This window comes from Cornus florida, unplaced genomic scaffold (assembly GCF_030987335.1).
Source record: "Cornus florida cultivar Cherokee Brave unplaced genomic scaffold, ASM3098733v1 CherokeeBrave_3.0.0_Hap2_Chr06, whole genome shotgun sequence".
In the NCBI taxonomy this organism is placed as follows: domain Eukaryota; kingdom Viridiplantae; phylum Streptophyta; class Magnoliopsida; order Cornales; family Cornaceae; genus Cornus; species Cornus florida.
This window is the reverse complement of record NW_026775576.1, coordinates 93,495,173-93,567,261: the sequence shown is the minus strand read 5'-3', so window position 1 is coordinate 93,567,261 and position 72,089 is coordinate 93,495,173. Positions and strand designations below refer to the sequence as shown.

The 72,089-nt window shown below is 34.4% G+C and overlaps 5 protein-coding genes across 5 annotated transcripts; 3 read left to right on the top strand and 2 right to left on the bottom strand.

Annotated features, from left to right (window-relative positions):
• Positions 1-15,485: 15,485 nt before the first annotated feature.
• LOC132312959 (uncharacterized) lies at positions 15,486-19,258 on the bottom strand. Its single transcript, XM_059811532.1, has 2 exons — positions 16,198-19,258; positions 15,486-15,943 (listed from the first exon to the last, which is right to left on the bottom strand). Exons 1-2 carry the CDS (start codon positions 16,427-16,429, stop codon positions 15,615-15,617), a joined length of 561 nt encoding a protein of 186 aa, XP_059667515.1. The 5' UTR covers positions 16,430-19,258; the 3' UTR covers positions 15,486-15,614.
• Positions 19,259-19,676: 418 nt separating this feature from the next.
• Positions 19,677-23,443, top strand: LOC132312958 (UPF0481 protein At3g47200-like). Its single transcript, XM_059811530.1, has 2 exons — positions 19,677-19,990; positions 21,866-23,443. Exon 2 carries the CDS (start codon positions 21,867-21,869, stop codon positions 23,331-23,333), a length of 1,467 nt encoding a protein of 488 aa, XP_059667513.1. The 5' UTR covers positions 19,677-19,990; position 21,866; the 3' UTR covers positions 23,334-23,443.
• A 22,520-nt stretch (positions 23,444-45,963) lies between these two features.
• LOC132314623 (UPF0481 protein At3g47200-like) lies at positions 45,964-47,478 on the top strand. The gene has a single exon (XM_059813463.1). The coding sequence runs from the start codon at positions 45,964-45,966 to the stop codon at positions 47,476-47,478; it is 1,515 nt and encodes a 504-aa protein (XP_059669446.1).
• A 3,327-nt stretch (positions 47,479-50,805) lies between these two features.
• LOC132315032 (uncharacterized) lies at positions 50,806-51,779 on the bottom strand. Its single transcript, XM_059813795.1, has 2 exons — positions 51,362-51,779; positions 50,806-51,200 (listed from the first exon to the last, which is right to left on the bottom strand). The coding sequence occupies exons 1-2, from the start codon at positions 51,699-51,701 to the stop codon at positions 50,821-50,823; spliced, it is 720 nt and encodes a 239-aa protein (XP_059669778.1). The 5' UTR covers positions 51,702-51,779; the 3' UTR covers positions 50,806-50,820.
• A 9,968-nt stretch (positions 51,780-61,747) lies between these two features.
• LOC132314622 (uncharacterized) lies at positions 61,748-62,134 on the top strand. Its single transcript, XM_059813461.1, has one exon. The coding sequence runs from the start codon at positions 61,748-61,750 to the stop codon at positions 62,132-62,134; it is 387 nt and encodes a 128-aa protein (XP_059669444.1).
• Positions 62,135-72,089: the final 9,955 nt, after the last annotated feature.

The window sequence follows — 72,089 nt, the reverse complement described above, 5'->3', positions numbered from 1 at the left end:
TAGATAGTTCTAGAGTTGTGTAGATATTTCTGGAGGATTCTAGATACTAAATCTAGGCCACACATTTGTACACATTTAAAATGTTCTTGTAAGGCCAAAGGCCTATAAATAGGAGGTGGGAGTTCATTTGCTCCTCACCAAGCAACCAAGTTGTAATCTCTCCTCTCAAGTAATACAAGTTGTATACATTCCCAAACTCTCTTGCTCACTTGCCTAACCTCTTCCTACACACCCAAGTAAGCAAAACACTTATCTAGCCTTAGTCTTCACTAAGCTAGCACACTTGGGTAGGCTGACTTAGCGCTTCAAGGGGGCTTGAAAGTGTCTAAGGCCGCACGGGAGCTTGAAAAGGTTCAAGTTCGTGACAGTTGGTATCAGAACTAAGGTCGTGAGGCGTCACACCTTGTGTGGAGGAAGTTATGGTGGAGCTATCAGACGTGACTGGCACCCAGGAGGAGACTCTACGTGGAAGGGAAACAAATCCCCCTCCAGGCGGAGTGAGGACGAGGGCTAGGTCGAAGGACATCATGGCGGGCTTAGAGGCACGTGTGGCAATGATGGAGGGGTCCATAGCCAACGTGTTGGAACAGCTTGAGGATGCTCACCAGCACATGGATGGGCTGGAGTCGGAGGACGTTGAGGTCCAGAATGCTGTCAAAGGGTCACTCAATGCCTTAAGTGGTGACTTTCGGCAGGAGCTCCAAGCACTTCGAGAACTTATGTTGGGGGAGTTTGCCACCCTACGTGGCTATGTTGATCAGGAGCTTGGCACTTGCCGCGAGCAAATGGAGGAAATGCGAGCGGACTGGACATTGTGCAAACGGGCGGTGGCGTCCGGCACAGCTACTACGGGGGTAGTAGCACCCCGGGTTGATATTCCCAAGCCTAAGTGTTATGGTGGGAACCGGGTAGCGAGGGAGTTGGAGAACTTCCTCTTCAGCATGGAGCAATACTTTGAGGCTACAGGCATGACTGATGAGACCATCAAGATACGCACGGCGACCCACTACCTCACCGACCATGCCATGCTATGGTGGAGGAAAAAGTATGGTGACATAGGCAAAGGTACGGTCTCTATTGATACTTGGGCTGATTTCACTAGGGAAATCAAGAAGCATTTCTATCCTGAGAATGTCGAGGATGAAGCTAGGGGCAGACTCCGAAGGCTAAAACAGGTTGGGTCGATTCGGGACCATGTGAAGGAATTCACTAACTTGACTCTTGAGATCCCGGATCTATCCGACAAGGACTCTCTTTTCTTCTTCATGGATGGATTGCAGTTGTGGGCTAAGACGGAGTTGAGGCGGCGCAACGTGCAAGACCTTGCCACAGCTATTGCAGAGGCGGAGTCCTTTATTGATTTCAGCTCTAAGAAGGAACCCTCGTCCAAGCCAAAAGACAAAGACAAGGACAAGGGGAGGTATGCCGGCAAAGGTGGGGGAGACAAGGGCGCTGCACCCCACAAGGATTGGTCCCGTAAGCCAGGTGGTGGCCATGGAGGCAAAGAGGGAAGGGAGAACAAGGAAGGAGCACCCAAGCCTAAGGGTTCTTGCTTCATATGTGATGGACCATATTGGGTACGAGATTGCCCAAAGCGGAAGACCCTCAATGCCATGACGAGCCGTTATGAAGAGCAACAACAGGAGGAGGCGCAGATGGGTTCATTGCAAATCCTTAATGCCATTAAGGCTAAAACTGAAGTCCCTAAGGTGGCGGCTAAAGGGCTAATGTTCGTGGAGGCGAGCATCAATGGGACACCTATACGTGCTTTGGTGGACACGGGTGCATCCCATAACTTTGTGAGCCTTGACGAGGCCAAGAGATTGGGCCTCAAGTATAGCAAAGAAGGGGGCTCCATGAAGGCAGTTAACTCGGCGGCAAAGGCCATACATGGCATGGCACACGGCGTCCAAGCATGCATTGGCTAGTGGGGTGGCCACATAGATCTATCGGTGGTACCCATGGACGACTTCAAACTAGTCCTTGGGTTGGAGTTCTTAGACAAGGTGAGAGCCTTCCCCATCCCTTTTGCTAACACTATGTGTATTATGGAAGGCAACACAGCATGCATGGTGCCAGTGGAGCGAGGCGCCAAGTTGGAAGCCCAAGCTTTGTCAGCTATGCAGTTCAAGAAGGGCTTCAAGAAGGGAGAGACTAGCTATCTTGCTACGTTACTGGAGACACCCGAAGATGAGCTAGTCCCTTCCCCACAAGAAGAGGTGCCTAAGGAGATACGAGCCGTGCTAGACGAGTACACGGACGTGATGCCTAAAGAGCTGCCCAAGAAGCTTCCACCTAGGAGGGAGGTGGATCATAAGATTGAGCTGGAACCGGGTTCTAAACCCCCTGCTTTGGTGCCCTACCGGATGGCACCCCCAGAGTTGGAGGAGTTGCGGAGGCAACTTAAGGAACTGTTAGATGCGGGCTATATTCGACCATCGAAGGCCCCATATGGCGCACCGGTGTTGTTCCAGAGGAAGAAGGACGGGTCCTTGCGCATGTGCATCGACTACCAGGCGCTCAACAAGGTGACTATCAAAAACAAGTACCCCATTCCTCTCATTGCCGATCTCTTTGATCAGCTTGGTGGAGCACACTACTTCACTAAGCTTGACTTGCGCTCGGGGTACTACCAGGTGCGGATAGCGGACGGGGATGAGCCTAAGACTACGTGTGTAACGAGGTATGGCTCCTATGAGTTTCTTGTTATGCCGTTTGGCCTCACCAATGCACCTACTACTTTTTGTACTTTGATGAACAAGCTCTTCCATCCCTACTTGGATCGCTTTGTGGTGGTGTACTTGGATGATATTGTTGTGTATAGCACCACTCTAGAGGAGCACGTGCAGCACTTGAGGGCGGTCTTCCAAGTCCTACGGGAGAAGGACCTATATGTGAAGATGGAGAAATGCTCATTTGCCCAAGAGGAGGTGTTGTTCCTAGGGCATAAGATACGGGATGGCAAGCTGATGATGGATGAGGCAATGGTGAGGGCCATTCAAGAGTGGGAGCCGCCCACTAAGGTGACAGAGCTACGCTCATTCCTTGGGCTTGTCAACTACTACCGCCGCTTTATCAAGGGTTACTCGGCGAGAGCAGCCCTATTGACAAACCTTCTCAAGAAGGCGCGTGCTTGGAGTTGGACAGAGTCGTGCCAGGGGGCATTTGATGACTTGAAGAGGGCAGTTACGGAGGAGCCGATACTTAGCTTGCCCGACCACTCCAAGCCATATGAGGTGCACACGGATGCATCAGACTTCGCTATTGGGGGCGTGTTGATGCAGGAAGAACACCCCATAGCTTATGAGAGCCGCAAGCTTAATGACACTGAGCGGCGCTATACTGTGCAAGAGAAAGAAATGACGGCGGTCATCCATTGCCTACGTACTTGGAGGCACTACTTGCTCGGGGCACAATTTGTGATCAAGACGGATAATGTTGCCACCAGCTACTTCCAGACACAGAAGAAGCTTAGCCCCAAGCAAGCTCGTTGGCAGGACTTCCTAGCGGAGTTCACTTACCATTTCGAATATAAGCCCGGCAAGGCCAATGTTGTGGCGAATGCACTTAGTCGCAAGGCCGAGCTCGCAGCTATTAGTCGGCCCCAACACTCTCTTGTGGAACGAATCAAAGAAGGGTTGCAGCATGACCCTCTAGCCAAAAGCCTTATTCAGCTAGCTAAGGAAGGGAAGACTCGGCGCTTTTGGCTAAGGGATGATTTACTTCTCACTACAGGGGACCGACTCTTTGTGCCCAGGTGGGGCAACTTGCGGAAGGAGCTAATACAGGAGTGCCACGACACCAAATGGGCTGGTCACCCAGGTATGCGGCGCACACTAGCACTCCTTGAAGATTCTTACTATTGGCCTCGGATGCGAGATGACGTGGAGACATATGTAAGGACTTGTCTTGTGTGCCAACAAGATAAGATTGAGCAACAGCATCCTGCAGGCCTACTAGAACCACTGCCTATTCCGGAGAGACCATGGGAGAGCGTCTCTATGGATTTCATCACTTGTTTACCCAAGTCAGAGGGTTGCGGGAGCATTATAGTGGTGGTAGATCGGTTCAGCAAGTATGCCACCTTCATACCCGCACCAGCAGACTGCACAGCAGAGAGGACAGCAGAGTTATTTGTTGACCATGTGGTCAAGCTTTGGGGAGTTCCGCAGAATATTGTCAGTGATAGAGACCCGCGTTTCACGAGTAGATTTTGGACGGGACTCTTCAAGAAGATGGGGACGGATCTTAACTTCTCTACGAGTTTCCACCCCCAATCAGATGGGCAGACAGAGCGCATCAACGCTCTCCTGGAGCTTTACTTGAGGCACTATGTGAGTGCTAATCAGCGAGATTGGGCCAAACTCCTTGGGGTGGCACAGTTTTCTTACAACTTGCAGCGGAGTGAGGCTACCAATCACAGTCCATTTGAGGTTGTCACCGGACGGCAGCCTATGACACCCAACGCCATTGCTTCAACTTGCGATGGTAAGAATCCGGCGGCCTACAAATTTGCCAAGAGGTGGCATGAGCAGTCCGACTTGGCTAGGGCATACCTTGACAAGGCGGCAAAGAAGATGAAGAAGTGGGCCGACACCAAGCGAAGGCGGGTGGAGTACATAATGGGAGACCAGGTGATGGTTAAACTACTACCCCAACAATTCAAGTCCTTCCGGAGCGTGCATAAGGGGCTAGTAAGGAGGTACGATGGCCCGTTCCCCATCGTCAAGCGGGTGGGCAAGGTCTCCTACATGGTGGAGCTTCCACCCAAGTTGAAGATACATCCAGTCTTCCATGTCAGCATGCTCAAGCCTTATCATGAAGACACGGAAGACCTTACTCGGGGCATATCGCATAAGGCACCCACGGCCGTTGTCACATCCTTTGACAAGGAAGTTGATTGCATCCTTGCAGATCGTGTGATGAGCAGGAGAGGCGTGCCCAAATATACAGAGTATTTAGTGAAGTGGAAGAACCTGCCAGATAGCGAGGCGAGCTGGGAGCATGAGGATACACTATGGCAGTTCGTGGAGCATATCCAGCAGTTCAAGCAAGAAGACGCGACGAGGGCGTCGCGAGCTTAGGTGGGGGAGAATGTCACACCCCGCTACCAAGAGGCTCTGCCACGCAGGCGCCCAGCAGACGATGACATGGAGCCTGCATGGACTAGAGCTTTCTAGACTTCTCTACACAAGTATGGAACTTTCTGGAATTCTCTAGATTAGTGTGGAGTTGTCTAGCCTTTTCTAGACTTGTCTAGAGTTGTATAGAATTCTCTAGAATTCTCTAGACTTGTCTTGTACATAGTAGATAGTTCTAGAGTTGTGTAGATATTTCTGGAGGATTCTAGATACTAAATCTAGGCCACACATTTGTACACATTTAGAATGTTCTTGTAAGGCCAAAGGCCTATAAATAGGAGGTGGGAGTTCATTTGCTCCTCACCAAGCAACCAAGTTGTAATCTCTCCTCTCAAGTAATACAAGTTATATACATTCCCAAACTCTCTTGCTCACTTGCCTAACCTCTTCCTACACACCCAAGTAAGCAAAACACTTATCTAGCCTTAGTCTTCACTAAGCTAGCACACTCGGGTAGGCTGACTTAGCGCTTCAAGGGGGCTTGAAAGTGTCTAAGGCCGCACGGGAGCTTGAAAAGGTTCAAGTCCGTGACAACATGCTCCCTCTGAAATTCTTAATTTTTATACTATTATAAGTATATATTTTTGAAAGTTTAAATATGTTCCCTTTCAAATTTTTTTTTTTTACACAAATTAGTGATAGGATGGGGTGATTTTGTCATTCACCTACTAGTCCAAGGAAACATTATTTTCTGGAAGTACCTTAGAATATAAAATTTTAATTGTATTATGTTTTTGCAAAGTCCGAAAGGTGGATTGACAAAATTATAAGTTGTATAATCAAAGTGGTGTCCATTGGACATTACAAAAAGTAAAAGCAAAGGAATCATATAGCATGGAACAAGGGAATGATTTGAATAAACCTATTATCTCAAAATTAGTAATCCTATAACAAATTTGCCTCGCTCAAAAAACCATGTGCATCTCCTCCGGTGGTACAAGTCTTCATTCAGGCGAGCCAGAGCTTGGGAGAAGCTTAGACCTCTGCATCTAAAATTGTCTGAAACTACTCACTCATCGTCCTCTTTGGTACACTCTGCAATCAAAGAATTATTTGTGTTTGATATTTTTGTTTAGCGAGAAAATTGATCTGTGTTTGCTGTGATTTTTTTTTTTTTTTTTTTTGTCTTGTTTTTATTTTTATTTTTTTTGTGAACAATGTATTTTTGTTGTATTAGTCGATTTTTTTTCCTTCTTTTGTCAATTACACTACCCCCTGAAAGACAATCCTGGAATACAGTACAATTTAAATATAATAAGACAATAACAAAGTGGCTTTCATCATTTAGTTAGACCCTAACTCAGCTGCAGGAATCAAAATGAATGCATTGCAGCATTATATTTGTAATTTCATATGACTTTTAAACTTGTTTGGTCAAATATGAGAATATGAATGCATTCCCATTCAAATGTATCAAAATTAGCCTAATTAACCTGAGATCGATGAAGGCTTTTCTTCATAGAGGAGGCAAAACTTTGCTGATACTTTAAAGAATGCATTCCCATCTCGAAGATCACATGTTAGGTCTTTATTTCTATGGAAACTTCGGTTACACGTCTCCTTTATTAGTACATAGTCAACGTAGAAACTACAATTTATTTTATTTTTTCTATCGTTGATCAAGTCTGTAAATAGTAGGGGGAGGTAGTGACTAGTGCATGCATCCGAACCCAAGATGAGTTAGAACTCAATCGGAGACGGCTACTAAAATAATTATATGTTTCTAAAAATTCCATTTTTACTTTTTTATTTCTTTCCTAAAGGTCAAGCAAACCCACTCATTCTATTTTGTCTACTATCGAGTCCCAACCGATCAACCTCACTTTTAAATTGGAGAAGTTCTACCGATCGAGTTAATTAGTAATAATAAATGAGAATGTGCTTTTTGAATTAATTTATAAGTAAACGTATTCCATATAATAAGTAAATGTATATAAAGTGTTAAAGGATGAATTAATATGGTAGGTCAGGTATTTACTGGAAAATATATATATAGTAGGTTGGGTGTTTAATAAGGTCGATGAAGTTACTGCAAATCCCATTAGCTTTCGTAACCATGTGACAGCGTCCTCAAATTCTACGCCAGCTAGTGTGATTGTGAATTCTTTTACTTAAGAAATTAATATAATCAGAATATAATTCTAGACGTCAGCATTTATTTTTCCATCCATTGCAACCATACGACAAACACAATATATAAATAATAAGACAATAACAAGGTCGATCCATGCAATAGTTAGACTCTAAATCACATGGATGGAACGAGAACCGAAAGGGGATCATGAAAGCATTAAATATGAAAATATAAGGTACATATTCACATAATAATAATCACATTAATTAATAAATGATCAACAAAGAGTGTTTACAGAAAGTTATAAAAGTGTTTACAACTTTTCATATGATTATCATTACATGTATTTATAAATGATTAACAAAAAGTTCTGATTAACATTATTTAGTAATATCAAGGTTTGATTTTGATTCCTTCCCAAAAAAATAAAAATAAAAATAAAAGAAGGGGTTTGATTTTGGATAAAATTAATAAAGATTTTTTAAAAATTTTTTTTGATGTAAATAATTAACCAGCAATTTTGTATCTGTTAACTAGTTGTAAACACTTCAGGGATCCATCTCCAAGCCACGTATTCATATAAAATGCATCAACATCAAAAGTTTTCTTACATTATTTTGTCTTTCGTCTTTAAGTACTCCCTCTCCTCAAAATAAATGAATAAATAATTTCTTTTAATAAACTGTGATTCACATTTTTACAATTGTCCAAAACAAAATAGAGAGAGTAATAATAAAAAAAAAGTTTATAAATACCATTTCGAATTTGATATCATATTCTCCTCTATCTTTAATTGTGAAATGAATTTCACATTTACTTATACCATTTGGTATTGCCATTATGGTGGCATTCATATTGGACCCTTAAAATTGTTTCAAGATCATATTTAATATGAAGTTGGTAAGGTCAAGTTTTTAGATCAATACTAATATTTGATGTCACCACTTACGTATGTTAGTGAGGATTGCATTGACATCATTCTCGTTTGCAATTAATCACGGATGGTGTGGATATTAAATGGGGCCTTTTGTTTGCTTTCTTTTTTGTTTTTATTATTTTTTACCAGACCTAGACCTAATCAACCTCAAAAACATTTCTGGAAGCTGCAACTATCATAGGCCATTTTTGAATTGTACAATATCCAAATCCTTAATTTTATGTTTGGGAGCACAGTTTAGTTAAATTTCTTTCAATTTTAAGTATAAAATATGAACTAGGTGTTCCAAATGCAACATAAGATCATTTCTATGGTAACTTAATCAACTTTAAATGAAAATAATTTTTATTTTTAAAATTTTGTAAAACTTTTTCAAAGGATTGAACTTAACATAATGAAATATATTTTTGTTATCTAAACCACACAGGCTACTATATTTTAATTATTTTTCTTATTTTAGTGTCATTTTTGAACAAATTTACAAATTTGTTTAGAATTAATTACTAAAATCTAATTTTTTTCTTATTTTAATTTTCAAAATTAGATACAAGCACGCAATTATTAACAAAAAAAAAAAGAGTACTAGTTAATCCTATTTTTTTTTATTTTTTTTTTTTATTTTACTGCAAGGACAAGTGGGCTATTAAATTTTGGTTAGATAATAAAGTTTTTTTTTTTTTTTTTTTTAATTGAATAGGTAAGCTTGTATAAAAATATAATAAAGTTCCATTTTAATAAAAGTCCTGTTTTGTATTTGTTGTATGGTTGTATGCAATATCCTATGCTTTCGTATTCAATTATTGGGGTTGCTTTTTAATTATATCAATTTGTATATAAGTAAAAGAATTCACACTGGTAGGATTTGATGTCACTGGTTACGAAGTTTGGTGGGAATTGCAGCGACTTCGTCGACGTTAGTAAATTCTTATTGTGAATTCTTTGGGTGTATGCGTGTGTGATGCGTTTGCTATCAATGGGCTTCCAAGTCCGTACCCGCTAGCTCTAATGATTTAGAAGTTGGACGCAGGAATTGGAATTCAAGGTTTTGTGTTCGACTTTATCTGAGGTTATAAATTCAAATTTAATCGGTAGTGTAATTTGCGGACAATTGCACATCTTTGTAATCGATAAGTGTAATTTGTAGACCTTTGCACTTGCACATAGGGGTGAACAAATAATTCGTAAATTCGGTCTGAACTAATCCGATTCGTATAGTTCTGTTCGGTTTTCGGATCTCATGTGATGGTTTAGAAAAATTGCAATCTATTATTCACGGTTCGGTTAACGGATTGAACTCTGGAAAAACCGATCCGATCCTTTACCTTAATTATATATTAGTAGTGTTCAATTATTCCCCGATAAGCAAGAAAAAGTGTACTCACTTTCAATTATAACCGTAGAATCTAATCCCACGACTAATATAACCCTTGCACGGTTAATATAATTTTTGCACCCTTTTAGGGAAGTGATATTATTATTATTATTATTATTTTTTTTTTTTCACAAGACAACAGGGAAAGGAAAACTAAGACGCAGAAAAGGGAGAGGCTTCAACATCAAGGGCTGAAACAAGCCAACAAGGCCACACAGACCCGTAATCATCACCTCGGCAGGAACTGAAAGCCCATTTGCCAATTGAGTGGACAATGGAGTTGCAAATCCTTGGAGTCCAGGAAAGGGAGAAGCCTTTGTGATCGCTAAGAAGAATAACAATGTCTTCCATAAGAACTCTGGACAATTGGTTAGAGGGAGAAAGCTGAAATAAATTAAGGCAGTCCCCTTCAATGATGACTTCAGAATAGCCCCAGTGGATAAGGAGAGAAAGACCTTCTCTGAGAACATGAAACTTACTGACTTCTGGGTTAGAAATAAAGAGCGAGAAAACTGAAACAACTTTGATATTATTTGAATTAGTAATTAATTACCATTGAAGTAAAATGACTATAATAAATAGTTTCATAAAAAAAAATAATCATAATCAGTTTGTTTGACATAACCTTTTAAGATTTGGTTAATTAACCATGAATATATATCTTCCATTAAAATCACATAAGGAAGAGTATAACAAGAATTTTTTTTTTTTTTTGCTAATCTTATTTTTCTGTATCAATTAAACACGTCTTCAACAATTTACCGCCTAATTAACACCACATGAATACATTTTTTTGAAAATAAAAAAGTTAAGGAAGAGAATTTAAAAAGTTTTTTTTTTTTTTTTTATGCGTTTTGTAATCTTAATTTTCTCCATCAATTAAACACGTCTACACATCCTAAAGAACCACATGGATTTTTTTTTTTTTTTTTTTATTATTATTTTTTTTTAGATAACAATTTTTTTTTTTTTTTGGGAGAGGGGGGGGGGGGGGTATGAAGACATATTTTTTCCTATCAATTAAAGAACCACATGGATTTTTTTTTTTTTTTTTTGGGAGAGGGGGTATGAAGACATTTTTCCTCTAAAATATGTCTTCATACCCCCCCTCCCAAAAAAAAAAAATCCATTTGGTTCTTTAATTGATAGGAAAAAATGTCCCCTAGTTGGACTACTGTACATTTACACATATGCTTCACATTCCGAGAGAAACAAAAACAAAAAAAAACAAAACAGAAAAAGGCCAAAAAAAATCAAACAAAATACGAAAAAAAAAAAAAAAAAAAGAATTCTGCTTTTGTATTTTTAACTTGACCTCTATCATAAACAAAAAAGTATATATATATATATATACTCCAATGATGATCCACTCCACAGTTGGGCCTTACCTGCCAGTGGGATGGTCTCCGATGCATAGAGAGTCAAATCCAATTAGAATTTTATGTTTCAACCCAACCAATTAGGGTTTACAGGCCTTTTGATACATTTGCATGCGACCCAGGCAATTTTTATAACTGCAATTACATTACGAAGTCGACAGAGTTCGCAAAATTAAGGCACAAAATTATGGTCAATAATTCGGTCACAAAAAGGGGCGACATTTGTAACGCAACATGAGGCGTCCTAAAACGTTATTTATTTCTAGAGTTGATGATCAAGAATAGTAAGAGAAAGAAAAAGTCTTGGCAATTTTAAGAGTACCAACTTTTATTTCAGAAAAAAAAGAAAAAAAAAAAAGAAATTTGATTTGATAATAAGAAAGTAAATTTCAGGTTCAATTATTGAATTAAAGCATGTTGTTCTTCGTGGAAGTAGACAATTTGCCATAAATTTCGTTTTTGTTTATGCTTTTATCTGTTAAAGTTGTCAATTGAGTGTGAGCGATCATAGCATAGTTCTCATTGCGAATAGAATGTCAAAGCATGAAAATTAAGAATAAAGTAAACATAATAATTAAACAACTTTGGCTATAATGAATCTTAAATCTATTATATTGTTTTTCTTCTCTCCTTTTTTCCCGGACATCTTCATGCAAACATGCATAGACTTCAAGAATATAAAAACTTGTTAAGGTAGCATCTGTCTGTCTCCACAAGGCCAAAATGGTCATCGCCAATGCTAGAATGAATGACTTTACAGTCTATATATACTGTTTTACAAAAATCATTTTGCTTTAGATTTAGTTATAATTTCTAAATTTCTATCCAAATTCACTCAAATTTGAATAGAAGTTCAAGGGTCTCATATCTCTTATAAATTTATAATATGCCAACAATGGATTATCCTCAATCATTAACGCACAAAATCCCAACTTTATCCAACCCTCCTCACATTCCATTAGCTACTTATCTTTATTGATGACAAATATAGGTTCCACCAAGTTCGTCCTTTCTCACACCCTCGAGACTCTTTAATCCTCCAACCCCAATTATCCCATGAATTTTTATTGTGTGGTTTAAAGCTTTTGTTCCTAAACACAACTTTATTTTATGGCTTTAAATCAAGAACAGATTACAAAGCTATGATAAATAATCCTTTCTTTTTTTTTTTTTTCTCCTTCTACATCTTCAACAAGTGCATTCTCTGTTTAAACAACCCAAAATCTCACACCTCTTCTTCCAATGTCCCTCTTCTTCAGAAGCTTGGAATGTGAGTCGATCAATATTTGGATTTTCAGTTTCTGATAAGTTGGGCATCTGATTTCTGAAAGTTGGATATAGTGAACTCCCTTGGTAAGTAGATGAACACACTTACGAGATTGAAACGTATTGATATTCAAATGAATATTTGAATTTTTTGTTTTTAACAAGACTGTAAAATTATTCCATAAACAATGATACAACCTCCCATTTGTGAGAATGTATTATTATCGTTGTTCTATTATGAGCTGGTACGATGGGTTGACCATTTGATTTGATATTTTGTCCTTATTTGCTTTTATCTTTCTTAAATATATTTAAAATGATACTTTAATATAGAAATTTTAAATTCTGACACAATTTCTTAGATGCCCGAGAAAGACGGCATGAGGTGCTGAATTTTATTTTATTTTTGTCCCATTTGTTCTTTTCTTCTGCATTGACCCATTAAAGTCGATGCAAAGTCTTTGTTTAACAAAGAGATGCGCTGGAGTCCATGCAGGCTTCATGAAGAGATATGGATAAATGGAGAAGAAAAATAAAATAAAATAAAGTAATAAATTAAGATCCATTAGCAAATTAATTAAATTACTATATTTATTTTATCATGTTTTCACATTCTAATCCAACCGTGAACTAGATTAAGATTCAGGTGCAACCTCGAAGTACAGAGATTGATTTTTATTATTGTAGAGCTCCTCTTAATGCGCGTAGAAGTAGAACCCGTATATTGTTGACTTTTATTCTATTAATTTTAGCATCATATGAATAAAATAATAATACTTGTTGTTGACTTGGGAAACAAATTTTGGATAGATATGTCATGGTTATGGCTACTTCATTGGACGTTCAGTTAAGTACTGACTTGAGTAGTTCTGTTTCCTGTTATCCTGTTGAACTTGAGTTCTTTGATGATAGTGTAATACCATTGAATAATTCTCCATTCTCAAAGTTGACGGATGGGCTCTAACACAATAACAGAGTAATATCATTGAATAATCGAGGCATTTTCAAAGATGAGTGGCGAGATTCGAACCCAAATATACAATAAAATATGTGTGTGAATGAACGTTTGAATGTATTGCTTAACAATAATAATTATAACATGGTTTATAGTACTTGCAAATACGCGTCGGTTCAAAATTATTTTTTAAGGGTTCAATACCATTACACATTTTCATAAATCGGTGAATTCAATCGATTTATATCAATATTTGCTTGAATTCGTTACACCACGACTATAAATCATAAATAATAATAATAATAATAATTTAAGGCGCATTTTATATTTATTTTCAATCATGGTCCAACGTTGAATCTCCTCTTAAAAGAAAAAAGAGACCTTATACCATCTAAGTTATAGCGCATTATTTGAGATTCTAATACATTGTAATTAATTTGTTTTGAGTAGTTTAGATCAATTATAAAAATTAGGAACAAATTACCTTCTGAGTAGTAAATCAGACCAAAGGCAAATCTTGCCTTCCAAAATAGAAAGTCAATAATTCAAGTATAAGAAAAAATGAGTGTATGAATGTATTTCTTCTTAAAAAAAAAAATTACAATAAACCAGTCAACTTACAAAAACTAAACTATTCTTCTTTGACAAGCATTCATATCCTCAAATAAATGATTTCCATCTTTAATTGGTCATTTACCATTAGAGAGATTACGATTTAATGCATTGAACTACTCCCTCATAAAATAATAATATATAATTTAGGATGTATTTATAAAATAATAATAAATTAAAGAGAAAAAAGTGGATCCCATTGAGTTATGTTTTTATTATATTAATTTCATAAGTAAAAGAATTAACAGTGGCAGGCGTAGGATTTGAGGTCACCGTTACACTAGTTACGCAAGCTGATGGAATTTGCAGTGACTTCATCCACCTCGGTAAACATCCGACCTAATAAATTAATTAATCCTTTATTACATTCATTATAATAGACGGCATTCGTTTACCAACTTTACTTAGAATGGGCCTATATGTTGTCTTCTTGTATAATATTTGGTTTTTTGGATTATTAGATAAACAAATCACTTGCATCTCTCCCTGAATAGATTTTTACTGCCCGGTGCAGCTTGGTCCTGATTAGTTCGGTTTACAATGCACCATGCAGACTGAATGGATACCCTTACTATCCTGGTGTAACAAGGGAAAGTTTATCCCACGTTAAATTAGAATGAAAAAGTGAATCGGTATATTTAGGTTGGTTTGGGTGTTACTTAATAGTTTTTTTTTTTTTTGGTAAATGGGTAAATGTGTACGTATTACAGTTGATATTAGAGTCAGACCCAATATTTGATTTAGTGTCAAGTCAAGCGCCTAATCCGGAGGTCGTCCGGGTCTGCACACCAGGTAGGCAAAGTGGTTCGAGTAGCAACAAGAGTGTTGCAAGTTCGGGTGAAGGAATATGTAACAAGGGACAGCTTGTCTCATCAAATCCGAATAAAAAAGTAAATGAAAAGTCCACTTAATAACTTAAACTTTTTAATAAATGAACAAACTTCCACGGGTTACACTTGCCATTTGTTTTTCATCAACTTTAATCAAAATTTAAAGTCATGTGCTGAGGCAGTGCTTAGCGTGTGCCGTTCCGAAATCCTACGCGATTGGACTTAGTCAACCATAGTGGGATATTAGTGAAAATCAAAGTGCTTCATAGCCGGTCGTCATATCACAGGTCGTTTTAGTAATACACGAAGTTTTGCATTATCAACAGAACAAACGCAGGGGTAAAACAGCGCATATGGCTCTCAAGGTGGGCAAGTAAGGCATATGATCGGGATTGAATGGTCTTTCTTGGTGGTTATCCTTCCGAAGATGGATTTGAACCCTCACTTGATTCATTTTATTTTTGAATGAATCCATAAGGACGACCTTTTTAGCCCGAAAGAAGCATGAAAATGAATTCGCTGTGACTCCTAATCTAATTATCATGAAGAGTTTGCTTTTGCTTTGAAGCTGCTAACAAAGTTTTGCCTTTTTTTACCAAAAAAAAAAAAAAAAGTTTTGCTGCCTCGTTATGAAACAAAGTTCGTGTGAAGTTACTTGGACTAAGTTTGATTGATACATTGAGATGGAATGTAATTGGAAATAAAACGTGAATGGTGCACAAATGAAATAGTGATTCTGATTTCATTGATTGGTTGTAATCATGTAACAATATAGAAATGACATACAGAGTAATAATTTATATTTTTCTATTTGGTCAAATAATTTTAAAAGTCATAATGAAATTAATTTTTTCATTTCCCTTGTTGAATTAAATTTAATAAATAGTTAGAAATTACCAAATAAAAGAAAAGAATCATCTGAACTCAAATTGGATACACACTTCAAATTAAAGATCAAGCACAGCACGTACAACAACATTAATTGAAAATAGACCAAAATGAAAAAGAAACATAACATAGGCCTTGATCTAGAATTGATCACTCAGACTCAGAGGGAGCTCTTTAACATGCCCTTTACGGCAGATCTTAAGAGCTCGTGACCTTCTTTCACCTGCATCAATCCTTCACGCAACTTCTTTTCTCCATTGCCAGCCTTGTTAAAAAAATCTTCAAACTGAGGATTTGAAAACCTGAAGAGGGACAGGACATTTGCTGAATCAGCTATCTCAAGGCAATGTTCCATATCAAGATCATTTTTCGAGAGTTCTTCTAGAAGTGTCCGAAGACTGGGTTCCATAGTCTTCTTAAAATCATTCAAAATTCTCCTCATTGTAGGCCACTTGGAGAATCTTTGCCCTTCCTGATTATTTCTCTGATCTGTATAAAGAAGGGCAAAAAGATCAATATTCTTCGGAAGTTGCACTAAGAACTCATTTGCTAGAAAAGATCCTTTTGATAATACATATATATATATATATATATATCATGTGTGCATGTCATATATGTATATATTTAAGTGATCCACATACAAAGATGAATTTTGTTTAAGATCGATCATGATCTATGAACTACAAATTGGTATTGCTGGCTGAATTAATGCTTGGTGATATGTAGATTAAACTACAAATTACCTGGAGCTTTGCCATTGTTTGGAAAAGGTTTGAGAGCCTTCTCGTTTGGAGTAGTAGCGAGTCGAGATCTAGGGTTTTGAAGACCTGCCTCCACTCCTTGGGGTGGAGTGTTAGTAAGGATGACGCCGGCGTCACTAGTTTTTCGTTTCTTACTTACGGGACTGCCGGGTTCATGAATAAGGTCATAGGCATAGTCGTCGCTAGATTTCAGAAGGTATTTTTTCCCATCCATCAGGACTTCCTAATTCACCACTCACATTTTCTAAACTCGCTATATGTATATATAGCTCGATACTCATCCAACATGCTAGATGTTAATAAATGAATAAATATCTGCAATTTTTTAAAGTGAGCAACTAAGGACATTTAAAGAGTAAAATGCTTAAAATGCATTTAAGACGAAGACGAAAAAAAAAAAAAAAAAAAAAAACTCTCCCTCTCGAAAATCAAAAATGATATTTTGAAATTTTATGATAATAATAACAAAAATATGTCAAAATTTGATTGTCAAGAAATATTTCGAAAACAATTTGCACAACAAAATTTTCAAATATTGAAGGGTTGTTTATATAAATATACTCATACTTAACATGTAACATGAGGAGTATTTTGTGCATAATTTTTATACAAAGAGAGTTTCTTGCATTTTACCATTGTATATAAATCGGTGGCATGATAGAAAGAAAGAATAGAAGTGATAAATTTGTGATTTATATATAAATTGGTGGCATACTAGTCTTCTCATCATTATTTATCTTGGAAGTCACACTCGCACACATCAGATAGCTATAGATGTCAGAAGACTCAGAACAATACTTCCAAAATTGCGGGGGGAGGATGAACTTCATCCTCCCTGCATACGTGGCAACATATTATTGTGCCACGTATCCAATACTAAAACAAATATGAAGATGGGTCATGCCCATTTTTGCGGTTTAAACCCGCTCTTCTCTTTCTCTCTAAATGTAAAAGACTCCATTCTCATTCTCAGCCTCTGCCCTCCCACCACCATCAACGCCATCATCCTCAACGACGTCGCATCGGCACACTCTGCCAGAGAGATCGGCCACAGGTCCTACGGCGAGACCATCCGCTAGAAAAGTTAAGGTACGATATAAAATTTGAAACCCTTTTTGAACCCTAAAATCAATTGGTTTTTACTTGAAACACAAAATTTGAACAACTCATCTGATGCGTACCTCCCAAACTACAATCACTGTCAAGAGAGAGACCAATAAAACAAAAACCAACTAAGAAATCGCAAATACCCACCCCACCACAAAATCTGCTTTCCTTTTTATGGTCTGAATAAGACTGGAAAATTGACAATAGGCATTAAAAGAAAATCATAAAATTAAAAAATTTACAGGCCCGTGAAAGCAAAACAACAAACTACATAAAAAAATAAAAAAATTTACAGACCCGTGAAAGCAAACCATGGTCTCTGTCTTTATATGCCCGGTTCAAGGTCCTTGAGGACGGCGCGTGGGAAGAGCCTCTCACAACTGGCCTCGTTGTAGTACACATTGACTTGCCTTGGTGGTGGGAGAAGGAGTGGAAAGGCGGATACATTAAGGCTTCTTTTGGATTGAGAAATTTAGAGGGATTTGGAGAAAAAAAAAACAGGGAAGGATAGAGATGAGTGTGTTTGAATGGAAGGAATAGGAAAAAAAAGAAATGATTTGGAGAGATTTGGAGGGATAACAATCCCTCATTTGGAATCCCTCCAAAATTGATAAGATTTGAAAAAAAATAGAGCAAATTACAGAAGGGGCAAGGGAGTTGAGAGACAGCGACCAAACTAGAACAACAGGTAATAGAAATTGATTGATATGGGTTTTGATTTTTTTAACAATCTGAAATGATATGCGGATATAGGTTTTGATATACAGTTGCAGAGGGAGAGAGGGAGACTCAGAAGGAGATGGAGGCTATTGGGCAGGCTAATATATATATATATATATATGCAGTTGCAGAGAGAGAGAGAGAGAAAGAGAGAGTTGCGCAGTTGCAAAGAGAGAGAAAGTTGCAAAACAAGAATTACAAACCTTGATTAGTTGATTTTAGAAAAAAATTTAAATTAAAACCCATACATACAAGTTAGCAGTTGCAGAGTGTATATACATCTATACAAACACAAACATATATATATATATATATATCGTTATTTTGATGTGTGTGTCTATGAATGATCTCATCGATGAGCTCAAGTCAGCTTCAGCGGAAATTTTAGATGTATCTATCAACATTCAATAGAAAAAAAAAAAAATTACAAGAAAAACCTTGAAATCAGATGAAACCCATACATATAAGTTAGCAGTTGCAGAGAGAGGGGGGCAAGCTTGAAATATATGGGTTTTGATTTTTGGAACAAATTAAAATGATATGCCGATATGCAGTTGGAGAGAGAGAGGATCAGAGATAGAGGCGATGAGAGGCTGAAATGATTTTGTCCTACTAACCTTATCAAAAAGGGTAAGATGGTAATTCATTATTATCTTTTTTTTTCTTTTCTCTCCTTTGTGTTACTTAAACAACAATATTATCAATTCATTTTTTTTCTTTCATATGTATTCTAATATAAATATAAATTATAATTATCATTTCATTTTTTTTTTTTTATTTTTTTTTTTTTTTATAATCATTTCCTTTCTTTTCTCCGTGTATCCAAATGAAGCCTGAGAGAGGTCGTTGTGGCTGAAATTGCCCATAACTGTGGCTGATTCGAAGGTCCAGCAATGGCAGCAACGGCAGGAGGAATCATGAAAAATTCTTTGTCAGGGATGGCGTTCGGCAGAAGAACCCTCCCGCCACTGCCAACGGCCCACACCGGCACGAGACCTTGCTGCGTCACCGGCGCGACCGACGCGAAATTGGAAGAGACCGAATCATTTACGCCGTAGAAATCGCTGTTACACGCTTGCTTTCTCTTCTTCCTCGAGCTGTCTCCTTCCGATGTGGTCGTCGGTGTGGATGATGGCGTTGATGGTGGTGGGAGAAGGAGTGGAAAGGCGGAGGCTGAGACTGAGATTCGGGTTTCTGCATTTAGCGAGAGAGAGAGGAAAAAACCGGTTTAACTCGCAAAAATGGGCATGACCCATTTTCATAATTATTTTAGTATTGAACACGTGACGCAATAATATGTTGCCAAGTACGCCGGGAGGATGAACGCAGGATAGAAGTATTCTCCTAGATGTCACTGCTTACGCCTGCTACAGTTAACTTCTAAATGGTATTAGATCTGCAGCATATTTTGTTTAGACTTAAACAAACCTTAAAACAAGTGCAGCTTCACTTCACATGGCCCATCCTTGGTTCATGTGATATTTGACTTAATCAAGGCATGGTAATTTCAATGGCTATTTAGCCAAACGTCTGTATTACTATTCACGAGGTTGTCCGGACTATTTCTTATTTAATTATTTTAATAGACAAATTCGGATATATAGCAAGAAGACAGGTTATCTTTATGTTTTTTCATGATATATTTGATTAATTTTAATTAAGCTATATATCCGAATTTGCCTCATACCAATAAATCCCCATTTAAGTATATTAAAATAATTAAATAAGAAATAATCCAGCTGTTACAAACTCTTCTCTTCAATAATTTGCAATTAATTAGATTCTAGTGGGAAATATAAATGGTATATATTCAGGATTTAAGTGAGACTGAGAACCACGATCAGTGCCAGAGAGGAGACCATAAGCAAAGCCAAGTCAAACTGAAGCATAAGGTTGGCAGCAGAACAGCATAAAGAAATCCTTTCCGGTAAAGAGAGGCAAGATCCAGGTAATATTTCAACTAATTGGTACCAAATTAGATATATATTAAGAGTACAGTCCTTGCCATCGCCCATCCTTCCCTAGCTATTAGATTAACTCCTGTCCTATTGCTCCAATAGAGACAACTCAATCATCTAATATCCTTCACCCAGCAATGCAATGGGTTCATCAGAAATCCATGGCCTATAGTCCACTGACTTCATCGTCTTTGGTCCTCCCTATTTGTACCTTGCCACTGTTTCGTCCTTCCGTTAGTTTGCAAGATAAATAGAATATCACCCATATAAGGCCGAGCAAAATCTTTGTGGCTTTTTCATACACTGATCTACAATGGCCAATTTTCATCACCAGCAAAATCTTTGTGGCTTTTTCATACACTGATCCAATTGTTTGGCTTCATTCTTCTTTGGGCCAAGACTGCAATTCAACAGTATTTAATTTTAAGTTAGACTAGCAAGTGTGTCCATCATATAAGGCCGAGCAAAACATACCCCAGTATTTTTTTCTTTTTTTTTAACTCCTCTCAATTCAAGTCAATCTAGACCTCTAGCTTGGCTTGTGGAATCTTCCATTTCATTATTCTTATTCTTATTCTTATTCTTATTATTTTGAAGCTTAAAGAAAGTGGAATTTTCCGTTATTCGGTTTGTGCCCCTTCTCATGATTTTTAGATCATCACCTCACTTCCAACACCTATTTTTATAGTAACTCTTACCTGGGCTGCTTCAATTGTGTCTTACCTGTCGCTGCTCCTGGTACGTTTGCCTTCTTGTTGGAGTGCGGCTCCCAAATTTTTATTTTTTTTGGGTCCAATTTGAGATTGGTTTCAATTTCCTTGTGTTTTCTGGCTTCTTGGTTAGCCATTTGGCTTGCTTTGTTCCCCTTATGTCTCTCGTATATGTCTTGAGTAATAATATTGTACATATAAATTCCACTTGAAAGATATTGTACATAGTGTTTTAGGTTTAACACCCACTTTCGTTTAAATATCATATTTCTTTGTTTTTTGATTGGCTTTTTTAGTTTCAGTTGTTTGCTGTACTTGTCCTGTCTTCATGCACACAATATTTTGTTTATAAACCGATTTTAGGTTGTAGTCTGTGGCACTTTTCAAGTTTCAAAGTAAAATGTTGAGTGTTTGAGTCCCTATAAAATTATTGGGTGCTAAATAAACCTGTCAATGGATTGAAGATAGAAATGGAACAAAAAATTCAATAACCATTCGAATCCGATAAGCCATTGGCCTAACAAATCCAATATAGATTATGTATATATATAATAATATTTTATATTATATCAATACTCCATTCAGATTTGTAATAGAGTTAACAAAAAAATAATAATAATAATCATAATCTTATACGTACAATAGTGTGGTGTTCTCATTCATACACTAATAATAAATCTCCTGATATACATACTAATTATGTCATAATAAGTATTCATTAACAAAAATTAAATGATCTTTTTTTTCTTTTCTTTTCCTTCCATATTTTATTTATTTTTTATTTTCTATCATTGTTTTTTAATTTTTTTGACATTAATTTCTTTTCTTTTTATAAAAAAGAACACCTTTATAGAATGTGATATACATTTATTAACAAATCGAATATGAATTTACTTACCAAAAAAAAAAAAAAAAACATCTCCAATTATCGGATCAGATCGAGTACCGTTGACAGGTCTAGGTGCCAGGGTTATTTAGAAAGAAAAAAAAAAAAAAGAAAAAGAAAAAGTAAGTTTATAATTCAGAAAATTATAATTACACGAGCAGTATGAAAGAAATATATATATTAAAAAATAAATAAAAAATTAAAAAAAAAGTGTGTTGTTTCTATGTCCCTACATTTACTTCCCATTTTTATTTCTAATAACTTTGCAGGATGTCCGAGGAAGAGGAAGTTAAATATGATGGAATCAAGGAAGAGGAAGAGGAAGAGGAAGTTAAATATGGAATCAGCTTTCAAGAATATAAAAATAAAATACGAATCGGAGATACTGGAACTGATGAATTGTGGACAAAAACAATTGAAAAAACGCTTCTTGTTTTAAAAAAAAGGTCATTGAACTTCAGTATCTATAGGGTTCCAAGCAAACTACGAAACATCAACGAAGATGCCTATAGCCCACGTATGGTTTCAATTGGACCTTTTCATCAAAGCCGAAAAGATCTGCTGAAAATGGAAGAGCACAAGTGGCGTTACATGCTTTTCCTTCTTGCTCGAACAAAAGATCGTGCAAAACTAAAAGAGGCACTGAAAGAGTGTGTCAAAGCTATTAATGGTTTGAAGCAAGAAGTAACTGGATGCTATGCAGAAGACCTCAACAACGTGACCTGGAATGAGCTGAGGGAAATTGTGCTGGTCGATGGCTGCTTCATAGTCGAACTTATTATCAGGTACTCCGAGAAAAATATTGGACAAAACCCAGATGAAGTAATCAATGGTGTTTGGATGATTCCAACCCTAAAACATGATTTGGCACTACTCGAGAACCAAATTCCCTTTTTTGTTCTCCAAAAGTTGTTTAAAATTATAGAGAGATCCATTGGCGAAGACTTCCGGTTCCCCTGTTCTCTCACTGAATATGCTCTACTTTTCTTCTTCCCCGAGTCGAATTCAAAGCAGGTCCAGGCTTTGAATTCAAAGAAAGTAAAAAAAGTTCTAAAGAGTGGCAGCCTAAATAGAGCCAGGCATTTACTCGAAATCTTGCACATTTTTTACCTCCCATCATCTCTAGATATCAATCCTAGAGTCCATCATACTTGGGGATTTAAGCATGGTGCAGCAAAACTCTTAGAGGCTGGAATTGGGATTGAGAAGGTCGCCACGAGTGATTTACTGGAGATAACATTCAGTGGCAGTGAAGGAGTGATTAAATTGCCACCGTTAAGCATCGATGAAACAATGGAAACAGTGTTTAGGAACCTCATTGCTTTTGAGCAATGCAGCGTCGGCGTTACACATCACATTACATCATACGCCATGCTCATAAAAAGTCTCATAGCTTCCACACAAGACATGGAGTTACTTCAGAACAAGCAAATAATTGAAAAATCTGCCAGCAGTGGTGAAGATGTTCCGACATTCTTCAAAAGGATGAGCAGGGAAGTGGTTCTCAAAGAGTTCTGCTTTGCTGAGTTATGCGATGATGTGGATAAATACAGTCGATCCTGGTTGCATTGTCGCAGAATCAAAGCATACTCAGGCGTCAGATGCCGCAGATACATTACCGCATTAAGAAATGATTATTTCTCCAATCCATGGACAATCATATCATTCGTTGCTGCCGTTGTGCTTCTAGTTCTCACTCTCTTGCAGACCATGTATGCCATGCTTTCTTATTACTAGAATCAACGTTAATCTTGTTTTTGTGTTTTTAGTTCTCTCTCCAATAAAATGCATTATGAATCTTTGCTTGGGAAAAGAAATGTATTATGCATCTTTAATTTATTCAATTGGCTGCCTTTGTAATTATTTTGTTTGCTCTGTAATGTTCTTGATTAAATTTTGGTCGGAGCTATTGTTTCCACTGGGCCTAAGGTGGCTCCATCACTGATGGGGTGAGCACAATAATGAGGTCGTAGTAAATCGCATAATCTTCTTAGTGAGTGTCACTCTCACGTTTTGCACTTTTAGTCTTATTTTTATTCTGTGTGACTTAAATTTGATCATTTATCAACGGATCAGTGACCTAATGGTATCAGTCTCTTACTTTCTAAGGAAAGGTCAGGGGTTCAAATCTCAGAAGAGACATATGTGTGAGTACCACCACGAAAAAAAAAAACAAAAATTATTATTTTTGTACTTTAACTCTCAAATTTGTTCTCTTTTTTTCTTACTCCGTGTGACTTACAAGCACTCAATATCATTTCGTGAGTTAGGGTCTAATAAATTGATGAATTTCAACTTTTTATTGTCTTATTAAATTTATATTTTGTTTGTTGTAAGGTTGTTTTCAACTGATGCAAAAATCATGCGCTCTTGTTATAAATGCTGACATTTAGGGTTGCATTTTAATTATATTAATTTCAGACGTTAAAGAATTCACACTAGCAGGCATAGAATTTGAGGTCGCCCGTCATACTGGTTGCGCAAGCTAATGGTGCATTGACTTCATCCACATTAGTTAATTTGAGGTCATCATCACATGTGATTTGGTCTGTCAAAGGATCTCGGATTGGTTAAATTCGTATCTGATTTGTTAAGTTGACATATAATTAAATTCAAATTGTCAACGGATTATCAGATTGACTGTTCATTTCATTGCTAACACGTTATCCGATTGAATATTCAATTCATATCATATTTAACTTGGATTCCGATCGAGACGAATTCGGACTCCGATTATTTTTATTTTTTTGACAAATATTAAAATGACATTTATAACTATATGGTTAGATAGAGTAGATAATTGTTAATATATAGGATGTTGCATAATATAACTATGCGATCAAATGAATATAGTAATAAATAATTATATACATATAAATTGAGGGAGGCGGTACTCCACTTTTCAATATTTGCACTTTTCAACATTTGTACTATAATTTTAAATGAAATAGTAATTTTAACCCTACAAGTAAATAATTATATTTTTAAAATGATACAACTGTCATTTTAAATTTATTCTCTTTATCTCTAATCTTTAATGAATCATAAATTTTTTAAGGTGTGTCGAACTTACTTTTATTTCAGCCAGGAGGGAACTTGTGTACTACTTTTCGTGCTCAGAATATACTTATTTAATTTACAAGAGATCTCGTAATTATGTATGTCGGCAAATAGATATATATTTTTTATTTATTCATTACTCCGTATTATACAGAATAAAACACTAGATTTTTATTTTTATTTTTTTTATTTTTTATTTTTAAATCTGATCTTCTTATTACATTATTATTTATTACTATATTCAACATTTGCACTTTTTAACATTTGTATTATAATTTTAAATGAAATGATAATTCTAACTTTAACTTTACAAGGAAATAATTATATTTTTAAAATGATACAAGTGTTATTTTAAATTTACTCTCTCTATTTTTAATCTTTAATGAATCATAAATTTTTTAAGGTGTGTGGAACTTACTTTTATTTCAGCCATGAGGGAACTTGTGTACTACTTTTCGTGCTCAGAATATACTTACTTAATTTAAGAGAGATCTCGTAATTATGTACTGTCAGCAAATAGATATATATTTTTTATTTATTCATTACTCCGTATTATACAGAATAAAACACTAGATTTTTTTTTTTTTTTTTTTAATTTTAAAATCTGATCTTCTTATTACAAGGGTGGGAAATCTTAACAAAGTCCACCCATTGGACAAGATTGACCAAGAAAATAGCTTTCAATAGATGGAACTGGATCAATTGCTTAAGATAAGGACAAACAAAAGTTTTTGTCATCATTCTTGTTTAGGGTTGGCAAATTCCACATTCCTGCCGGCCCCGCTCCGTTTATAGCGGGAATGGAGATCCTTTTAGCTAAACGGGAATGAAAATGAAGTCAAATTATGAATACATGGGAAATCTCAGCTTTTGGAGTACCTGCGGATAAATACCGCCGGCAAGAAAGAAAGATAGATTCTCTCGAGCATTTCACAGAACACAAATCTATTCCCACCATTTACAGGGTTCGAGATGAGTTACATAAGATGAATGAACGTGCATAGTCCTAGCCAGGGGCGGAGGGAAGGGGGGCTAGCGGGGCCCATGGCGTCCTCCTAATTTTTTGGATTTTTTTTTAGTATAGGTAAAAATAAAATAGTATAACTTATATGGTATAAGATCTATACTTAACCCCGCTAAGAATTTTTTTTTTCTTTCTTTAATTAGCATTTAACAAAAGATAGTTTATATATAATCTAAAAGAAAGTAATTTTATTGACGACTATAAAACCCCGATAAAAATTTAACGTGGCTATCTTAAAATTTCAATTCAAACACCATTCTTTCCATAACGTGACTATTTTAAAATCCTTCCAACTCAACCATAATTCTTTCCATAACATTATTTTCCTAAAATTTCATTTCATACATGATTCGTTCCATTACTTTTTTATTTTATTTTATATATTTATTGGAATGCTTTTATAAAAATTCTATAAGAAATTAATTTTTACAAAATCTAGAACAAAAATTTCATTTGAAGTTTGAATATCAACAAAAATCGATGATTTAAGAATCTAAATTCTTATTTTATTAATTTGTTTGTGTTTTTTTTTTCTTCATTGTTATTGTTTTGTTAAATTTTAAATTTTGTTTTTTTTTTTCTTTTCGATAAATAAAGAGAGTTATTTAATTGATTTTTTTTTTTTTTTTATAATTTTGGTATAAATTTTATTTGTGTTTGTTCACAAAGTATGATAAAAAATTTATTTAAATAACTAGTTTTTCTTTTTTGAGATAGATATATTTTTGTATGAATATACTAAATAGTAAAATATTTTTGCCTATGTAATATATTTTTTTTTTTCAAAAGTTTTAATTAAGTAATGTTGTTTATAATTTTGATCCCTACCCCAATCTCAAGATTAGTGTGGTAGCTATTGGGCCTCGTCACAGTGGGAAGAAACATCTGCAACCAATGGAGGCGGAGAAGCTTAGCTACATGCATTTCCTATTTAATCGAACACCAGATTTTAAGGGTACACAAGATGCTTGGGTGGAATCCATCTAAATAGTACGTATTACTCTTTCTGGTTATCTTAAACTTCACCTTTTGTGTTGTCTTTGTATTAAGAGGGTATTATGGTAATTTAAAAGATGAAAACAGGCCAAAATATATACTATATATATAGCGTGTTCAGCTGGTTTTACTAACGTGGATGAGGTCACTCCAATTCCCATTAGCTTGCGTAAGCAGTGTGACGGTGGTGACCTCAAATCCTACGCCTGCCAGTGTGAATTCTCTCACTTATGAAATTAATATAATCAAAACGTAACTCTAATGTCAGCAATTATAGGCAAACAAAAGTATATGACTTTTGCGTCAATTGACTATAACCCTACAACAAACGCAATATAAATATAATAAAACAGTAACAAGGTTGAAGAGAATGGAAGCATGCAGGTGCATGAGAGCATTAAATTTGTAAATTTCTTGCATCAACATATGATGAATAATCTCAAATTAATTTTTTACCTATAACATTTAACAAAAAATTCTGATTATGTTGTTTTAATATATCAATGTTTAATTTTGAATTTTGGATAAAATTATTAACCAGCAAAATTTTATTTTTTAAGTTAATAATTAACCAGCAATTATTTTACCGTGTTAACTGAGAAATCTTTCTCCAAGTCACGCATTCAATTCTCATATAAGTATTATTAGCATTTCTACTATTTAATAAATTAAGCTTGTGAAAGTGTATAGTCCTCTAACACGTGACGGCTATTGCATTTTAGTTTTTCAACGGTTGATTTAGTCCGTCTCGTGGGTATATGACTTTAAATGCTGATTAAGTCAATGAAGAAACAAATAAGTAGTAGGAGGCTTCATGCTGATAGTCATACCAGTGCATCACTAAGATTCAACAGTTAAGAAAATAACTAAAAATTTTGTACAGGCAGGCTCTCAGGTCCAAAAAAATAAATTTTTTAACTGATCAATAGTCAAATAGTTAATTATACATAATACATTATCAGACTTAACCATAGTTAATATTTGTTATCTTAATAGTCAATTTACCATATTTAGTCAATGCCTTTTTCAATCTCTCTCTCCTTAATCTCTTCTTACTTATGAACAAATCCCCCTAAATTGAAAAGAAAAAAAATTAAATGAGCAAAAAAGTTAAAAAAAAGCTTATTCACGAACCCTAAAAAATTGGTATCGTTTGAACCCATGAAAAAAACTTATTCAGTAATTATTCCACACTTCGTTCTCAATTTGTTCTTTTAACCCTGCAATGCGATCTTAGTTATTTTCGATTAGATATTGAGCATCATTTGGAAACTAATTTAAGAATTGTCCCACATGTATCTAGAGGACAGGGAACCAATTGGCATATTGGAAACATATGATAGATTAATGGCATGAGAAGGAATTTCCAATTTACATTGCAAATTGATAAATAACCTTTAGTTTGATATACCTATGCAAGTAATACCATGAATTGCTAGACTTATAGTATTAAAGTTCTTATTAATGATGATCTAAATTGGAGAAATTGTGAAGTGGTAAATGGGGAGTGTGTGTGTTATATATATGCACTTGACATGGCTTGGCCAAAATGTTTCTACATGATTATTTTCAATCACCGAAAAAAGTAAAAAAGAAGTTGAGTAATAGAAATAGTTTTTGAGATATTTTAAAATTTTGAACGGGAATTTTCTGATACCATAAACTATTTCCAAAATTGGAATAATGAGATTGGATATTTAATTGTATTTATGTGTAAAATTTAAAAGAAATTGTAATGCATGAAAATTATGGTAAATTGACTATTAAGGTAATAAATATTAACTATGATTAGGTATGATAAAGTAATAACGTGTAATTGACTATTTGATTATTGGACCGCTGAAAAATTCGTTCTTTTTGATTGCATGATTAGGTTTGATAAACTATGGTATGCTTCCAATATGCCAATTGGTTCCCCATACTCTAGATACATGTAGGACAATTCTTAAATTAGTTTCCGGATGATGCTCAATTTCTAGTTGAAAATAACTAAGATCGCATTGTTGGGTTAAAAGAACAAATTGAGAACGAAGTGTGGAATAATTACCGAATAAGCTTTTTCATGGATTCAGACGATACCAATTTTTTAGGGTTCTTGAATAAGCTTTTTTTAACTATTTTGCTCTTTAATTTTTTTTCTTTTCAATTTAGGAGGATTTTTTCATAAGTAATGATTACAAATTTATAAACAGAGAGAGATTGAATAAATGTATTGACTAAATATGGTAAATTAACTATTAAGGTAACAAATATTAACTATGGTTAGGTCTGATAAAGTATTATATGTAATTGACTATTTGACTATTAATCTATTAAAAAATTCATTCGTTTGGACCGTATGGGAGCCTGCCTATGTATATATTCACAGTCACTGTTTATTGAGAAACATAGATGAAGTCCACTGCAACTCCCCCTCTTGTTTGCATAACCAGTGACCTCAAATCTACTTCCGCTAGTACGTGTGAATTCTTTGACTTCCGAAATTATATAATACAATCAAAACGTAACTTTATATGTCAACATTTATAGGCAAACAAAAACACGTGATTTTTCGTCGATTGAATACAACTAATCAAGGGCGGAGGGAGAGCACATGCTCCCTCTGAAATTCTTAATTTTTATACTATTATAAGTATATATTTTTGAAAGTTTAAATATGTTCCCTTTTAAATTTTTTTTTTTTTTACACAAATTAGTGATAGGATGGGGTGATTTTGTCATTCACCTGCTAGTCCAAGGAAACATTATTTTCTGGAAGTACCTTAGAATATAAATTGTATTATGTTTTTGCAAAGTCCGAAAGGTGGATTGACAAAATTATAAGTTGTATAATCAAAGTGGTGTCCATTGGACATTACAAAAAGTAAAAGCAAAGGTATAATATAGCATGGAACAAGGGAATGATTTGAATAAACCTATTATCTCAAAATTAGTAATCCTATAACAAATTTGCCTCGCTCAAAAAACCATGTGCATCTCCTCCGGTAGTACAAGTCTTCATTCAGGCGAGCCAGAGCTTAGGAGAAGTTTAGACCTCTGCATCTAAAGTTGTCTGAAACTCCTCACTCATCGTCGTCTTTGGTACACTCTGCAATCAAAGAATTATTTGTGTTTGATATTTTTGTTTAGCGAGAAAATTGATCTGTGTTTGCTGTGATTTTTTTTTTTGTCTTGTTTTTATTTTTATTTTTTATGTGAACAATGTATTTTTGTTGTATTAGTCGATTTTTTTTCCTTCTTTTGTCAATTACACTACCCCCTGAAAGACAATCCTGGAATACAGTACAATTTAAATATAATAAGACAACAACAAAGTGGCTTTCATCATTTAGTGAGACCCTAACTCAGCTGCAGGAATCAAAGTGAATGCATGACAGCATTATATTTGTAATTTCATATGACTTTTAAACTTGTTTGGTCAAATATGAGAATATGAATGCATTCCCATTCAAATGTATCAAAATTAGCCTAATTAACCTGAGATCGATGAAGGCTTTTCTTCATAGAGGAGGCAAAACTTTGCTGATACTTTAAAGAATGCATTCCCATCTCGAAGATCACATGTTAGGTCTTTATTTCTATGAAAACTTCGGTTACACATGTCTCCTTTATTAGTACATAGTCAACGTCGAAACTGTAATTTATTTTATTTTTTCTATCGTTGATCGAGTCTGTAAATAGTAGGGGGAGGTAGTGACTAGGGCATGCATCCGAACCCAAGATGAGTTAGAACTCAATCGGACGGCTACTAAAATAATTATATGTTTCTAAAAATTCCATATTTACTTTTTTATTTCTTTCCTAAACGTCAAGCAAACCCACTCATTCTATTTTGTCTACTATCGAGTCCCAACCGATCAACCTCACTTTTAAATTGGAGAAGTTCTACCAATCGAGTTAATTAGTAATAATAAATGAGAATGTGCTTTTTGAATTAATTTATAAGTAAACGTATTCCATATAACAAGTAAATGTATATAAAGTGTTAAAGGATGTATTAATATGGTAGGTCAGGTATTTACTGGAAAATATATATATAGTAGGTTAGGTGTTTAATAAGGTCGATGAAGTTACTGCAAATCCCATTAGCTTGCGTAACCATGTGACAGCGTCCTCAAATTCTACGCCAGCTAGTGTGATTGTGAATTCTTTTACTTAAGAAATTAATATAATCAGAATATAATTCTAAATGTCAGCATTTATTTTTCCATCTATTGCAACCATACGACAAACACAATATATAAATAATAAGACAATAACAAGGTCGATCCATGCAATAGTTAGACTCTAAATCACATGGATGGAACGAGAACCGAAAGGGGATCATGCATGAAAGCATTAAATATGTAAATATAATGTACATATTCACATAATAATAATCACATTAATTAATAAATGATCAACAAAGAGTGTTTACAGAAAGTTATAAAAGTGTTTACAACTTTTCATATGATTATCATTACATGTATTTATAAATGATTAACAAAAAGTTCTGATTAACATTATTTAGTAATATCAAGGTTTGATTTTGATTCCTTCCCAAAAAAATAAAAATAAAAATAAAAGAAGGGGTTTGATTTTGGATAAAATTAATAAAGATTTTTTTAAAATTTTTTTTGCTGTCAATAATTAACCAGCAATTTTGTATCTGTTAACTAGTTGTAAACACTTCAGGGATCCATCTCCAAGCCACGTATTCATATAAAATGCATCAACATCAAAAGTTTTCTTACATTATTTTGTCTTTCGTCTTTAAGTACTCCCTCTCCTCAAAATAAATGAATAAATAATTTCTTTTAATAAACTGTGATTCACATTTTTACAATTGTCCAAAACAAAATAGAGAGAGTAATAATAAAAAAAAAGTTTATAAATACCATTTCGAATTTGATATCATATTCTCCTCTATCTTTAATTGTGAAATGAATTTCACATTTACTTATACCATTTGGTATTGCCATTACGGTGGCATTCATATTGGACCCTTAAAATTGTTTCAAGATCATTTTTAATATGAAGTTGGTAAGGTCAAGTTTTTAGAGCAATACTAATATTTGATGTCACCACTTACGTATGTTAGTGAGGATTGCATTGACATCATTCTTGTTTGCAATTAATCACGGATGGTGTGGATATTAAATGGGGCCTTTTGTTTGCTTTCTTTTTTGTTTTTATTATTTTTTACCAGACCTAGACCTAATCAACCTCAAAAACATTTCTAGAAGCTGCAACTATCATAGGCCATTTTTGAATTGTACAATATCCAAATCCTTAATTTTATGTTTGGGAGCACAGTTTAGTTAAATTTCTTTCAATTTTAAGTATAAAATATGAACTAGGTGTTCCAAATGCAACATAAGATCATTTCTATGGTAACTTAATCAACTTTAAATGAAAATAATTTTTATTTTTAAAATTTTGTAAAACTTTTTCAAAGGATTGAACTTAACATAATGAAATATATTTTTGTTATCTAAACCACACAGGCTACTATATTTTAATTATTTTTCTTATTTTAGTGTCATTTTTGAACAAATTTACAAATTTGTTTAGAATTAATTACTAAAATCTAATTTTTTTTCTTATTTTAATTTTCAAAATTAGATACAAGCACGCAATTATTAACAAAAAAAAAAAAGAGTACTAGTTAATCCTTTTTTTTTTTTTTTTTTTACTGCAAGGACAAGTGGGCTATTAAATTTTGGTTAGATAATAAAGTTTTTTTTTTTTTTTTTTAATTGAATAGGTAAGCTTGTATAAAAATATAATAAAGTTCCATTTTAATAAAAGTCCTGTTTTGTATTTTGTTGTATGGTTGTATGCAATATCCTATGCTTTCGTATTCAATTATTGGGGTTGCTTTTTAATTATATCAATTTGTATATAAGTAAAAGAATTCACACTGGCAGGCGTAGGATTTGATGTCACTGGTTACGAAGTTTGGTGGGAATTGCAGCGACTTCGTCGACGTTAGTAAATTCTTATTGTGAATTCTTTGGGTGTATGCGTGTGTGATGCGTTTGCTATCAATGGGCTTCCAAGTCCGTACCCGCTAGCTCTAATGATTTAGAAGTTGGACGCAGGAATTGGAATTCAAGGTTTTGTGTTCGACTTTATCTGAGGTTATAAATTCAAATTTATTCGGTAGTGTAATTTGCGGACAATTGCACATCTTTGTAATCGATAAGTGTAATTTGTAGACCTTTGCACTTGCACATAGGGGTGAACAAATAATTCGTAAATTCGGTCTGAACTAATCCGATTCGTATAGTTCTGTTCGGTTTTCGGATCTCATGTGATGGTTTAGAAAAATTGCAATCTATTATTCACGGTTCGGTTAACGGATTGAACTCTGGAAAAACCGATCCGATCCTTTACCTTAATTATATATTAGTAGTGTTCAATTATTCCCCGATAAGCAAGAAAAAGTGTACTCACTTTCAATTATAACCGTAGGATCTAATCCCACGACTAATATAATCCTTGCACGGTTAATATAATTTTTGCACCCTTTTAGGGAAGTGATATTATTATTATTATTATTATTTTTTTTTTTCACAAGACAACAGGGAAAGGAAAACTAAGACGCAGAAAAGGGAGAGGCTTCAACATCAAGGGCTGAAACAAGCCAACAAGGCCACACAGACCCGTAATCATCACCTCGGCAGGAACTGAAAGCCCATTTGCCAATTGAGTGGGCAATGGAGTTGCAAATCCTTGGAGTCCAGGAAAGGGAGAAGCCTTTGTGATCGCTAAGAAGAATAACAATGTCTTCCATAAGAACTCTGGACAATTGGTTAGAGGGAGAAAGCTGAAATAAATTAAGGCAGTCCCCTTCAATGATGACTTCAGAATAGCCCCAGTGGATAAGGAGAGAAAGACCTTCTCTGAGAACATGAAACTTACTGACTTCTGGGTTAGAAATAAAGAGCGAGAAAACTGAAACAACTTTGATATTATTTGAATTAGTAATTAATTACCATTGAAGTAAAATGACTATTATAAATAGTTTCATAAAAAAAAATAATAATAATCAGTTTGTTTGACATAACCTTTTAAGATTTGGTTAATTAACCATGAATATATATCTTCCATTAAAATCACATAAGGAAGAGTATAACAAGAATTTTTTTTTTTTTTGCTAATCTTATTTTTCTGTATCAATTAAACACTTCTTCAACAATTTACTGCCTAATTAGCACCACATGAATACATTTTTTTGAAAATAAAAAAGTTAAGGAAGAGAATTTAAAAAGTTTTTTTTTTTTTTTTTTTTTTTTTTTTTTATGCGTTTTGTAATCTTAATTTTCTCCATCAATTAAACACGTCTACACATCCTAAAGAACCACATGGATTTTTTTTTTTTTTTTTTTTTTTATTATTTTTTTTTAAGATAACAAATTTTTTTTTTTTTTGGGAGAGGGGGGGGGGGGGGGGGGGTATGAAGACATATTTTTTCCTATCAATTAAAGAACCACATGGATTTTTTTTTTTTTTTTTTGGGGAGAGGGGGTATGAAGACATATTTTTCCTCTAAAATATGTCTTCATACCCCCCCTCCAAAAAAAAAAAAATCCATTTGGTTCTTTAATTGATAGGAAAAAATATGTCCCCCCCCCCCATATGAAGACATATTTAATTGATAGGAAAAAATAAGATTAGCAAAAAAATTATAAATAAATAAATAAAAATTTTCTTATATTCTTCCTTAACTTTTCATCTTTAAAAAAAAAAAAAAAATTACAAATTATCTAATAAAATTTATAAAAATTAATTTAAAGAGTTTAATTCAAATTACAAATCACCTAATAAAATTCATTTTTCTTGTCCCACATTAGTTTTAAGTAAAAATGATTGCATGGAAGCCTCTTATAAAACTATAGACCAACAGAAATAATAATCACACTTTTCTCGGCCTTTTGGCTAAGATCAAGTGTAATACTAAATTTTTTTGGGTCAGCCTTCTGGTTAATCTTTCTTGCTCTTTTGGCTAAGATCAAGTGTAGTACTACTTTCTCGACCTTTTATCTTTCAGTATTTATTTATTAATATAAAAAAAAAGAATTTTTATAAACAAAAAATTACCTAAAAATTATTTAAAGAGTTTAATTTAAATTACAAATTACCTAGTAAAATTTCATTTTTCTTGTCTTACATTGGTTTTAAGTAAAAAAGATTACATGGAAGCCTCTTATAAACTATAGACCTAAAGAAATAATACTCACATCTTTCTCGGCATTTTGGCTAAAATCAAATGTAGTACTAAATTTTTTTGGGTCAGCCTTTTGGCTAACCTTTCTTAGTTTTTTGGCTAAGATCAAATGTAATACTATTTTCTTGGCCTTTTGGCTTTCAGTATTTATTTATTAATATATATAAAAAAAGTCATTATAAACAAAAAATTACCTAAAAATTATTTTAAAAGGTTTAATTCAAATTACAAATTACCTAATAAAATTTATAAAAATTGATTTAAAGAGTTTAATTCAAATTACAAATTACCTAATAAAATTCATTTTTCTTGTCCCACATTGGTTTTAAGTGAAAAAGATTACATGGAAGCCTCTTATAAAACTATAGAGCTAAATAAATAATAATCACGCATTTTTCTGCCTTTTGGCTAAGATCAAGTGTAGTACTACTTTTTCGGCCTTTTGGCTTTCAATATTTATTTATTAATATAAAAAAGAGTTTTTATAAACAAAAAATTACCTAAAAATTATTCAAAGAGTTTAATTCAAATTACAAATTACCAAATAAAATTCATTTTTCTTGTCCAACATTGGTTTTAAGTAAAAATGATTACATGAAAGTCTCTTATAAAACTATGGACCTAAAGAAATAATAATCACACATTTCTCGACTTTTTTGCTAAGATCAAGTATACTACTACTTTCTTGGCCTTTTGGCTTTCAGTATTTATTTATTAATATAAAAAAAGAGTTTTTATAAATAAAAAATTACCTAAAAATTATTTAAAGAGTTTAATTCAAATTACAAATTACCTAATAAAATTTTATTTTTCTTGTCTCACATTGATTTTAAGTAAAAAAAATTACATGGAAACCTCTTATAAAACTGTAGACCTTAAAGAAATAATAATCACACCTTTCTCTGCCTTTTGACTAAGATCAAGTATAGTATTAAATTTTTTTGGGTCGGCCTTTTGGCTAACTTTTCTTGATTTTTTGGCTGAGATCAAGTGTAGTATTACTTTCTTGGCCTTTTGACTTTTACAATTTATTTATTAATATAAAAAAAGTGTCTTTATAAACAAAAAATTACCTAAAAATTATTTTAAAAGGTTTAATTTTAATTATAAATTACCTAATAAATTTTATAAAAATTAGTTTAAAGATTTTAATTCAAATTACAAATTACCTAATAAAATTCATTTTTCTTGTCCCACATTGGTTTTAAGTAAAAAAGATTACATGGAAGTCTCTTATAAAACTATAGAGTTAAAGAAATAATAATCATGCATTTTTCAGCCTTTTGGCTAAGATCAAGTGTAGTATTACTTTCTCGGTCTTTTGGCTTTCAGTATTTATTTATTAATATAACAAAATAGTTTTTATAAACAAAAAATTACCTAAAAATTATTTAAAGAGTTCAATTCAAATTACAAATTACCTAATAAAATTTATAAAAATTAATTTAAAGAGTTTAATTCAAATTATAAATTACCTAATAAAATTCATTTTTCTTGTCCCATATTGGTTTTAAGTAAAAAAGACTATATGGAAGACTCTTATAAAACTATAGACCTAAAAAAAAAAAAAAAATCATACATTTTTCGGCCTTTTAACTAAGATCAAGTGTAATATTACTTTCTCAACCTAAAGAAATATAAATAAAGAGTTTCTATTAACTCTAAACATTATTATCTAATAAAATTCAAATTACCTATTTTATCTATTTGTTGTTTGTAAAAATATATGCACTATCTCTAAATATAAGTCTTTTTTTGTCTTGCTACACAAAATATATTTCAAATTATACAAACTCTAAAAATTATTACATAATAAAATTCAAATAAAATATTTATTAAAACTCTAACACGAAATATATTTCAAATTATTGAAACTCTAAAAATTATTCTCTAATAAAATTCAAATAAAATATAAAAAATATTACCTAATAAAATTCCAATAAAATATTTATTAAAACTCTAACACGAAATACATTTCAAATTATATATTTTAAATTATAGAAACTCTAAAAATTATTACCTAATAAAAGTCAAATAAAATATTTATTAAAACTCTAACACGAAATACATTTCAATTTATATATTTCAAATTATAGAACTCCAAAAATTATTACCTAATAAAATATTTATTAATTCTCTAATACAAAATATATTTCAAATTATGGAAACTCTAAAAAAGAGTTTCTATAAAACTCTGAAAATTATTACCTAATAAAATTTAAGTTACCTATTTTATATATTTGTTGTTTCTAAAAAAATCTATACTCTCTCTATATATAAGTTTTTTATGCCTTCCTGTAATCACATCAGTTTTATATGTTTTTTTCCAAGGTATGCGTAACCCCAGATTATGTATCGTTTTATCCCCCAGATTATGCATTATTTTATTATTTTTTATTTGTCTCACCCCCATATCATGCATTGTTTTATTATTTTTTATTTTTCTCATACCTAGATCATGAATCTAATAAAATATTTATTAATTCTCTAATACAAAATATATTTCAAATTATGGAAACTCTAAAAAAGAGTTTCTATAAAACTCTGAAAATTATTACCTAATAAAATTTAAGTTACCTATTTTATATATTTGTTGTTTCTAAAAAAATCTATACTCTCTCTATATATAAGTTTTTTATGCCTTCCTGTAATCACATCAGTTTTATATGTTTTTTTCCAAGGTATGCGTAACCCCAGATTATGTATCGTTTTATCCCCCAGATTATGCATTATTTTATTATTTTTTATTTGTCTCACCCCCATATCATGCATTGTTTTATTATTTTTTATTTTTCTCATACCTAGATCATGAATTGTTTTATTAATTTTTATTTGTCTCATACCCAGATCACGCATTGTTTTATTATTTTTTTTTAGTGTTGAATTCTTTTAAATGTCCATGGCTTATGCCTTCCGAAAACATTTTAACCCCTGAAGAAACTGAGAAGAAACTAACTATTTGACTAGCCGAATTCATAACGGTGGAACTTGAGTTGTTGAATTTGACTAGCCGAATTCATAACGGTGGAACTTGAGTTGTTGAATTGAAGTTTCTTAATAACACCTCAATTGAAGTTGAGGAGTTTGAAGTAGTAAGCTTAAAAACAATAAAATTTAATTTTGTAGACTTCAAGGAGCTGAACAAGTACATTGATGCAAATATATATATATATATATATATATATATATATATATATATATATATATATGGGTTAGTTTTCATTTAATTCTCAACTCTCCATATATATGTTTTCTCTTGTACATATATAAAAAAAAAAATAAAAAAAAAATTAAAATTAAAATTAACATGTTATTTTTTATTTTATTTTTAATCTTGCTAGATGCTTTGAGAATTGTTATTGAGATATCTCTTTCATTGAACATCTAAGAAGAACAACAAAGGTACAATCAAAAAGCGAGAAGTCATTATAATGGATATGAGGTACGTCATTACTATATTACATATACAATCATAATTATGCAAATATAATATAATGACTAAAGTAATTAATCTTTGTTACAGTTGAAGGACAACTACTTTGACGTTATGGGAGAATCTTGCTAAAAATGAAGGAATCTTTATCATGGAGCTAATACAGGAAAGATCTATCATCACAGTTACACCTGTGGTAATCAACACCTACAAAGGCAAATTATCATGCAAATTGATATTATTTACATTATATATTATTAAGTAAATCTATAATAACGAACTTTTACAAATAACAATGTATATTCCTGGTCTGTCTCTTCAAACACAAAAGGGATCTACATTGCAAATTAATATGGATATTGAAAGTGCCAAAGCATTAAGATATTGATTCATTATTTATTCTAATTTCTTTTACATTATATATACATTATTTGTAGATAACATGTTTTTTTGTTTTTATTTATTTAATTATTTGACAAGATAATTTATATGTGGACAGGTCCAGAGAGAACATAAATAACAAATATATAACAAATGTGATTTACAGTACAAAAGATCAAAAATTCAATGGTGCTAAAAAGTCAAACTTCAAGACATAATAGAAAAATCTGCAATGTCCTTTGAGGTATTAAATTTCAGTATATTTCTTAATCTTCCTTAATTGTGTATCACATTTTTATATTCAATTTATATATTGAGAAGTTATATTTTGTTGCACAACTTGCAGAAAACAAATTACTCTTTCGAAGCAACAATTGAAAATGTCGTCAATGATCGCAAACCGTGGTACAACGCGTATGAGAAATACAAATACAACAGACCCAAAATGCTTTCAAAAGTATTATTATATCTTAAAATCTTATTATTGTATTTATTTCAATGGTTTAATAATATTACAAATACATAATTCTTTGTCTTTACTCACGTGTAGATTCATGATGATAATTAAAGTGCGAAGTATGGAACATATTGGAACACTTGTAACTGTGATAACTCAAATTTTTTTTAAATTTTAATTTATGATTTTATTTTATTATTATTTATAATTTTAGTTTTGAGTTGGTTGAAGTGGAGGTGTAATCTAGTTTTTATTTTTATTTTTATTTTTATAATATATATATATATATATATGTATATATTTGTATATATATATATATATGTATATATTTGTGTGTGTGTGTAATCTGATGGTGTGAAAAGGTGGACGAAATTTGGGGCCATGTGAAGGTAATAAGAAGGTGATTTGGTGGGGTTCATTTCTATATGAAGACTGAAGGAAGGAAGCAGCAGGTGGCGAATTGAGAGAAAGAAAATTGAGATGTTGATTTTGGGTCCCACCAAGGAGTTGTTTGGCCAAATTCTTTTGGCTTTTAATTTTCTTCACGTGGGCTATTGTGTACGTGGTGATGCTGAAGTGATGAGAAGATAGGGATGAAAGGAAAAAGAGTACAAAGAGATAAAGGTAATAATGTGGTGGGATTATTAAGTGACATTTGGAGTGAAACTTTTGGTTGTCTGATGGAAAGGTGATGGGTGAGCAGTGGTAAGTCGGTGGAGGCCATTATAAATTTAGTGTGTGTAGTGAGTTAACTAGAGAATAAAGAAAGAGAGAACTAAAGATGAGAGTGAGCCGAGACAGAGAGTTGAGAGAGCAAAATAGGAGACAGTTTGAGGAAAAACAGGGAGTGGGTTTGAGGAAAAACAGAGAGGGTCGAGAGTTGTAGAGGGAGGCCATAAATGTAATACTCCTAATTTTAAAAGGATAATTTTGAAAATTTATTTTATAGTTTTATTATAATTTTTTTCATTTTTATGTGTTTATTTGGCTACTTGTTTATTTGTTTTAATGGTATTTAATTGAATTGAGTTAATTGTAGTATTTGTTTATTTAATTATTTAATTGAGTATTTTGTTTTAATTATTTTTCTGGCTTAAATATTTGCATTATTTTGCTTTTAGGGTTTTAGTTTCTTCATGGTTAGCCGACTTAGTCTCTTCTTAAGATAGGGGAATTAGGTTTCCTTAAGCCTATAAATATGTCATTAGACATCGACTTAGGGTTAGAAATCACAAACCCTACTTACGTATAGACAGAGAGACGTAACAGTGAGAATTGTGAGGAAAATAGAGAGGGACTTGATAGAAAACAGAGAAAACTGGTTAATGCTTCGACCGTGGATTAAAGGTCGGACCAGGATGTGACGGAAGGAGTGTTGTTCGTGGTTAGAACCAAGGGCAACAAAGGAGTTGGGAACAGTAGGAATCGTCGGAAACTTTAGGAAGATGACGCTGAGGTTTTGAACTGAAACCTCAAAGGCAAGTTCTATTCCTAACTCTCTCCCTTTGACTTGTGTTCTTTGCATCTCTAACACAATTCCAGGATTAAATAAAGATTAAAATTAATCTAGTTTGCATGTCTGAGATGTTTAAACAGCATGTTTTACAAATCTGTTATTGCTTGTTTTAAATTCTTTCCTATGCAATTCATAATTTAATTGATGTTAATTGATGGACAAAGAATTTAATTAGTTCTAGAACACAATGGGAAACACTAGAATTAATCTGGTTTGCATGATAGAATAGATTAAAACAGTATATGTTCTTGAAACGGTAATTGTTGGTTTTAAGTCTTTCATGCTTAATTCTTGTGTTGATTGATGTCGGTTAATGAATGATGAATTTTAAAGTTTTTGGAACACACTGGGACTTAGAATTAACCAGTACGAACATTAATCATGGAAGACAGAAGGTCTGGAACACGTCGGAGAAAGAAGACAGAGGCTGAGAAGAGTGGAACCTCCTCTACTTAAAATTGGAGCCCCCTCTACCCAAGTGGAGCCTCCTCTACTTAAAATTGGAGCTCCCTCTACCCAAGTGGAGCCTCCTCTACTTTAAATTGGAGCCCCTCAACCTTTTGTATTTGCCCAGTACGTGAAATATTGGGATTTTTGTTTCTCCAAGGCTAAAAGGAAATTCTGGACTTTGATGAGGGTTTTTAAATGAAGTATAAAACACATTAAAGACTTAAAATTATTGGTTTAAGCTTGGGAAGTGGACATCATGATTTCTTTGGATATTAATAGGTGTGCTGTCAAGGATGGAGGAAGGTTTAAATTTTTTCTTTAGTTCTGTTCTAGCAAACTAAATAGTTTGGTATGAAAATTAGTTTTTGGGAATTTATGACAATAATGTATATAACATATTTAAGTCCCAGGAACGTTGGTTTAGGATGTGGTTATAGATTTCATAAACTTTAGATATTAAATTGCATGCTGTCGGGAGTTGCAGAAGTTTTAGTTGCTAGTTCTAACTTAGCAAACTAAACGGACTGGTATGGAAGTATTTTTGGAATTTATATAATGTGCTCAGCTTATATTTTCTATGTACCATTATGTTATTCTCAGGACTTATAGTTAAAGATTGAAATTGATGACATGAAATTTAAATATGACTTTGCATGCCATCAAGGATATTGGAGGATTTATTTACTAGTTTTTGTTTTAGAAATTCAAACGAGCTAGTATGGAAGTATCGGTTGGGAATTCTAGTATAATGTACAGTTTATGATTCTAATATTCATTATACCATGCTATAGACGTTAATTGGTGGACTATATAAATTTATGTTCTGTAAATTTTATGGAAGTGGATAGTTTAAATTGGATATCATTATTTTAGCAATTTAAATGGATGTTTCATGATTTTAATCATGTACTGTATACATATTAGAATCTTGCTTATATCTGATTGCTATTATGTCGGACTCTGGATGTTTTTGGTGTTCTAATGAACGTGCATCATTGATAGATGGATTGTATGCACCGGTATGGGACGGTTTCATACTAGGGGATTAGCTCAAAAACGCTAAGTCCTACTTACTCTGGAATTAAGGAATGGATTAACTAAAAGTTTAATCCTATTTTATTTATAGTATCAAGGCAACATATAGTTGAGCGGCACTACTATGGATTTTGGAATGGAATTTAATTATATTTTTATGGTGCCATGTTATGAGCCTGAGTCTCAGAGTCGTTGGTTAGGGAGCGTATATGCATTGGGATGCATAGCTAGCTATGATGGTTGGATGTGTACCCTGCTAGGCCTAGGTAGTCATGCCCACCTCAGGTGCGTTTTGCATGGTGCCTACTAGTCAGGTTGAGACAGGCCTGTAATTCAGTGAGAGTCCTGTAGTGTGATTATATATATATCTACGGACTATTTAGTTATTGTTGAATTGGTTAGGATGTACATGCGTATCGAGTCTCTGTTCGGATTGTAGTAGGATAGAACTTGTTTGTGGGTCTGACCTACTACTATTTTCCAGGTGTTCGACAGTTCCAAACGTAGACTTGATTGTGCTGAGCAGAGACTTGTACTCACTCTTCCGATGATGTAGGACTTCTCTCCATGGTTTAATTTTAGATGTTCTTTTAGTATTTGTATTTTGGTTTGGATTTTGATTAGGGGTCCACAAGAGATGGATTCCTGAGTTGTATAAGATGGAGGATGATTTGTATCAAATGTTTTTGTTTATCAATAAAAGTTTTTGGGTTATCGTTTTAGCTCTCTCAGCGTTTTATTTATTTCTGTTTTAACTTAATTGTATTCTGTGTTCATTTATTACTAATTGGTTTGATATCATTGGGTGATCGGGCGTAGGCCTGGCCAACCCTCATCCGGAGATCTGGGGGTATCACAGGAAACTTGGTGGCTTGATGATCCAGTACAGGAATTCTTTTTCAGAGTAGGGTTCTCTATACCTTGAATGGCATGGGGAGGTTTTGCTTTAATGTTTTTATTAAATGTTTTTAATTAAATGCATATGTATTAAATGTATATGTTTATGTTGTGAAGCTGTTTTGTTAAACCTATATGAAATTCTTGCTATGGTTTTTCCTACTGGGACTTTTGTCTCACCACCCTCCAATTTCAGGTACTGAAGATGGACTGGGATCGTAGATACGGGTTTAGGATGAAGAGTTGGCGTAGAGGATTTATTTTATTTAATTTGAAATTTTTTTGTATATTTGAGGAAATTGATTTTTGTATAATAAAGAGGCTATATATATATATATATATATATATATATATATATATATATATTTTGATTCTGGGTGTATTTTGATTTCTCTGAGTTGTATAAAATTGAGGATTTTATTGGAATTGTCGGGGCGTGACAGTAACCCTAACAGTGTTCAATGATTGTCAAACATTAATAAATTGTTCACTAAATGATTTACTACAATTACAAATTGAGGTAATTTTTCACCCTTATTCGTAAAATTTTAATTAAATTAAAAAAATATTTACTTGAATTTCTCAATAGCTCTAAATTCTTATTAGCTCTAAATTATATTTGTTCTTTTTGCAAGACATGGATGAATTCAGCAACAAAGTGACAAGCTGCAAAGGAAAATATTTTCTTTTTATGGTGAAGATAGACAATACTCAACAAGTTGTGAAAATTTATTTTGCAGTGGAAGAATTAAAAGAATTGACACTTGACAATGATTTATTTCATGAATAAATGAGATATGCAAAAAAGATAAAGACTGAGAAATAAATAATTTATGAATACTTTTATTTTCAAACAGTTTTAGTTTTGGATTTTTTTAATATATTTTGTTTCTTTTGAGGTGACAATTATTACAATTTAAAAATTGTTGGTACCCTTTCGGATTTTAGAATATATAGAATTTTTATATAATATTTATTTATGAATATTTTATAAATTATAGAATTTAATTTTCATATATTTTTTAAATATTTATAGTTTTCATTCATACATTAATGGAAAACCTTATTTTGTTTCTTTTGAAGTGGCAATTATTACTCTCTAAGGCATTCTGGGCCTGGAACTGTTTTGCTTATTTTTTTTATAAAACTATAAACAATTAAAAAATATATAAAAATATAAATTATATAAGTTAGAAATTATTCATCATGTGCATCGCACGTGTCTTTTACTAGTGTATATATATATATATATATATATATATATATATATATATATATATATATATATATATATAAAACTATGTATATACTTAGTGTATTTCTTTTTCTTTTTTTTATTTATTTATTTATTATTTAAGACTTTAAGTTAACCCTAAGTCACTAAAGTCATTAGTCATTACAGATTTTTAATTACTAATTTGAGATTTTAATGGGCCATAAAGTGTAATTATATTGAGTTGTTTGAAAAGCCCAATCCGTAGAAACCGAACCGATCCGATTCATTATTTCACGGATTGGTTTGGTTCGAATTAAAGGTCCCTACGGATCGATTCGGTTTCAAATTTCACCAATCTGTAGAGACCGAATTGAATTGAACTTTACTTCTGAATCGAACCGATCCGATCCGTGATCAGTCTTAATTGCACATCTCCAAGAATTGGTGTGATAATCACGAGCCTAAAGGGCTGGTGATTGAGAAGACTTCCATGTCATGACTCATAAAAAATTAATAATGCCTAAAAATAATAATAGTGTCTTTGTAACCCAAGTGGTGGAGTTGCCCCTCAATAAATATTTAAGTTTTCAAATTCTTAATTATTTCACCATCTGTTAAACTGGGTTTTGATCATCTCTTGGCAGACTGAAATCCACTAGTCACTTTAGCACCCTCCTACTATTACTTGTTTTGCATTGGCTTGATTAATCAGCATTGAAGCTGACATGGAACAAAAATTATGGAAAAAAAATCCCTAAAGAAACAATTAATAAAGACTATTTACGTACTTTAAGGCTATGTTTGTTTGAGTGTAAAAATATTTTATGTGTTTTTTGATATTTGATTGTTGTAAAATATTTACGAAAAAAGAAAAATTAAAACAAAACAAAAATAACTTATTTATCAATTTTCATTAAGTTATCTTATACGTCCCATTCGATGAACTCGACCTCATTCTTGATCTAAATCTTTGCCAAATATCAAAAAATAAAAATAACAATAAATATATTTTACCTGAAAAAAGTAAAATATTTTCCGAAACGTCAAAACAAGCGGAGCCTAAGTATCAAGCTTAATTACTTAGCTGACATTGACAATTGATATTAAGTTAATTTGTCTCAAATTACCAGAAAAATAATTAATTTTGTTGCATGCCTAAATTTTTTTTTATCAACAACATCAAAGGGCATCTTATTCAATGGAATAAACTCCCCATTTTAAAAAAGAAAGTGAGGGGTTGGAGTTCAAGTGTGAACAAAACATACTAAATAAATATGTTTCTTGTTAATTATCAAGAGCAACTTGGGAGGAAACCGCATCCGGCCCCACACATCATTTCTAAAAGGCCATCCCAGCCGAAGGGCTCCCATTAATCTCGTATCATTTTTCGAGTTAATATGGTATCTTTTTTCGAGTCTTAAATGTATTTACATGCTGTATGTATTGTGCCCGTAAAAATGTTGAAATTGTCACAATTTACCAGTCAAGTCGTCATACTTACAAAATTAATTTTTTTTTTTTTTTTTTTTTTTTTTTTTCTTAAACCATGAAATAATTTCTGACTTGCAAGGGTAAGAACAAATAATTATGGACAAAATTATAAGTAAAGATGAACCTTGAGATACAGGGCAAAAGACTTAGCCTAGTTCAAACTCAAAATTCAGTGACACTTGAACAAACACAAAGCCATATGGCGAATAATAGAAATCCTGCCGCTATAGCTCAGCTTTTGGAGTACCTGAAGATAAATATCGACGGCAACAAAGAAAAGATAGATTCTCTCAAGTGTTACACAGAACACAAATCTATTCCCACCATTTACAGGGTTCGAGATGAGTTACATAAGATGAATGAACGTGCATATACTCCTAGTATGGTAGCTATTGGGCCTCTTCACAGAGGGAAGAAACATCTGCAACCAATGGAGGCGGAGAAGCTTAGCTACATGCATTTCCTATTTAATCGAACACCAGATTTTGAGGATACACGAGATGCTTGTGTGGAATCCATGTTAAATATGGAGTCCATTGCCAGGAAATGCTATGCGGACGATGTCAAACTCCCACGAAATTTTGAGGAAACACGAGATGATTGTGTGGTTGCTATGTTAAAAATCGAGTCCATTGCTAGGAGATGCTATGCAGAAGATGTCAAACGCCATGAAGATGACAAACCTGTCAAGTTAGAGTACTACTCTAAAATTCGAGATGTGAACTGCAGCGCAGATCAAAATGTCATGTTTGCAGAAAATGTGAGGTTCGCTGAAATGATGCTTGTTGATGGTTGCTTTATGATTGAACTTTTTTACCGGTGTTATAGAAGACAGATGGACCCTATTTTGGGGAACACTTTCAAACGCCCAACTATCCTGCAAGACTTGATACTGATAGAGAACCAGCTTCCGTTTGATGTTCTTGAGGAATTGTTCCGCCTCACAGTTGATCGCATCCCAGAAAATCGCAACCGCCCTACATTGACTGAATGTGTCCTTTCACTCTATTGGGATCTAATAAGCGTAGAACCACGTACTTTAAAAAAAATGGATGACAAACGTACCGCCCATGTACTCCATCTTTTACACAGTTGCTACTTGCCAAGGGAGGAAGCGGAGGAGCCAGAGTCGTTTCAAGAAACAGCCGAGGTGTTAAAGAATTTCAAATATTCTGCAACAGAACTCGATATGGGAGGAATCAAGTTTGTGCAAGGTAATAAAAAGGACTTATTCGACTTCAAGTTTAAGACCCCCAATAGTTTCTGTTTTTGGAGGAGAAGTGAATTGGAGATCCCACCTTTCGACGTTAACGATTATACTGAGTTGTTCTTGAGAAACTTCATTGCTCTTGAACAATCTTGTCGTGTTAAGAAATACTTCACATCACATGCTCTTCTCATAGATAGACTCATCAACACAGCTGACGATGTACAATTGCTGGAGAAAAAAGGGATAATAGTTAACAACATGGGTTCCGGTGAAGAAGTGGCACATCTCTTCAACAATCTTGGCAAGAATATTTCTATAAATCGTCTCTACTCAACTAAGGACTGCCTAAAGGTCATCAAGTTTTACAATCAAAGTTGGCCCAAGTTTCAAGTCAAACTGAGACGTGATTATTTCAGTAATCCATGGACAGTCATATCGGTAGTTGCTGCCTTCTTCCTTTTTGTGCTTACATTACTGCAGACCATCTACACCATGCGTTCTTAAATAGTAAGTATGGCATTAATAATGTGGATGATTATGCATGCCTTCATTTGTTCTTGCCAATCTGTGTCATGGATGTTGATCAGCATATGTGTATTTGCTTAGGGTTTGTCAAGCTCTTGGTTTCTGTGTTCTTGAGATGCTATAGCTCTGCTTATTGTTTAGAGTTGTCTTCTGTTTAGGCCCTGTGTGGTGCTTTGTTTGGCTGTTTTATTTGTTCTTTTGATTTGTAAGCCTCTGCAGCCCTCTCATCTGTTCTCTAAGGGCACATTCGGCAAACGCTATCATTTTTCGTTGTCAAATTCGTGAGAAATAAAAGCAGTGTTTATGTTGTGATATGATTTCTTCAAAAGCAGAAGGAAGTTTGGTTAAGCAGATCTGTTATTATGTTTTTGAAATAGTAAGCAGAAAACATCCATGTTTGGTAAAAAAAAAAAAAATAGAAACCATCCTTTGACTACCAGCTACGTATACTTCATATGGAGGGAGCGAAATAGCAGCTTTTGGAAATAAATCATCCCCACATTCTTCAATCATTAAGGTTATATGTTCAAAATTCGTTCAAATGTAAATTGCTATCATTTCAATTTAAGCAATCTCCTTTTGCTCATAGAATTTTTGGGGTTTGGTTCTTACTGGGCTCTTGTCTAATTTTATTTATTATCCTATTATGTGTCCCTCTTTATAGAATGGAGTTGAGCTCCATCACAAGCTCTAATGTGGTTCAGTGGCATCAACATAAAAAATGACGTTTTTGTCTTTGGCGCAACAGAAAGGTTCAAAACTGCAGTGTCTGCAGTCTGCTGTAGCCGTTGCTAGCCTTCTTTTTTATTTGATTTTCTGTCCAATTCTAATTTTATCTTATTCATTTCCTCCATATTACTGTTCGAAAAAACATAAATAAATAGAGATGTCTTGTTGTGTCAAGAGTGGCGGGCATGACTGGCCAGGAGATACTGACCTTTCTCCGTCCCCATTAATTTTTTTTTTTTCTTCCACTGACCCCATTAAAGACAAATCTTCGGTCTTTATATATATATATATATATATATATATATATATATATATATATTTTGGGAAGATCGAAAATAAATAGAATAACATATTAAGATCCATTAGCCAAGTTGTTCAAAAATATTTCATTTATTCTTTCCATGCTTTCACATTCTAATAGAACTGGGAACTAGACTATATAAGGTTTCTGCACAGTTACCTCTAAGTACACAGATTTCTGCACAGTTACGTCTAAGTACACAGAGTTTATTAGTTTATCACTATTGTACAACCACAATTCAAATATTTTATTTAATGGGTAAATTAGTATGATACATGGAATATTAGCTATCTAATACTGATTTTAGTTCTTCAAACAATTAATTGAACATGCCAAGTTTTATTTTCCTTCACAATAGAGACTCCAATGTTAACATGCATATAGAGACTCCCCCAGTATACACGGGATTGCATATTTTTAATCCGTCACCATCTTTCCGTGTAAAGAAAGAGCCTGCATAGATGGCGTGAAAATTTAACTGAGGTAGTATGTATCTTATTCACAAAATTCAACTGTTATCTTTGGTTGGTGGTATAGAATGAAGTATAAGTGAGAATAATCATTCTTATTATACTGTTTGAATGTAAATATATTGCATATTTTTTAATCCGTCACCATCTTTCCGTGTAAAGAAAGAGCCTGCATAGATGGTATGAAATTCAAATGTTACCTTTGGTTGGTGGTATGGAATGAAGTGTAAGTAAGAATAGTCATTCTTATTATAATATTTGATTATAAATATAAAATGATATAAGAATAAAATGATTCTCACTAATTTTTTTATTTTCTTAATTTTTTTAAGGTAAAACAATTTATTTACGCACGTTGTCTCTGACTCAAACCCAAGACTTTCCTTCAGAAATTATAACTCTTATACGACTGGATCACAATATTTTACTTTACTGTTTGATTGGACCACGTATGAAAGAATTGTCCCCCATGCAAGCTACCTAGTTGAGGAACAATACTCATCTCCTTACCTCAAGGATGAGCTTTCACCTTATAAGTAATATTGCATGGCAAAGTTCAATTAGACTACATAAATAAATTTGGTATCTATTTTTAAAAAATTACAAAAAGACAAGTGATTCAATGATATTATGATACATTAATTTTTAAAGTAGGAGTATTGAGATATTTAATTTGACCAAAATGATTGAATATGTGTCCGAATGTATCCTAAAAATAAAATTAAAAAAACACAGTACACACCATTGCTCTCTCACTGTTGGATTCCCCCTCTTATCTCATCAATTGTAGAAAATCTATGTCAACCCATCAATTATTCTCCCCCCTTTGATCAATTGAAACCATTATTTTCCTTTGTTGAAAACTTTGTTAAAGAAATTTAGTAAATTATTTGCAAAAACCTCATTTTCTGAAAAACCAACATCGAGACGTCCCTAAATCCTTTAGTCGAAATTGAAAATTCAATTTTTCCATTTGATTTTGGAGAGAGTAATCAAAGAAGAAGAAAGTAATACTTGATGCATTTACTATTTTCACATTAACTGTGTTCTTTAATTTTGGACGGAGAGTTATGGCCAGGCCAAGAATTGATAACAGGGGCCTATATTGAATAATGATAAAATTATATAAAAATAAAAAATAAAAATAAAAATAAAAATTATTCTTTTCAACTAACATAGTACAACAAGACAATAATTTGGAGACAGTAGACAACATACAAACTTTTCAGCTTAGTCTCATTTGTCAATTGTTGGTAATTTTACAATTAATTTGAAAATTTTCTTTGTCAACTCAAATAATTAAAACAGTTAATAAATTAAAATTTACCAATAGTGGACTTTCTAAATTTTTCATTGACTAATCTTAAAAGGAATAATCGAAAGAGATCCACTGAGAGCAATGGGCGTTGCATCTACAAGTGGCCGGACACAAACCTGAGCCATGAGTACATGTAAATTGGCTCCACGCCTACACCCCAGCTGAAGTTACCAAATTAACTAATATGGCGAAAGAAATTAACTATGGATATTGCTAAAACAGGATTATATAAATAAAATGGTAGTAGTTCATGTTCTTACTATAAAGATCTCAAAATATGTAGTGTAGAGCCTTTTTTTTTTTTTTTTTTTTTTCAGTATAGTTGCTCATCATTTTGACTAATTAATTAGCAGCTAGCCAAATCTAAAATCTGAACCAAATTGTAATTAATAAACAACTTCAAATTAAAGATGAAACAGACCACAGTACAACAGGAGTAGGAATGCTGAAAATGAAAAAGAAACACACATACATAGGATTTGCGAAAATGCAGAGTTAATGAATTAATACATATATGAGTCAGGTCGGGTGGAGCTTCTTAACGCGTCAGATACCGCAAGTTTTAGCTTGTCATACCCTTCTTTTGCCTGATCCAAACCTTCACGCAACTGCTTTTCCCCATCATCAGCCTTTTGGACAAAAGTTTCAAAGTTGGGATCTGAAATATTGAACATCTTCAGAAGATACAATAAATCAACCATCTCTAACACATGTTCCATACTATTGACATCATTTTCTGTGAGTTCTCTTAGGCGTTTCCGAAGTCTGTACTCTAGCTTTTTTTTGAACTCCATCCAAATTTGCTTTGTGATATGACAATTAATTAACGGTCTGAAGATCGCTTGATTCTGAATATTTGATATGTTGATGAAATTCACGATATCTGTAATTAAAAATAAATAAATAAAAAATCTTTAGAAATTGTACTTGAAATTTATATATATATATCATCACTATATAATAAGATCATCATCCATTAATTGCGTTAGCTAGTTTGTTCTAGCATTAGTACTTACCTGAAGTTAATAAATTGAGAATACTAACCTGAAGAATCGATTTGGGTTCCACTCTGCTTGACAAAATCACGACCGGTATTCTCGTGTCTTTTATGAGGAGGAGCATAGGTGTCGTTGTCTTCAGCTTCATTCTGAGTAGACTCGTGATCACGCTTCCCATATTCATTAACACCGCCAGTCCAGGCGATCAGCATGAGTGCTCTCCTGTTCCGACTTTCCCAAAGCCTCGGGTAGCACAGCCGCGATGAGTTCTCTGCCCCTGTGATAATTGAAGGACAGAAGTTTCGAGAATTCACAATAAGGTCACGGTGAGATGAGCGATTTATAGGTGTTAAGTGAAAGTGGAGAGATGTATGTAGTTGAGACATCCTAACAGACTGGTAGACTTAGAACCTTGTTCTTACACGACTGAACAATTCGATCAGGACTTCACGACCAGCAATGGAGGAAAAATACTCCTGTGTATATAGAGAGAGAGAGAGTGTGCGCACTCGCGCGTGTAACCATACGCATTCCATATGTTTCATGTAAGATTAAAAATACAAGCTAGAAGCAGCAGGACTAGGGGTGTATAAACGTCTGGTCAAATTGAAAAATTACACCGGATCAAATCTGATCGGTCAGTTTGATTTGTTCACCGTTCTAAATTTGTTAAACCGTAAAGATAGGAATTATATTATATATATATATATTTATTTATATATATGTTAAATTATACTATATATATAATATAATATAATCTTATAATTCAAATTAGTTAGAAGTTTAGGAACAACGATCAATCCTATGGTTCACTCTTAATTTTCTTAGATCTTTTCAATTTATTATATGATTTATTTATTTTTTTTAGTGGCTGAATTTTGAATTATGGCTTATTGTTTGTTGTTGAATTAATAATTTTAAATATATTAGATTATTAGCAATTCTGAATTTATTCACTTTAGTTTCAGAAGTGTTAAAAAAAGAATGAATTAAAAGTTCTGAATATATTAATAATTCTGAATGTATTGGTAAATTGGTTTATAGTTGTGTATGCGGTGGATTTTGAAATATGAATACTTCTATAACCCAAAAAAAAAAAAAAGAGAGACCGTGAAACCGAAACGAACCAACCCGGTTTTTCACGATTTGGTTTGCTTTGCTTTGGTTCTTTTGGTCAAATGATTTGGTTCAATTCCAAATTTTATGAATCCATTAGAATTGGTTTGGTTCCAAAAAAACTTTTAAACCGGTTTAAATCAAACCGTGTACACCCCTAAACACGAAAAAAATAATTTTACTAGTAAATATTGACACGATTATAGAACTAGACTAGTATTATTATTATTATTAGTTTTTATTGGAAACAAATGATTAATTGACAAGATATAGGTACTTAATGAAATTGGTGCACTTACAGCTTTCTAGCTTTGGAAGAAACTTTAATCATCTAGCCTTCACTTTGCCAAAAAAATAAATTAAAAAATAAAAATAAAAGAAAGAAAGAAGGAAGTTGCTAATAGTAATAGGTCACATTACTTGTACTAATTGTATTGATTTCTATTAATTTCAAAGCTTAAATATATTTAAGATCTGGGTAGTATTTGTAAAGTCTCTTAGTTAGAACAGCAGGCCAAAAATTTAGTCACAATAAGGCCGGCCAAATGTGGGCCCACACGGCTGCTAGCCAAAGCCCATGCCACATTTGCAAATGAAAAATATGACTAAAAAAGGTTTCTTCATAGCTTCACCGCTACTGACCCTAGGCAGCTCATTTAAAGAAACAGAGTTTTCCACAACTCTGAGGATCCCATCCTGCACTTCCAAAAAGACCAACACAAACAAGAAGCCAAAGCAATAGTACTCTCCAGAATTATCCATTAAGGACCACATAATTAGATAAAAGCATGCACTCAAGAACAAATTACTAGCTAATCTATTTTTTTATAGACCAACAAATTCCTATTAAATATTCTTAAGGCAATATTAAATTCTTAGTTCCTCTTCTTTTTTTCTTTATTTATTTATTTATTTATTTATTTTTATTCAGGTTTTCAACTAAGTTCATTACTCCACTAGCAATAATTATTTTTTCAGTTTGATTAAATTCTCTACAATGCACTGGGTTTAAGGTGGGTGGGATTCACCAGTACCCTGAGAAGTCTTCAATCCAATTCAATTAGAACTATACTATTTCAACCAGAACAATTGTTCAAACTTCCAAAAAAAAAAAAAAAAAAATCAGTTTCAGACTTTTCATTGAAATGTCTTTAATGTCCTTTCTCTTGAAGTAAATTTAAAAAAAAAAAAAAAAAAAAATTACACTTACACCCACAAGTTTAGGCCTAATTAAACAGAATGATCGAAAATAGGCCTAATTAATTGAATATTTCCCAAATCCATGGAGATTCATATCATTTGCTGCTACTATATACTGTGCTCAAAGTTCTCAATGCCTTGCAGACGGCACTGAGAAAAGAAAATTACTGTACATGTTACCTGAGGAAAAAAAAGAAGTTTGCATGTTGGTATGTTAACCCTCTTAATACAAAGACAACAAAATAAACAACATTGCTGAGTCTTTTACTTTGGAATAAAAAATATTGCCTAGTCTTTTTCACTTATTTCCTTCCCTGACCTCATTAGACCAACATTAGTGCATACCTCCTCACTGTCTTAATACCGGGGTGCAACTTGGGCTGTCTAACCCAGCCCAACCCAAACCCAGTCCAAAACTTTTGGGACTTGGGTTTTTAGATTCACAAATTGGTCCCAATTCGGGCTGGGATTTCTCAAAACCTAGCAGAGTTCAGATTGGTCCAAAAAAAAAAAAATAGGTGTTTGGTGATATATTATTAAGTACTTTTTAAAATTTAATTATATTTTAATTTATTTGGTAACAATATTTTTTTAAGCACTTCTATTGCTAATTTTTCAATAATATCTTTTAATAGAATGTTACCGTATTTGATAATACTAACTTTGTTAAGAAGAAAGTGTAATTGTCTTTATAAAAAATAAAAGGACAAAATTGTCTAATAAAAAAAATTATCTAAAATATCCAATCTCTACCCGAAAGGCCATATTAAAAGCTCAAAATTCTACTTTCATTCAAAAGATTTACTAAGCTAAATTTAATAACTATTAAAAACGTTTTTAATGGTTACCAAGCATATTTAAACGCAATTTTTCAAATTAAAAGCACTTTTAAACAGTAGATAAGCAATCATAAACGGGTTTTAATACTCAATTCATATATACTCATTCACTTTTCCATCTGAGTTCGATGAGAAATAAGTCTACTTTATAACAATAGGCTTCTATGTTGTCTTGTTATAACAATAGACTTATTTCTTTGTTTATATATTAATTTGGTCTTATTTGATTATTCAATTTGAATATATTCAGCGTTTAGAGTTTATCTAATTAAAGTTAGTTTGGGATTGCTGTTGGAATAGAAAAAGCACTTTTATTAATAAAGCTGTTAAAAAATTGCGATAAGTAAAATATATGTGAGTTGTTGTTTGGTGACATATTCTAATAAGTACTTTCCACAATTAAATTATTTTTTCATTTATTAGATAACAATTTTTTTTTTAAACACTTCTATTATTAATTTAAAGATAATATCATTCACTATGATGTTTCAATATTTGATAATACCAATATTGACGAGTAACCTTTAAATTCTGTTCTAATGAAAAGAGATCCATAAGACACCATAAGCATTACATTTTCAAGTGAACACAAGGCTGTGAGACGTGAGCTCATGTAAATCGGCTCCATGGACGCCCTAGCTGAAGTTATCCTTCTATCAATGTGTGTGGTGCAGGAATTAACTATAGAAATAGCTATACATGATTGTTTAAGTAGAATTGAAATGAGTTACTTATCATCCTAGAGTAAATCGAAAATCTGAACTCAAATTGTAATTGAACAACTTCAAATTAAAAATGAGAGGCAGAATACGTTGTACAACAGTAGTTACCGAAAATGAAAAAGAAACATGACATAGGGCTTGCGAGTTGCAAGCTTAAGTTACATAATTTGATAGACGGATAAAATCTAGATTTAATATATATATATATATATCAGTCAGGTGGAGCTTCCTAACACGTCAGATGTTTTAGCTCGCCAAACCCTTCTTTTGCCTGCTCCAATCCTTCACGCAACAGCTTTTCCCCATCATCAGCCTTTTGGCGGACAAAAGATTCAAACCATCTTGAAGCCATTCTCTATTTTATTAAGTTCTTTTAGGCATTCCCCAGATCTGTCCTCATCTTTCTCATCCTTAAATAACGTTTTGCGGATGTCCTCATTCTGAAATTCATCTTGCCTGCTTGGCTTGATCCCTACAGAGAATGAATGAGAAATAAAGAATATTCAGAAATGGCACTTGAAAAATTCATGGGTACATGCTTCTTGCAATCAAAGCAATTCCAAGGCCTTAATAGTTACTTGTATGGTTATGAAACTGCATGGGTCAAAAAATATATATATCTAATGCATATATATATGGAAGCAATCCAAGAACGTTCAATGATTAATTTTGTTAAATAACTCTCACAGACACATATCTTGCTCATATATATGGAGATGGACTTGAACCATCAACCTTGTATTTCTCCATCTTCAATCTATTTTGGAAGGTAAGGAAGTGGTATCTAAGGTCATATATAATTAGTAGTCTATAAATTGGCCAAGTGCCGAATATATAACCACAAAATAACATCTACATTGTACGTTTTACCGGAGCAGAAAATATTTAACAGATGGTACTTGTTGGGATGGTTTTGAATTTTTAATTTTTGATCAATTTTAACTCTTTTTTTCATAATTCTAGGACCTTTAATAGGATTTTAGAACTCATTTTCCTTATTTTATTTAGACTTTGTCAGTATTGAAAATTTGAAACTCCTTTTTAGCCCTGTGGCATGTAGAAAAATATAGAGTAAATTATACTAATGTCCATGAGATTAGAGCAAATTACGTATGAGATAGAGCATTTGACTATTATTATTTTGATATTCTCTAAAATGTGAAATGTCATTTTATACCTTTATTTAATTTAATAATAGTTTAATAAATAAAATAATTGTCAAACCAAAAGAGTCTATCACCTTTTTTTTCCCCCTTTTGGTAAACACGTTATTAGCATACCTTTTTTTTTTTTTTTCATTTATACTTTTATCTAATTTAATAATAGTTTAATAAATAAAATAATTGTCAAACCAAAAGAGTCTATTACCTTTTTTTTCCCCTTTTAGTAAACACTTTATTAGCATACCTTTTTTTAAAAAAAAACAAAAAACAAAACAAAACCTAATCAACCCTTAAAAAGAAACCTAATCAAATGTCATTAACAAAAAATATATATATATGTAAAATTTAATAATAAAAAATTGGTATAAAATTAAGATTTTATATTTCAATGGCATTTTATGGTATTTTTGTCATTTCATGTCAAAATATAAGGTTATTGAAGTCTTTTAACACAAGGAAATGACAATTTAGTTATTTTAAAAAAATTATTAACAACAAGGGGTGTCGTTGAGTACACGTGTCAAATCTCAAGGGAGATCAAAATAATAAAGGTCAAACGCTTTACTTTATGTAATTTGTGCAAACCTCATGCGACATCAGTATAATTTACCTAAACATTGACCGGTATATCATAATTGGACCAAATACAACATTATATATTAATATGAATAATATATATTTTATTATACTCTAATAGTAAAATAAAAAATGTTATTTTATTATTTAATTATTTTTCAAATATAATCAAGCTGTATATAAATTATTAATTATTTTTTAAAATTATACTCAAATAGTAAATAAAATTTAAAAATATATATTTTATTGTACTCTAATAGTAAAATAGAAATATTATTTTATTATTTTTCAATTATACTCAAATAGTATTAAAATTAAAAAATTATTTTATTATAATTGAATGATAAAATTAAAAATGTTATTTTATTAATTTTCAATTATTCTTGAATAGTAAATAAAAGAGTCAAAATTTCAAAAAACAAAATTATCAAACATATTTCTCTTTTCTTTTTTCAAAAATTCAATACCAAATTGTTTTGGTTTTGACACCAACAAGCATGTCACCTAACGGTACAAAGCTTCTACTTCCCAAAAGTAGGTCAGGGGATTAAACCTCAGTAGAGGCAGTGTGTGTGAGTCCCAGCTAGGAAAAAATATATATATATATATATATATATATATATATATATGTGTGTGTGTATATATTATTTTGGTTTTGATAGAAATGACAAAACAATTTTTTAAAACTAGCCATTTTCATAAAAATAAAAACACAACAAAAAAATGAAAATCAGAATTTACCAAACAGACCCTTAATTAAACTGAATGCATTAAATTTGTAAAAACAGTTGAGCGGATGCAAAGGGTTACATATATCATCATCATAAAAATGGAAGGGGGCTAAACAATAAGCAGAGCATGTCAACAATATAGAAACCAAGAGCTGGACAAACCCCAAGCAAATACAGATATGTTCCTATAACACCACTAATTCTAGAAAGACAATATTATTTTATATAACATATGTTGATCTAGATCCATTAGACAGATTGGCAAGAACAAATTAAGGCATATATATGTAGTCACCACATTATTACTGCCAAACTTAAACATTTTTTATAAGAACATAGGGCCGGCCCTAGCCTAAGGCAATCGCCTAGGGCCTCAGAATTTAAGGGGCCTCCAAATTTATAGGCCCATGTATTTGTAACCAAATGCAGCAAATCTTTTAAGGGGCCTCAAAATTTATAGGCCCATGAATGTTGGGCCACAAAAAAAAGAAAAAAAAAATTATAACCAAATGCAGCATATCAGACCTCAAGAATGATAGGCCACCAAAAAAAAAAAAATTATAACCAAATGCAGCAAAAAGGGGCCTCAAAAAAAAAAAAAAAAAAAAAAAAAAAAAAAAAAAAAAAAAAAGACTCAATAGAAGCTTACTCCCTCTCTCTCAAACTCTCTCTCTCTCTCTCTACTCTGCAAGATTGCAACAATCAGAAGCTTTTTTTCCTCAAAAATCAAAAGTTCAAAACTCAGTTCCTTTGGCTCTCGTTCTCTATTCTACTGTCCTCTCTCTCTCTAGACTCTCTTCGCAATCATTATCATCTCTTATTCAGTTATTGTTCACTGTAAGTTTTCTACTTCTAACTCTAAATTCTAATTCAAGTCTTTAAGACTTCAAGTAGTTATTTTGATGAACTTAAATCTTAAACCAAAAAATTATAAAGAAGTCACATCTGTAATTCAGCCTTCAGGGAGTAAATATATTAAAGATCCTGGAAATGGTATAAAGAAGTCACATCTGCATTTCTAGAGGAAAAGAAAATAAAAATTAAGAAGTTAAATGTAAAACCAAAAAATTATTTTGATGAACTTAAATCTTAAACCAAAAAATTATTTTGATGAACTTAAATCTATAATTCTATATCAATTGTTCTTATGGAATTATTGTTTGACAAATGAATTTGTTGTAATACAGGAGTTCCAATCCAGATTCCAGCAATTCTTCACTTGAAGACATATCATTTAGATATCTCATGAGGTATTTTTGTTTTTCTATAAATGATATTATTGCATATTGAGCCATTGAGATCGAGGTAATCTATATTTTCTTTCAGAAAAATATGTTTTTTTAAAGTTTAATTTTATGTTAATTGTGTTTCCTGTTATTTAGATTTCTAAGTTTGCAAGATTTTTGACAATTATGTCTATAAGAAAATTTAAATCTAGGTATGAAAAAAAAAAAAAAAAAATTGATTCAGTCTCAAAATGGCGCTATTCATAAGTTTTTTAGGAACGATGCATAAACTAAGAGTTTAGTTGAAGATTTGGTGAATGAAGAACATAGGAATGAAGAAAATTTTAATGAATATGAAGTTTTGCCTATGAGGATCCCAAAGACGGCGTGGGCCAGATCTAACCCACATGATGAAGAATGGGCCAGGCAAACGACATGAGCCCAAATCAAGTTGTCATGAGGCAAGCCCAATGCCGAAGAGTGAAGATAAGGGCCTGAATGACGAATGGATCGATGGATACAAAAGCCTCGATGATGGGCCTAATGGAGAAAGTTAGTTAGGGATCTTCTAGAACATTGTAAATAATCTATAAATAGGTGAAAAATGAAGGAAAAAGGGGATCGAAAATTTTGAAGTGTAATGAAACTCTGTTAATTTAGAGAGAGAAAATTTTTTGCATCTTCAATGGCGCCGTCCGTGGGAAATGATGAGAATTCATTGATGATTTACTCAGATTGATTTGATCTAGTGGTATAGCGCTTGAAGACGAAGCCTGATCGTTGAAGGCAGAATTAAGATCTGTGAAATTGTGATAGGAGAAATTGGCGTTCGAGCTACGCAGTTCTGATTTGTGCTTGTTTTAAAAAGTTGTGCGGTCAAGAGTCGCTGAAATTGCTGAATTTGGCAAGTTCGTCACCGGAGCAATTCAGATCTGGTTAATCACGATCAGAATTCAGCTGCACTAGAATCCAGATCTAGAGCGTTAGCATTGGCAAAACTGAGATCTGAACAGAAATTTGCGGTTGATTACTTTGCTACGATCCGGAATGATGATCGGAGAAGAGAGTTCGAATCCAGTGGAGAATAACCAGCAGATGAAGCTTGATGAACTGATGAACATGATCGAGGCACTGAGAAAAGAAAATGCAGAGTTGAGAATTGGAATGGAACATCAAGAGGTTTCGGTTGCGCCGCGACCCTCTCCGGTGGGTGAAAGAGGCGTGCGACCTGATGACGCACATCAAGGTGAGCAAGAAGGAGATCACCACGTCAATCTCCACCACGAGGAGGTTAGGATGGAGAATTTACCGCCAAACGCTCGTCGAGCTGAGGATCGAGAAGGATTTGTACATCTCGATCCTCATCGTGAGCATATCAGGTGGGATGAAAACACAGCTTTCAATCCGTATCAGGAAAGGCACAATCACGAACAGGATATGGAGTTTGATTGTCACAAGATTAACTCGCCATGGTTCACTGAGGAAAGGTCATTCGATCCACCTTATCAGCCTTCAATGGCCACATATGATTATAGGAGTTCGGAAAGAAGATCTACAGATCAAAGAGTTGTCACAAGGTTTGAAAGATAAAATGAGGCCCTCTATTCGGCAGCACGGACGGTTGATTCACCGTTCACTGACGAGATCCTGAATGCTCCAGGCCCGAGGAAGTTTTCCATACTTGTTTTCATTCTGTTCGATGGAACGACCGATCCGATTGATCATGTCTATCACATTCAGTTGAAAATGGCACTGAACACAGAGAATGATCCTTTGATGTGCAAATGTTTTCCTACAAGCTTAGCTGGACTGGCACTCAACTGGTTTAAGAACCTGCCGAGGGGCTCAGTGGACAGCTTCCGTAGCTTGTGTGATCAGTTCATAAGCCAATACTATGGGAATAAGTGCCTGGCAAAAGATATCTCCAGCTTGTTCACCATGAAACAGCATGACGATGAGCGTCTCTAAGCTTTTCTTACCAGGTTTAACCTAACCAAGAGCATGGTGATAGAGTGCTATCCTTCCATAGCAGTTCAGGCGTTCAAGTTAGCTATGACCTGAGGGACACCGTTCCATACCAGTCTAGTGGTAAACACGCCGAAGACAATGGGCGAGCTGAATGAAAGAGCTGATGGTTTCGTACGTCTGGAAGATGAAGAAGCAGCTAATGCTAGGAAGACATCTATCATCTCCATGAAAGAGAAGTCCAAAGCGAAAATACGGTAGAAGCAAGTTCCTACGCAACGTCAGACCTCCTAGAAGACAGAGAAGAGGCCCAGGGAGGATGACCTGATTACTCCACTCAAAGTTACACTGGCAAGGCTATACCAAGAGAACAAAGATAAGTTTCGCCCTCCCTTTCCAATTAGACAACCACTTGAGCAGCATGATCAATCCAAACATTGTGCTTTTCATAGTAATTTTGGTCATCAGACTAATGAATGCAGGAACTTAAGGAGACAAGTGGAGATGCTGATCACTAGGGGAAAGTTTGCAGGGTATATTCATGGACCAGCCCAAGAGTAGAATCGACCAATTGAGCAAGTCAAAAGAAATCAAAAGCTGAATCACCAAAACACTCAGCCCATTCGAATTATAAATGCCATTCATGGTCGACTTGAACGAGCCGAAGAGTCTGAAGAGTTGACCCGAACGCGTCTTCGACAAGCACAAATGAAGAGACGAATAGGCAGTGTCAACACTCTGCACCAACAAAGCTCAACAACGCCGATAAGGTTTGATAAGACAAACTTGATGCGAGTCTAGATTCCTCATGAGGATCCTTTGGTTGTCAGTTTGACAGTGGCTGAGTGTTTAGTATGAAGAGTGCTAATTGATCCGGGGAGTAATGCAAATATCATGCCAAGGGTCACCTTTGATAGCCTAGAAATCAATCCAAAGGAGTTGAAGTCTACTAAAAACCCACTGTTGGGGTTTGATGGCAAACGGGTAGAACCGATCGGCACAGTGGAGTTGATGGTACGCGCAGCTGAAAAAAACCTTGTCGAAAGTTTCGTGGTGGTGGAGATCCATCCCTCCTACAATCTGCTGATGGGTAGGGGATGGATCTATAGGGTACAAGGAGTCCCATCGACCCTACATCAGGTGATGAGATGCATAAGTCCAGACGGGAGCAAGGTGATAGATATACGTAGAGATCAGGTCGCAGCAAAAGAGTGTTACTTGGTAACTCTAAAAGCTGCAGGGAAGGGACAAACTCATGCCCGATCTGCTGATGAGCAATAACAATTACAGAAGCCTTCCCTCAGCATGAACGAAGAGGAGGATCTTCCGATGCTGACCGAAGAACCACTGGTTGAAGTTCAAATTGATCATTTAAGCCCAGATCGGACCACGAAGGTAGGTTTCGGGCTTTTTTAGGAAGAAAAAGGTCAATTGGTTGATTTTCTCTCCCAGAACGCCGATGTATTCGCTTGGAGCCATCTCGACATGCCAGGGATTAACGCATCAGTCTCTTGCCATTCTCTTAATGTAGATCCAAACGTCAAGCTAGTGAGGCAGAAGCAAAGAAGGTTCGCCCCGGAGCACAACTAGATCATTTCAGATGAAGTTAATCGATTGCTAGAGGCTGGGTTCATTAGAGAAGTACAGTACCCAGACTGGTTGTCGAATGTGGTTGTAGTGCAAAAGAAGAATGGAAAATGGAGAGTTTGCATTGATTTCACTAATCTAAACAAAGCCTGCCCGAAGGATAGTTTTCCACTTCCAAAGATTGATCAAATGGTGGATGCAACATCCGGGTATAAGCGACTGACCTTTCTGGATGCATATTCAGGCTACAATCAAATCCCAATGGACCCGACGATGAGGAAAAGACCTCTTTTGTCACCGAACGAGGGATCTATTGTTACAAGGTTATGCCGTTCGGACTGAAGAATGCCAGAGCCACGTACCAGAGGTTGGTTAACAAGATTTTTAAGGATAAAATAGGCAGGCCAGTAGAGGGTTACATTGACGACATGGTGATTAAAAGCAAACAGAAGGACCATCACTTAAAACATTTACAGGAGGTGTTCGGCGTGCTGAGAAAGTATGGAATGAGGCTGAATCCAACTAAATGCTTGTTCGGCGTGGGATCTGGGCAATTCCTTGGCCACGTGGTTAACAAGAGAGGAATTGAGGTTATTCTAGCCCAAATGGAAGCGTTGCTAAAAAATGCTGAACTAAGAACTATCAAAGAGATCCAAGCTCTCACCGGACGCATAGTGGCACTGAGTCGTTTCATTTCTAAGTTATCCGACCGTTATAAGCCATTTTTCGATACAATCAGGGGTTATGGAAAACAGTCCTGCGGGGATGAGCAAAGGCAAGCGCTGATCAAGTTGAAAGAATATATGCGGAACCCACCAGTCCTGAACGCCCTAGCGCTAGGCGAAAAGCTTTTCCTGTACCTCGGAGTTTCTAACATTGCAACCAGTGGTGTGCTGATATGATGTGCTAAGGGTAAGCAATTCCCAGTTTTCTATGTAAGCAAAATGTTGACCGAGCCAGAGAGAAGGTATTCGAAGGCCGAACGAGTAATCCTATATTTGGTAAACGTAAAAAGGAAGCTCAGGCATTACTTTGAGTCTCATCTTATAGTCGTCTTGACCACGTTTCCTATAAGGGTGATCTTGCATAAGCCCGATTTGTCCGGACGAATGACGAAGTGAGCAATAGAACTTAGTTTTTTCGACATAGCTTATGAACCCCGAACGGTTATTAAAGGGCAAACTGTGGCTGATTTCTTACTGGAATGTGATGTAGATGAGCCGGATGAATGCCTTAAAGAATCTTCATGGAAGCTCTTCGTTGATGGCTCTTTAAATCAGATAGGGGCAGGAATCGAGATCAAGTTACAAACACCAGAAGGCACTACGGTGAGCCAAACGATCAGGCTTGAGTTCAAAGTAACCAACAATGAAGCAGAGTATGAAGCGCTGCTGGCTAGCTTAAGGTTGGCCAAGAAGCTAAGGGTCAAAAGTTTAGTTGCCTTCAGTGATTCGCAGTTGATAATTCGGTAAGTGACTGGAGAGTATGGAACAAATGATGAAACAATGGAGGCATATCGTTCTGCCGTTATGCAAGAAATTATAGGCTTCGATCAGATCAGGTTTATTCAATTGCCGAGGGAACATAATAAAGATGCCGATCGGTTGGCTTGTAGTGCGTCAAGTTCAGGTGAAACACTAGTAAGGGTAATTCTAATTGGGGTACTACGCCAGCCATCTATCCTTGAGGAACCGTTCAGTTCGGATCCCTGGCAGGTGAACGTTATACCATATGAACCGAGCTGAATAGATCCAATTATTACGTATTTACAGGATGGTGTTTTGCCCGAACAGAGGGATGAAGCAAAAAGGATCAGATCGAATGCCGCAAAGTATGCCATAGTGCACAACAAACTTTACAGGAGGTCTTATTTAGGACCATATTTAAAATGTGTAGCCCCTGCAGAAGCTTAGCAGATACTGTCGACTATCCATGAAGGGGTTTATGGCAATCATTCAGGAGGAAGGTCTCTAGCACACAAGGTGACGACACATGGTTATTTTTGGCCGAATATGGCACGAGATGCTGAGGACTTTTCGCGAAGGTGCGATAAGTGTCAAAGGTTCGGACCACTGATCCACCAACCACCAGAAGATTTGCACGTAATGGCAAAACCATGGCCTTTCGCGTAATGGGGGATGGATGTGGTTGGCCCATTACCGACCGCCAGATCGCAAAACAAGTACGTTCTACTTACAACAGACTACTTTACCAAATGGGTGGAGGCAAAACCGTACCCCAGTGTGACTCAGACTCATGTGAGACGCTTCATTTGGAATAATATCATTTGTCGATTTGGTGTGCTGAGGGCGATCGTCATAGATAATGGAACTAACCTTGATAGCAAACAGGTGACGGAGTTGCTGAACGAATATGGAATTAATCAAAATTTAGCAGCGGTCAGCCACCCACAGACGAATGGTTAGGCTGAAATCACAAACAGAACGATTTTTGTTTGTATAAAGAAGAAGCTTGAAGAAGAGAAAGGGAAGTGGTTGGATGAACTCCCGAACGTCCTGTGAGCGTATAAAACGACTCCAAGATGACCGACTGGGGAAAGCCCATTATCCATGGCATATGGTATTGAGGCAGTAATACCGGTAGAACACCAAGTTCCTACCATTCGGAGTTTAGCATTGAATCAGGAGCAGAATGATCATATGCTGAAATTCAACCTCAACTTACTTAAAAAGAAGAGGAGTGCTACAGCAATATGGCTCGCATCATATCAACAAATGCTCATGAACAGTCACAACAGAAATGTGAGGCATAGGGGTTTTGCACCTGGTGATTTGGTTCTGAAAAAAAAGTCGGTATTATTAAGAAAATGGTGTCACCATGGGAAGGTCCGTATAAAGTTGTAGAGGTTATTGGAAATGGGGTATATGTCTTAGAAACCATGGCTGGAAGGCTGGTAAACAAGCCTTGGAATGCCATTTCTTTAAAAAGGTATTATCAATAAAAATTAAGTTTCAGTTTAACTAATGTCTACCTTCAATTGTATACTTACAAGAGAGCAAAAATTTTGAAAAATTTATAAAAAAGTAATCGTCTTCCTTTAAACAAGGTGACTGAGTATGAGCAAAGCCAAGTGGCAAGTGGCATTCTAGCCGAGCGCCAGGCACTTAAGCATAGTAAGTGGCAACTGGCACCACGAGCCGAACGCGAAACACTTGCTTAAAAAATAATGAAAAAAAAAGCCAAGTGGCAAGTGGCATTCTAGCCGAGCGCCAGACACTTAAGCATAGTAAGTGGCAACTGGTACCACGAGCCGAATGCCAAACACTTGCTTAAAGAATAATGAAAAAAAAAAAGCCAAGCGGCAAGTGGCATTCTAACCGAGTGCCAGGCACTCAAGCAAAATAAGTGGCAACTGGCACCACAAGCCGAACGCCAAACACTTGCTTAAAAAATAATGAAAAAAAAAAAGAAGCCAAGTGGCAAGTGGCATTCAAGCCGAGCACCAGACACTTAAGCATAGTAAGTGGCAACTAGCACCACGAGCCGAACGCCAAACACTTGCTTTAAAAATAATGAAAAAAAAAAAAAGTGGCAAGTGGCATTCTAGCCGAGCGCCAAGCACTTAAGCATAGTAAGTGGCAACTGGCACCACGAGCCGAACGCCAAACACTTGCTAAAAAATAATAATAATAATAAAAAGCTTGCCGAGCGCCAGACACTTATTAAAAGTAATGAAAAAGACAAGTGGTTGGTGTTATGAGCCGAAGGCCACACACTTATGTTAAACAAAAATTATTATTAAGTACTACTAAGAGATGTAGAGATTCAGATCAAATGTAGTCAAAAAATATCATGTCTTTCATTATAAGCTGAAAGATTACAAAGATATACATAAGACGTCAGCCTCCCCAGGATGGTTAGTATTCCCCTCCCCATCATTGGTAATGGCATCCCTGTGAGGGGGGGAGTCAAGCTGAATCACCACTTCAGTCTGCTGAGTTCCACCTTTATTAGTAGTCACAAGTGGAGCCACAGTAAAGAGAGGAGGTATGTCTAAAGGCTGAACGGGAGGAGGAACAGGGATAACTCTAGATGAGGTAATCCCATCACATTCTTCAAAAATATGTTCGGCAGGAGTGGGGTCTGGATCAACATAGACTCCTGGAGGATCAATTCCCAGCTCCTTGTCAATATCATCCGAGCCTGTGCCTGAAACTGTCTGACCCTCAGCTGAAAGGCGATGGTTAAAACCTTCTCGGTATCCTTCGGCATACCTGAGGGCCCCAGTGCGGGAGAAACGGCTATGTAGAGCCATCATCCCTCCATGGACTCTGCCGATGATTTCGAGCAAGGCATTACACTCATCCAGAGCCCTTTTTTCAAATACCATACGCTCTGCTTATTCATCATGAAGTAGGCGCTGAAGATTGTCTCTTTCAGCTTTTAGCGCTTCACGCTCAGTCTGCCAGACACTCTTCTCAATCAGAAGGGCGTTTTTTTCGTCTTGAAGGGAGTCTGTTTCTTTCTTCAGACCATCCCTTTCCTTCTCAGCCTTTTCCAGCTACGCCATGAGTTCAGCATTTTTGGTGTTAATGATCTTATTCTCTTTGTGACCTACTTCAATGTCTTTAGCAAACTTTTGTACCTTAGAATTGGCAGTCTCAACATATTTTTGCATGGCCATCATGCCAAAGAGAGTTCGTAAAACAATACATGAGTACTAATTAAGCTGAACACATGTTTGGAAGAATTATAATGAAAAGACATTTCAAATGCAATAAAAAGAAGGGAGAAGAATTACCTCCATGGCTGCAAGGGGAAAATGGCTGAAGACCTCCTTCTGAGACAGAGATTTGGCGACTTCAATGTCCTTAGGAGACCATATGTTCTTGTAATAGGCCATGGCTGTCTGACCTTCCTTGAACATGGTTTCGCTCGGCTTCACAACCGAACCGTCAACTCGGACCAATTTTAGGGTCCACGGAGCCTCACCAGAAGAGGAGCTGGCTGCAGTGCCGGACCCGGAAAGAGTAGTTGGCCTAACCTGAGGAGGGATAGGCAAACCTGGCCCGGAGGTACGAATCCTCCTTGTCAGAGGAGCATCATCAGGGCTGCCTTCGCTTTCAGGCTGAGGTTTTTTCCTCGTTCTTTATCTTGGATGGATGCTGGTCGTCGTCCTACCATAAGCTTAAGAGTGTGCATTAAGGCGGGGGCCAAGTTTTACATTTATAAAAGCCACTACTACCTTCACTAAAAATATAGTTAGGGTGAGTAGGGATTGTCCCAAGGGATTGGAGTCGAATTTGGTTGTGGAATCACTATTAGGGTTAGTAGGTCGAGTGATCAAACAAATAGTTATTTGGTTGATTAAACTAGAGAGCAAATTAAACTAAATAATTGAATGTAATAAAGAGTAAGTAAGAGAGAGGGAGAGAGATCTTGGGGTTTAGAGGTCACCACCAAACAATACTTTTCTACACCCTTAACAAGTGACTAATGAGGGAAATGTGTGTTGCAATATTGATGTGTGTGTGTGTTTGGTTGATTCAATTAGCAAGGGTGACCAATTAAGTATATATTATCTAAGCAACAAGTGAAAAGCACAATATATGTAACAATTAAGTATATATTGTCTAAGTAGTATGTGAAAAGCACAATATATCTAGCAAGTCATTAATCCTTTCATTAAGCTCACAAGCTAAATACACCACAAGGTTAGAGACATATGCTACTTGCATTCAAAAGTATGGAACATCAAACAACAAGTATGGATTGTCCTCCTATCTAACAACTATGCCACCACTACACTACAATTAAGTTAATGACTTGAAATTAAACTAAAGGAGAGGCATAATCCATCAAGCAATGAGCATGAACTATCAAGAAAATTACAAGAACATTCCATTAAGCACTATATTTTGATAATCTCTAGATCTATGGTATTAATACACATAGATATGCATAAATAACACAAGAAATAGAGACAAATACATGAACATCTATTCTAGCATACATAGACATATGAATAGAATGAAATGATCAATTGGAAGTATTAAACCACACAAATCATTGAATAAATAAGATTTATATATATAAAAGTGCCAAAACATGTATTATAACATTAATCCCTCAATAATACACAAAATCAAGATGTAGAAAGCATGTTTGGGGCTAACTCTAGCCCCAAGAGGATGTCTAGCCACTCATGGTAGTGCTTCTCCAACCCCAAGGTCAAACTCCATGGAAGAAATCTACTCCTTGGTTGATGAAGAGCTCCCAAGCTTGTGTCTCTAGCCTCCTCCTTCTTTCTTCCTCCCTAAGAATAGCCTCTATTGTGATAGATGGACCCTAAGTATGCTAACTATCTCTTTCAAAAAGTGTATCATATTCTATATATAGGTAGGTCAAGTGACACACAAAATGAGCTGAGGTCATGCACAAAATATTCCCCAATGATTGGATAAGGACAACTTTCAATGAGCTGAAAATTTAACTTTTTCGCACTGGAGGAAGTTCGATCGATCGAGCTTTGGACTTGGATCGATCGAACATAGTTGAGATCTATCGAACTGAAGTTGGATTGATCCTCAATGGCGGTGCCTTTTTGGATAAAAACAAATCTGAGATATTTCAAAGATATTTTTAGGAAAAGGACAAAAGTGGTTGGTAGGGTGGTACAACTAAATAAGATCAATCATTTGGATAAGGACAAGGTAGTTCGATCGATCGAAGAATGATGTTGGATCGATCAAACTTTGAGATCTCTGAAAATGTCATCATGGCTCTAATCTATCTTGAAGTGCTGAGATCGATCATGTTGGATCAATCGAACTTTGATCTGAGATCGATCGAAGATGTTGATTTTCACCTTTTTCTTCCTTTTGCTTCCACTTGGCTCCTTTCTTTGATTCATCCCAGAATTGCTTCATTTCTGCTCTTATTTGGCTGAGTTAGCTTATTTTCGAGATAAGTGCTTGAAAATGGAAATAACACGAAATTAATATAAAACGGTAAAGTAAGATAGATAAAGGTACTAGAATGCCTAAGTTTAAGGGGTTTAAATACGCATTTTTCAGCGCTCATCACACCCCCAAACTTAAATATTGCTAGTCCCTAGCAATGAACTAGAAAGTAAAGGAATGAAACGAACAACTATACAACTATGAACTAGAAAGTAATAAAAGGATAACGCCACTTTCGTAGGGAACACGATTGCACTTAGCATATGCAACAAGCCTTTTAAACCCCTAGGTTACTCCCAGTGGACGAGTGAAGTCTCGTGAGGGTTTCCAGAAATGATACTCATAAACATTAAGCTCATTCTTTCAAAAAAAACATCAATATTGCAAACAAGTATTGAGAGAAAACTACCTCAAGTATGCAATGTTTCAAACATTTCCAAGCAATCTCCCAAAATCTCAACATCAAGCAAGCAAGTATGGTCCTCCACATATCAAGAAAATGATCATGCAAATCAAAATAATTTTAGAATCCTTTTTGAGTGGACCGGCATCAAATATGTTGTTATCTAAACCAACTAAAAAATTAATCACACCCTTACCCTCAAACTAGTACACAAATTTAGTACCGATCATCAAGACAAAAAGTGGACATTTTATTAAAACTTTATTGTTCTAGGTGCGCATATTTTATTTATTTATTTATTATTATTATTATTTAGGATCAAAGATGGAAGCATGGTGCAATGTGTTGATCTATTAAGCTTTCTAGCGATTCATGAGGTCGAGCGTTAGGTCAATGACTCCCAAACCAGACGGCTTTAGGGCACTAGGCGTTCAAATATCCCTACGGACTTACAAGCTCAAATCAACTAGGTTACAAATCAAGACAACCTCCATCTAATCATTTCCTACTTCTCACCTTTTGGGAGAAGTCCTCACTTTTCTTTTCTTTTTTTTTTCTTTTTTTTTCCTTTTTTTTTCGTATTCAATTATTAACCTAGAGTTTGGACCCTCCACCTTTCGGCGCGTGAAGTTCAATGCTTGATGAGTCTAGAATCCCGGCTACTTAGTGAAATTGGGTTGTTATCCACCTTTATCAAAAATGAAAGCTTTCAATGCACTACTAGCCTAATTGGGATATAGCCAATTCAATAATTAACAAAGCATGTACCCCACAAATGAATGCTAGTATGCGCCTGTGCTAGTGTAGAATCTTAGAATGAATCTCAAAATAATTACAAAATCAGGATGATGTGGACCACAAGTGCAAGCAAGATATCAATCTTTCGAAAAATTTACTCTTAAATGGTATCCACAAGGCATACAAGGAGTATTGGACTCTCAAGTCAAACAATTTTTAAATTTTAAGAATATAGTCCTCAAAAGATCAAAATCATCGCTAATATGGACCAATCATAGAAAATCTCTCAAATACACAAGTCATGCTCAAAATTTTGAATTTAAAAGCAAACACTGTAACATACCCCCAAACTTAAACGGCACAATGTCCTCAATGTTCAAAGAGAACAAAAGGAAAGAGTATACCGGTGCAATTAAAGCAAAGAATGGCTGGGACTGAGGTATCCAAAGTGGGTGGCATGGCCCCCCCAAACTTGGGATTAACTGGTCCTGAAATTTGGTACTCGGATAAATTCATCAGATAACAAAAAGGAATAAACAGTGCACAGTGGACATGCAAGTGTAAATGAGATAATGGAATAAAGCAATGAGAGAGGTATAAGGGTGGTCCTGAAAATTATGTAGCATTCTCTCTCACTGTAATCACTATAATGCACCTGATGGAGTCAAACAGATAGATATGAGAACATAATAGATGACATCCATAGCAAAAACATATATAAAGAAAATAAAGTATAGAGTACATCAAAAGAGCAAAGCCGACATATCCGGCTGCAAATAATATACAGTGACAAAAATGAAGTATAAATCATAGAGGTGTAGTATGAAAAGATAGAAAAAACTGGGAATCTCAGGTGGACGAGGCAGGATGGGCAGGGCGAGCTCCGCGGATATCGTGAGATAAGTCTCGGAGTGCAGTCATGACATCCGTGCAGAATGTAGCAAAATCAGCTCGGTGAGCCATAGCATCAGCTCGAATGGCAGCAGTATCAGCTCTGATAGCAACCACTGCATCCTTAAGAGCCTGAAGACGCTCTCCAAAGCCAGGGGTCTGACTAGGAGCCTCAGGTACAAATGAATCAAAAGAAAGATCCTGAGTCTGTTCCTCCTCGTGTACTGGCGACCCAACTAGAGAGTGCTACTTTGCATCATCTGCAGGTTGCTCTAAATCAATATCCATAAGCTCGACAGCCGGATCAACTGATGCGTCGTCCGCTGCCGGGTCTGCTGCTGTTACTGGCTCCTCAGCCTCTAAATCGTCTAAATCTAAGTCCTTTACTGCCTAAGCTGCAGCCTCTTGTAATCGGGTAATAATAGCGTTATAGCTCTTGTCCCAGTCCTTCTTCAAGAAATGACAGGAACCTTTCTCAGGGTGCTCCCGAGGATGGAAAGGATAACGCTGATCAATCAGTATCTGGGTGATGAGGTGGCCAAATGGGAGAGACTTAGCCCTTCTGGGCTTCTCCTTACTGATATACTCATCGAAGAACTTCCTCATCACGCTTCAGATGAGCGCATGAGCACGGGAATAGATACCCAGTGGCCTGTATAAAATGCGTAGAGGGCTATCAGATAGTCTCCTCGCC

Excerpts from the sequence above, each read along its gene's own strand:
- LOC132312959 (XM_059811532.1), bottom strand. The coding sequence starts at position 16,429 with ATGGATGGGAAAAAATACCTTCTGAAATCTAGCGACGACTATGCCTAT. Across the intron at positions 15,944-16,197 it reads AAACAATGGCAAAGCTCCAG|ATCAGAGAAATAATCAGGAA; the intron begins GTAATTTGTAGT and ends TTCTTTATACAG.
- LOC132312958 (XM_059811530.1), top strand. The coding sequence starts at position 21,867 with ATGTCCGAGGAAGAGGAAGTTAAATATGATGGAATCAAGGAAGAGGAA.
- LOC132314623 (XM_059813463.1), top strand. The coding sequence starts at position 45,964 with ATGGCGAATAATAGAAATCCTGCCGCTATAGCTCAGCTTTTGGAGTAC.
- LOC132315032 (XM_059813795.1), bottom strand. The coding sequence starts at position 51,701 with ATGTCTCAACTACATACATCTCTCCACTTTCACTTAACACCTATAAAT. Across the intron at positions 51,201-51,361 it reads AACCCAAATCGATTCTTCAG|ATATCGTGAATTTCATCAAC; the intron begins GTTAGTATTCTC and ends TTTTAATTACAG.
- LOC132314622 (XM_059813461.1), top strand. The coding sequence starts at position 61,748 with ATGCCAAGGGTCACCTTTGATAGCCTAGAAATCAATCCAAAGGAGTTG.